The following is a 60948-nucleotide window of genomic DNA, read 5'->3' on the forward strand; positions in this document are numbered from 1 at the left end:
AAATCAAAAGGATTAGCTCAGTCTGCATAATGTTTTTCCTGGCAAGTATTCAACATAACGTCTTCCTAAATGTCTCCAGCATTGTCCTTAGCGTGTAATTGGCTGTTTAAGTGATTCAATTTATGATGGTATTACTTAGCCAGGGTTAAAGCAGGGACACTCCGACACTGTTTCAATCCTGGCACATCCATTTCCAAGTTTTTATCACCATAAGAACAAGTTGTAGAAGCCTAACGTTTGGTTATTTACGATATAGTGAAAACAGCATTTTATCTCATCATCATTGTCATGTTTTTTGAGTACAATAGTATATCTCAACCCGGCCTTGTTTAAGCATATAGGAATGTGTCCAAATCGTTTTTGCACAGGGTTATGGGTAAGGGGCTGAACTGAAGAACTTGAGGCTGAGATTGTTAAAAGTTTTGGAGTTGATTTGTGAGGGCCATGTCTCAATCCGAGTAAGACGTCTACATTTCATAATGCAACCACTGGCTACTGTGTGTGTTTTCTGCCTTGACACATGCCTCTGGACCATAAATCCTTTTGGAACGTTACTGTGTGTGGTTGGATCCTGAACATATAGCAAAGCAGCGTGTACCAATGAAAACGGCTACATTTAAACTATTTGCACTATGTGGAGGGACAGTATAAATCCTTTTTCCTTCACAGCATGGGGGTAAATGTGAAAGTGATAAAATGAACTTGCACACAAATCATGTTCTGACTGTTTTCCAGTGATATGTTAATGCACTTTGTCTTTTCTCTTCTCTGACTCTCTCCTACTGTCAGATTGGTAATATTTCAGTTTTGTGGCCAATAATAATTTTTGGATCAGCCTTCCACATTTAACCATGTTTGGTTATCCGAATTCCACTTTTCTTAGTATTTGTTAGCGTTCTCATCTTTGTCTATTGTATTTGAACTACTGTGGAAGGGACCATGTTTTATAGTCGCCTGCTGCTACATCTGGTGCATGTGGAATCACTTTTAAGCACTGACTAAAGAAAAGATTGTTTTTCTCCAAGGCGAAACTTATGAATGCATCATGACAAGGACACACAGGAGACGTCTGTGACATTTAAATTATCTTTGAAAATGCCTGCAAATGTTGCGCCATGGAGTAAAATCACTTGGCGCTTTCCCCTGCCAAGAGAGAAGCAAGAAAAAACAGCTGGCTGACTTTATTGTTCTATTCAAATGGAAAATCCATAATTGCAACATGCAGCCGTTGCTGGAGATATGAAAACAAAACAAAACAAATCCAAGGATATTCGATTCACAAACAGAATGAATGCAGCGAATTCTTGAACCCATGGAGCAGGCTAACAGGACAATATAACATCTTTAATATTGTTGGTTTGTGTGTTAACTATTTTAACTATATAAAAGTATCCAAAAACAATTTCAAATACATTTCATCTCTGTTAGTTTTATGTCAAGATATTACAAAAAGAGCACCAACATCATGATATGAACATGCATGTGTGGAATGTAATACCTTCTTAGATGATATGCAACAAGTATACAGCACGTAATACACTCAACAAGGGTGTTAGAGTTTCATTATATAATTCACATGTATTGTATTGTTACATATTTAGTGCATTAATTGCGTTTTAGGTTCCTATAGCGCCGAAAGAGTTAAAGAAAAACAGTCGGCTCCACTTGCGGTGTGTGGGACAATGTGTGGTTTTTATTTTCTGTGGAAGCTGGGCAGTAACTTGAATTCTGCATAAGAAGGAAGCATGTGCATCGAGAAAATTGTTCTCTTGTGCTTGTGGGCGACTACCCACTAACTGAGTGTTTATTGCAACAATTACAGAGGAGCAATTTACAGGTCTGAAGGATGCACACTAACTCTGAGACTGTTACACTGTGAATGAGGCAAAGGCACTCTAAACAGACTGCATTTTATAATAGTCTGATTTTTTTGGGGTTGGCCTTTAAGAGGAGATCTTTACATTAGTTCATTCAGATGTGGCGACCTCCCTGCAGAGGAATGCTGTTTGCAATAGTCAACATGTTTAGATACAGCAACAGTATATCCATTTAGCCAAGGGTTTGAAACAAATCCTGTCACACTGCCTACAATGAAATACAACAGTGTGTCTAAAGAGAGCCATTTCAGCTGCTGCCTTCATGGAACTCAAGCATTTTTATCCAAACTTTCGGGCTTAACGATAAACAGACTTAAAACTGCCGTCATACCTCCCAGTATTGTTGAAGAAAATATGCATATGTTGGTTGTTTAACGGTATGAAGATGGTGGGCCACTTTGACTTCAAAAGGCAAGGAGTAACCTGAAGGGGCACTCCACTGATAGAACTTTTCAAGTGCAGTTTACTAGCCATGAGAAACACTACAGGCTGTGAAGTGTCCTCTGTTGCTCTGAAGGGGGCTTTCTCAAGTCTCAGATTATTAGCCTCTCTTACCAGCTGGAGTTGTTGAGTTGAGAAGGATTGAGGCATTTACCTGGAAGCAAAGGCTCAACAGAAGACAACAGAAATGTGGGGTTGAGTATTTATGGAGCTTGACCCACACTAGAAAAACTAATATACATATTTGAAAGCAATACAGGCTGCAGTACATTCCATTATATTTGTGTCACCAGGAATCTTATTGTGTTTTTTTCTTTTCCTTTACATAAAAAAAGACATTTGCAGCATAAGTGAATGCAAAAAAGGCCCAAATTGGTACATAAAAATTCACCAGAATGCAGGAAATCAAGTGTTTTGACTCTCCAAACCCCAAACCCATGATTATATAAATTCATGTTTCGGACTCTGCTGCTTTGAATTTGACCATTGTTTGTTTAAAATCTATCTCTTGTGAGTATAGGACAGAGAGGCCTCTGGGCAATGACACATAGAAGGCCCCCCCACCCGTACAACATAGGAAAAAGCGCACCGCTTCCATGTTATGTAATTTTAAGCTGGTAGAATGGGGAGATGAACTGCATGAACCCAAATAAGCTGAAGAAGTGTCCAAATACAATGCTTGAAGTCAGGTTAATTATTAAACATTCAAAGAACACTCTAGAACACTCACCAAATATTCAACATAAAGGTTTGAACGGCCTTTGACACTGCGATCCGACTTTGAGAGAGTTAACAGTCTGAACCAAGGTTAATAAAAAAAAATACCAGTTTCCTTTTTCTTTTATAGCTGGGAGTTTTCATGAAAAGGGCAACAATCATGTGTGCACTTCTGAGTACACTCCAAAATACTGTTATTTTTACTGTTACTGTGCCTGTACAAAATGCAAGGTGGAGGCCTGTCAGGGGACTGTGCTGCACCAAATACATGATGACAGACCAACGCAGAACGTTAGATTGAATACATAGGTTGTATTGCCAGAAATGCAAGGTAATATTCTACAGATGTAATCATGTTGAACAGTTCTGTCTCCCACATGGATGACTTCTCAAATAGCGTGTAAGGCTGGCTGAGGAATGACAAAACAGCCCATTCCGTTGCTTCATCAGGGAGGAAAAACACTGATGCCATCTATTGATTGGTTCCACATTCTCACAGTCTAGAGAGGATGAGGAGGACATAGTGTACTTTTCCAACAGGCAATATGCAGACAGAGGGCTCCCTTTTCATGAGATATGTATAGATAACGTATAGGCATTGCTATTATATGTGTATGTATGTGCATATTTACTTTCTGAATTTAAGTTTGAAAAGAAAGTTGGATTTATTAACCCTAATAATGCATTGTTCTCTCTTTAGATCCGGTAGTTGCAAAAAGCACAATTAACAGTTTATTAAGTGCATAGTTAACGGCAAGTAAATTAATAATACAGTTCATTTTACCTTAATGAAGCAACAAAAACAGATTAGTTAAGGTTTAACAATGATGTAAGGTAAGTAAGTAGGACTCAATAAATGGGTCTGTATTGCTTTTATGAAAATTATAAGCAGATTCATATAAAGCATTACAGAAAATGCAAGTTGATAGCAGCAGCTAGCTTTGTTCAAATTAATTAAAAGGCCACACAGCATTACCTGTAGACTACAGACAACATTTCGCCCAAATTCTAAATATTTTTTTTATGAACATAATGTAGTCTCTCAATTTTTTCGAAGAGCTGTCTTTATAAATCAAATAACAAAAATTGCAGGTAGACTCAGGGACTCAGAATTGGAAAATAATCTTTTCAATTCAGAATTCAAGCGACCTGGACACTGACAAGCCACTATGTTGGGTGTATGTAGGAGTTTACAGAGACGCAAGGCATCCCAAGAGGGTCACGGTCAAAACTAGGAGACTGTTAAGGTTTTCTGTGGATGTCTGCTACCATCTAGTGGCCACTATAAAATGAACTGTGTGTATGACTCATTCTATTGGGACGTCTGATTCATGCACACTTTATCAGTTCATTGTTTTTATCTGCCCGGGCTGTTCTATCCTGAGTAATGAGCAAGAGAGGAAATATGGATAGAACGATACAAAGCTTTTCAGGAACATGTAAGGAGCTTAACAAGTATAATGTGTCATAGTAGCCATGGAGCCATTTTAAATCAAAGAGTTTGGCAGGAGATAGGTTTCTAAGCAGTGTATATCCCAGATTATAATTAAAGAAATTGACTTAGACTGTTTTACCAGTATGCAGCTTTAAGGCTTTCCGATCTAGTTTTATTGAATGATATCGAGCTACCTCAGAGCTGTAAACGGCAGGCAATTGTAACCTTTATTTATATTTTTAAACAAAGTGTTCTTGTGACAATGTGCACTGTTGCAAATACAGGCCTGGTGTACTTCTGTCAGACCTTCAGGAAACAACCAGTGAATGAAGACCTTGCCAGTAACAATTTCAAAACGTGTGCGATTTCATAAATGAGCCGTACTATTTTCATGAGACCAATATTCCAGCTTGATCATCTAGGCCAAAGAGTGGACATTAATAATGACTAGTAAAGCTGTGTGGCCTTTTAATTAATTTGAACAAAGCTAGCTGCTGCTATCAACTTGCATTTTCTGTCGTTTCACAGTTAATATACTTTGCCAACTGGCTACTTCCTCACCTTGGTGGTGATAAAGGAAGATCCATTCAGGAAAAAGCATCTGCAAGCACCCCCCCCCCCCTCCTGCTTGCAGATGCTTTTTGCATTACGTGTATTTCAAGATTCCATGCGTTCATAGACTGGCTTTACATTAAGAGAGGCTCAACTGCTGGTAGGTAAATGCGCAGAAACAACACATTTGTATTTCCTACCTTGGCTTTTCGGAAGGGAAGCAAGTAGACATATTGTGTCCGATTGCATTTTGATCCTGTTATTTTGGCCCCTAACAAGGGGAGTGCGAAAGAAAACAATTCATCAAGACAGTTTTTTGTTCAGTGACTTTGTAAAAACAGTATCAGATACCCTTGAATGGTGTGGGAAATTGCTGTATAAAGGACTTATTATGTGTCCAGGGATTGCCTCTGTGCGTGTGTCTCAGGCTCCCTCAACTGTGCCACAGTCTCACTCCCCCTCATCGTGTGGGCCAAAGATGAGCACAGTCAGACACTTTCTTCCTGATGGGAGAAAAATGGTGGTTACGGCCATTAATAAACCAAACACACTGAAGATTGTAGTCAGACCTGGCTGGTCAGTCAACTGGCCAGGTCAGACCAGTTTAGCAGCTCTAAACTGGTGCAGTTAAAAAAAAACCTGGTGATGACAAATGAACATCCTTATTTGAGTCCATTCTTCAAAATGCTTGTTGTCAAATCACTTTAAAATAAAAATCTGTGAAAATTTCCTCACGGTCCACTACCTGTCCGTACTGTGTGTGCATGCGCTGAAAATAAATTCCAGTGTTAATACAAAGCCTAGGCTCTGTAAACAGACATGTTCCTAGCTACGGTGGGCCCCTTTGTTTACATACACTATTTTTACATACCAGTTGTGTTTTAACACTGGATTATTTTCAGCGCACACACACAGTATTGACACTAGCCGATCATGAAGAGATATTCACTGATTTTGACAAAAAGAGATTTTGACTACAAGCATTCTCCAGAATTGCTGACTCCACCTTAAGGCTGCATTAGTTTAAAACGGAATATCATCAAAGTAAATGATGGCCAAGTCCTGTATAGTCCTTCTCCATACACAAGGTGTAACATATCCAACATTAAAGGTAAGATACAGAGTCCCTGATGAGGAGGCACAGCCACACATTCAAGCTTAAGTGATTTATGAGGGTGTTTTATTGTAAATGTTGAGAGAGAGAAATAAACCTCAATCCTCTGTCTCCTTTTCTGAGTTATTCAACTACACACTGTAGTTGGATATAGTAACTCATGTTAGAGGAGATATTCCCCAGTAGATGAATGTCTATTACACACATTTCTTCAATGATACAATCAAATGGCAGGGCACTTTGACTCACTCTGAAGCAGGAAGCGTCTTCCGGTCAGCAGACAGGAAAGCAAACTGTCTTATCACCGTAGCTGAAAGGAATTTAACCCTTGTGTTTTATTGGCATCACATTCTTTCTGTTTGGGGGTTTCACAGACGCAGAGGACATGCGTGTTAAAAGAACAAGAACAATTTCAAAATAGATTTTTTTTCTTCAAATATATTTTAACTCTTCTCCTTGCTTAGTTAAAAACCTGTATTTTTGTAGCGTTAACTGATGGTAGCCTATGTTATAGAATGTCATGATATGTGTGGAGACACAAGGGGCAGCATTCAAGCTATAGGCATGTTGGGGTTTACATGATAAGGGCCCAGATGACAATGAAGAGTAACCATTGAACATTGTGTCTATTTCTCATCATGTTGATCAACTTTCCGGAGAATATATACATCGCTTCCTGTCTCATGAATTATGAGGTAACAATATAGGATAAATCAAATGATCTATTCTCGGTTATTTCTGCTTTCAACTAGTGCATGCTGGGATGGCATGCCGTGGCTGTGGCCATATCCGGGAAGATTAAAACTTGAATCATTTCAAGCGTGAATTCAATTCCATTGTTGCTGATCATCCACAAGGAGGCCTTAGTTCACACTCTATAATCTTGAACTCATGATTGAAAAGCATTGAAATTTTCAATTGAAATAAAAATACCATTCTATATTGGTAGTTTTGATGAAGCATGAATGACAATAACACAAAAACAAGTTGTACAATACCTTTCTAAGTTTTAAATGTATGTTAGCTTTTCATATAGGACAAAGTGTCCTATATTTGTCTTTTGTAACACATCACCACAATAAAACGGTCTCTAAGCAGTGTAATAAGTTACACAAATGCTTTAAAAACCAACTTATCAGTGATAGATGAATATGACCTCTGACCTAGTACTACTTTTCCCAACATATTCAATTTACAGCTTCAGTATGTTGCAAGTGAATTCAGCAGCACTGTGTCAATAAAAAATATAGGAAAGCATTCACAGTTTCTGCCTATGCTGTTTCCTAGAGATAAAGATGCTCCCTGCACTGCGATCCAGGACTCATGATTTACATGTTAAATGATTTCCGGTAGTGTGACAGTTTCACACATACACATACGCACACACACACACACACACACACACACACACACACACATACACACGCACCCACCCAGAGGCCTGTTAGTGTTATCTGGAGGATGTGGTTATTTAAACCATGAGTGGACTATGGGCGATTATAAAATGAAAATTTTATCAATGGCTCACTTTTTGCTTTCGTGGAAAACAAGATTTCCTCACGATGGTTTGGCCTCAAAATGAAAACAGCACAGTGTGAGCTGCTGCTGCATTCAAGTTTCCCATTCACAGCCTGAGTCACTGACAGTCATGTGACAGACATGTGGTTAAGGAATGTACTCCAGCGTGATTTGGAAATAATGTTGATGAATTTACATCATGAAATAGAAAAGTATATGTATATTTTATGCTCTTTTTAACATTTCGAACCGAATGTAGATTATCGAAAAACAACAAATCTGTTTGGTGTGTGCCGTGAAATCGGTCGTCGTAGATGAAGAGAAACTGTTTGAAAATGTTGTTTAAGAAGTTGTTAAAGATGTATTTAAATGTACTTTATTATGCACATTTTCCCTGTAATGCCGTGCATGTTAAAAATAAACTTTTTTTCTACCTCAAGTATGTTCTAAACATTTTTTATGTTTACTTAAAGTAATTTGAAATTCAAATTAATTATAGAAAAAATATACTTTCTGTGTACTGTTGAAGTGTACTTTAATGAAATACATCTAGTATACTTTCTGCACACATAATTAGTGTACTCAGAGTATATTATTTTCAATGTGCTAACAATATACTTAGTATACTAATGATATATCATGAGTGCTACTTTAGACATACTAAAGTTCAACTTAGTGTACTTATCTGTACTATTTTGAGACAACATTAAGATGAACTATAATATGCTTAAGTACAACTTTTTAATTTTTATTTATTTTTTGTAAATATATTTAAAATACAATGGCAATACATAAAGATTAAATTAGAAATACATTTCCAGTATATTCTAAATGTATTAATAGTAATCTGAAAAGTGGATTTAAGTATACTTTGTGGGCGACTGTGGCTCAGTTGGTAGAGCGGGTCGGCTGATGATCAAAGGGTTGGAGGTTCGATCCCCGCCCTGCCACTTGTGTCATAGTTGTTGTGTCCTTGGGCAAGACACTTCACCCACCTTGCCTCGTGTGAATGTCGATAGTTAGCCTGCTATCGGTGTATGAATGAGTGTGTGAATGGTAACGTGTAAATGGGAACAGGTCTCCCTTGCAAAAGAGTCTTCGGACTCAATGGGATTTACCTGTATAAATAAAGGTTAAAAAAAAAAAAAAAAAAAAAAAAAAAAAAACTTTAAATCGAACTAAAGAACATTATAAATAAGTACAGTATTAGTAGAGAAAAGTGTACTTAAGTATATTTAAGTTAATCTTAAGTGTTTCCCAAAATAGTACAGTCAAGTACACTAAGATGTATTTTAGTATATCTTAAGTAGCAATAATGATATATCATTAGTATACTAAGTACGTTTTTAGTACTCGAAAATAACACACTTTGAGTACAATAATTTTGTGCTTATGAAGTACACTAATATAAGTGTGCTTAAATTTAGTATGTTAAAGTATACTTTTTTTTCCCTGGGTACAGATGAAAGGGTAATTACTCTGAGGCGATGACAGTTTGAGTGTTTAAGTTACACCTGTGCTATTTGTACAATTCCAGGAACCCAACGAGACACAATATGCAAATCTTCCTCTGAGCTAAGGGGCACTTTACACTGTGAAAACGTGACAGTTTTCCAGTTTTTGGTTTAAAAAAAAACCCTGTTCAGACACAGTTTATCTGACATCTTCACCCGTACACAAGTTTTCAGAGGAAACGGGCCGAAATCGCTGTAGCAGCAGTGCCAAGCCAATAGTCAGCGGTGACACAGCCTAGTAGATAGCTCTTCCGGTACAATTTGATGCATAAAACCTTACTGTAACCAAAAATTAATGCCACTAACGTTCATAAAGCGGTTGGTGTAAGCTTGGGGTTACAAATATTGTAAAAGACAAGCTTTCTGTCCTCTTATTTCACCGCATTGAACTCGTAAAAACAGAAGACTTGCTGATAGTGAAGGGGCTTCGTGAGCGGATACTTTCCTGTTAGGCGTATTTCAAAATAAAAGTCAACTCACGTGTGTCCAGTGAAATGCTATTAATGTTTAGCCAGTGAAATGCTTTTACTTTGAAGCCGTAGCCTTAATGCTCCTTTTGTTGAACAGTAGCCGCTAGCTTAACCGCTGCACGCTGATAGTGTTTTTAATGTAGAGAGAGAGCCGTGTCCCTGGCATATAGAAGTGACACACGTTTATTTAGCTAGAAAAACAGGCAGAGCACAAATCTTTCCCCAGCCAAAGTGGCGGGTGGTCTCAATAACTTACTGCGGTAATCGCTTGGACTAAATTGGCGAGTGTTAGCCTATATCTGCACGACACTCTCCGCTGATCACAGTGATGGTGCCGTGGAGACACGTCATGTTGTCTTCTAACTTTATAACTCGCTAGTGGGTATTTTGACAGCAAATGTTATAGACTACGCATGTGTGAGGGTGGAGCCGTGACGTCAGCGTTATCAGGGGAAATGTTTTCGGTGTTTACAGGAAACCAAAACCGTTAAGTTTTCCAAAAAATCCTCCCTGGGAGGTGATCTCAAAAACCTGCGGTTTCATGCCTGCGTTTGCTGTTTTCCTGTAAATGATATAGTGCAACCGCGGGAATTTTTCCGCGTTTGCACTGTTTCGTGTTGTCGTGTAAAGTGCCCCTGAGTCACATACCAAACGTACAGCACTTGTTACCGCTCAAAAAGCACACGTGAATGTGTCGGTATTTAGAGTGCACCTGTGGATTCATCATACCTAAACACAGACCACGCCCTGTGCTGGGGCCTCATATTTATATTAAAAACAAATATAATATATTGTAGTGATCTTACATAATTCACCTATGGAACTGAAGTTCCGGGGTTCCGGGGGAACTGTTATGACTGGGGGAATTTCCTGTTTTGTCTTGTTGGCGTTTTGAGACTATCAAGAGTTTACTGTCTGCTCCGTTGTTGTTACTCGACAAGTGTATTAATGTCATTAAAGCAGTTAGCTCCGTCTTTTGACACTCCGCCTCCGACTCCCGTCTCTACACGCCACATTGGTGACCCTGACGTCAGTCCCGCTGAAGATTCCGAGACTGATTTGAATATCGATCGCAACAGCATGGCGCTTTCCATCGTTCTCAAACTGCCGAAGTTCTGGGAGACGTCCGCGGCAACGTGGTTCGCACAGGCAGAGGCTCAGTTCACCCTCCGTGGGATTACGGATGATGCCACACGCTATTACCACGTCGTCTCAGCACTGGAGAGCTCCACTGCAGCCAGGGCAGTAAGCTTTATTACATCTCCTCCTGCCCAAAATAAATATGCAGGGCTCAAGGCTTACCTCCTCAAAATCTTTGAACTGTCAAGATCGGAAAGAGCCCGGCGTCTTCTTGCCATTCAAGGCCTGGGGGACAGCAAACCCTCCGAACATATGGAAATGATGTTAAACCTGCTGGGCACGGAGGTACCAAATTTCCTTTTCATCGAACTCTTCCTGCGACACATGCCACCACACGTCCAGACAGCGCTCGCGAATACATCCATCACGGAGCCACGGGCTCTGGCAGAGGAGGCAGACAGGTTCTTTCTGGCCACCCAGCGTTTCGCCCCGGATGTGCTGGCCCCGACACGCAGTTACACTCGTGCGGGCAGCAGCGCTCCCCTTGGCGGAGGACACGCGTCCACCGACAGCCTTACCGCTGCGGGCTTGTGCTATTTCCATGCACGTTTCGGGGCCAAGGCAAAAAAGTGCCGCTCTCCGTGCACTTTCAACGCGGCGGGAAACGCCAAGGCCTGCGCTCAGTAGTGGCCGTGAGCGCAGGCACAAAGGGCCGGCTGCTGTTCATCGTGGACACCCTCTCCAGGCGTAAATTCCTTTGCGACACCGGTGCACAGAGGAGCGTGGTGCCGGCTACGGTGGACGACGCCGCCGGCGGGTTGCACGGCCCTCCCTTGACATCTGCCAACGACACCCCGATCCGAACGTATGGCACGAAGTCTGTGGATTTATGTTTTGGAGGTCAACGGTTCACATGGGATTTTGTTACAGCCGACGTCTCCTTCCCCCTCCTCGGCGCAGATTTTCTGTGCGCACACGGGCTGCTGGTTGATGTCAAGAACGAGCGCCTGGTGGACGCATTGACCTTCTCCTCGTTCGCATGTGTCTGCGATGAGGGGACATACGACGGCCTTTCTAGCTCGCTCTCTGAGGGTGACAAGTACCAGCGGCTGCTCAGAGAGTTCTCTAGCCTGCTGCAACCAACCTTCTCGTCCACGTCGACGAAACACGGTGTGGAGCACCATATTGAGACGAAAGGGCCCCCTGTCCATGCCAGGGCCCGACGGCTCGCTCCGGAGAGACTGGCGGTTGCTAAGGCTGAATTCGCCAACATGGAGCGCCTGGGCATCATTCGCCGTTCCGACAGTCCGTGGTCCTCGCCACTCCACATGGTTCCGAAGCAGGATGGCGGCTGGCGCCCATGTGGAGACTACCGCCGCCTGAATGACGCCACCACGCCCGACCGCTATCCAGTGCCCCATATTCAGGACTTCTCCGTGCATCTGGCGGGGAAGCTCCTGTTTTCCAAAGTCGACCTTGTGCGGGGCTACCACCAGGTTCCGGTGCACCCTGCGGATGTCCCGAAGACAGCTGTGGTCACTCCGTTTGGGTTGTTTGAGTTCCTCAGGATGCCATTCGGCCTGAAAAACGCGGCCCAGTCCTTCCAGCGGCTGATGGACTCGGCGCTGAGGGACATGCCTTTCATCTTCGTCTACTTGGACGATGTCCTGGTCGCCAGTTCCTCGGAGGAGGAGCACCTCACACACCTCCGGGCCCTCTTCACAAGGCTCGACCGCCACGGCTTGATCATTAACCCGGCGAAGTGTGTTTTTGGGGTGCCGTCCATCCAGTTCCTCGGGCACCTCATCAACAGGGATGGTGCCGTCCCCCTTCCGTCGAAGGTGGAGGCTGTTTCCAACTTTCCCCGCCCACGTTCGGCCCGGGGGCTCCGGGAGTTCCTGGGGATGGTCACCTTCTATCACCAATTCATACACCGGGCGGCCCACACTATGCGCCCGCTGTATGAGGCCCTCAAGGACAAGGCGCCCGGCCAAGACGTCGACTGGACTGCAGAGAGGGACAGAGCGTTCGAGGACACTAAGACTGCATTGAGCCGGGCCGCGTTGTTGGTCCACCCGTTGCCCGGAGCTCAGGTGGCCCTCACAACCGACGCGTCCGACTACGCGGTTGGCGCGGTGTTAGAGCAGTGGGACGGTGGCGCCTGGCAACCGCTCGCCTTTTTCAGCCGCCAGCTGGTACCCCGGGAGCGCAAATACAGTACTTTCGACAGGGAGCTGCTCGGCGTCTGGCTGGCAATCCGTCATTTCCGCTTCGCCCTGGAGGGCCGTCAGTTTACGGTTTTTGTGGACCACAAACCCCTCACGTTCTCCATGTCCAAGGTAGCCGAGCCGTGGTCCGCCCGCCAACAGCGCCAGCTGTCATTCATCTCTGAGTATACCACGGACATCAGGCACATCGCTGGCAAATCCAACGTGGTCGCGGATTGCCTCTCCAGAGTGATCGTCGGCGCGGTGCAGCTGGATCTCGACTACTCGCGTATGAGTGCGGAACAGGCCACGGACCACGGTTTTCAGTCCCTCAAAGACTCGGACACCGGGCTGCGCCTGGAAAAAGTGGCGATCGGCGACTCAGGGGTCAGGTTATGGTGTGACCTCTCCACCGGCCAGCCCAGGCCACTGGTCCCTGCCGGCTGGCAGCGGGCTGTTTTCGAGGCAATACACGGCCTGTCCCATCCCGGTAGGAGGGCGTCCGTGAGGCTGGTCTCTCAGAAGTTTGTCTGGAAAGGACTGAAGAAGGACGTACGGGCCTGGGTCGACTCGTGTGTGTCCTGTCAGCGTGCAAAAGTGCACCGCCACACCAAGGCCCCGTTGGAGCCATTCGTCGTCCCTGGTAGGAGGTTCGACCATGTCAACATCGACCTGGTGGGGCCACTCCCCCCTTCGCATGGTTTCACCCACCTCCTCACGATGGTGGACAGGACGACGCGTTGGCCTGAAGCTGTGCCACTCACCTCGACATCGTCTTCCGATGTGGCCCGTGCGTTTATCGGCACGTGGGTCGCGCGCTTTGGGACACCTTCGGACCTCTCCTCCGACCGGGGTGCACAGTTTACCTCGGAGATCTGGAATGTGGTTGCCAAGGATCTGGGGGTTAAACTGCATCGCACTACCGCATACCATCCTCAGGCTAATGGTTTGTGCGAGCGGTTCCATCGCTCCATGAAGGCGGCCTTGCGTGCCAGTTTGACGGACGGCAACTGGTTGGACAAACTTCCCTGGGTGATGCTGGGGCTCCGGACGGCGCCTAAGGAGGACCTGCAGTCCTCGTCTGCCGAGTTAGTCTACGGTCAGGTGCTGCGAGTTCCAGGGGATTTCATTCCGAACGCCACAACACCCTGGTCGGCGGCCAGGCAGCGGTCCTCTCTGCTGGAGGTCGCCAAGCAGTTCGCACCCGTCCCCACTTCGCATCACTGCACCCCCGTTTCCCTGGTGCCACCCAATCTGCACACGGCGGAGTTTGTGTTCATCCGCCACGACGCCCACCGTGGACCGTTGCGCCCCCCCTATGACGGGCCGTTTAGGGTCTTGCAACACGGGGATAAGAGCCTGGTCGTGGACGTCGGTGGTAGGCCCGAGACTGTCTCTGTCGACAGGATCAAGCCTGCCCACGTGGACATTTCCAGACCGTTGGAGTTGGCCCAGGCTCCGCGCCGTGGACGCCCCCCGTTGCCACGCCCCGCTGGGCTCCCTGCCGCCTTGTCGGTGCCGTTGCCGCCCAGTCCTGGGCTTGGTCCTGCCGCACCCACCACGCCCCTCCCCTCTTCGGCCCCTGCCACTCGTTCTAGTCGCGGCCGGGCCATCGTGCCTTTCCGGCACGGGGACTTTGACTATGGGTGAATTCTGGGGGGGCTTGTGTAGTGATCTTACATAATTCACCTATGGAACTGAAGTTCCGGGGTTCCGGGGGAACTGTTATGACTGGGGGAATTTCCTGTTTTGTCTTGTTGGCGTTTTGAGACTATCAAGAGTTTACTGTCTGCTCCGTTGTTGTTACTCGACAAGTGTATTAATGTCATTAAAGCAGTTAGCTCCGTCTTTTGACACTCCGCCTCCGACTCCCGTCTCTACACGCCACAATATATGTATATATATTTTTTTTTTGCACATATTAAGCGCATATACAGTGCCACAGTGTAGCGGTCTCAAGCAGTTCACAAGGCCCCTCGAGTCAGTGCTTAGAACACTAGTACATTGTTGGCTTGACTTTTTTTTTGTTATTCTCAATTTATCTCAGATGTTGTTGGTTGTTCTTGTCATGCCCGCTAATGTGTGCGCACGTTTGCAGATATTCAATAGATCAGTTTTTAATGTAGCCTACTCCACAATTGTATATTATCTAGACACTTTCTTTAAAAAGGTTTTTTGTATATCATTCTGTATGACCAATACCATTTATGAATTGTCATGTTTTCAATGCAGTTGCACCATTGTTCGGTTAAAATACATTTAATTGGACCGTTCCGGTGGCGTAGTGGATAGAGCGTGTACCATATTGGCTTCAGCCTTCGTTGCAGTGGTTGCCGGTTCAAATCCGACCCGTGGACCTTTACTGCAGGTCATCCCCCCTCTCTCTCTGTCTCCCCATTTCAACTCTAATAAAGCTTGAAAATGCCAAAAAATAATCTTAAAATAAAAATGCATTTCATTATGCACTGATTTTATACATTTTGTAAACTTTGCAGGTGGGAGTGTAGGTTGTGTCATTGCTCGGAGTAAACCCTATGAACCCTTAGACTATGTGAACGTCCCAGTTACATGTCACATAACGTACATAACGTACATAGCCTATAGCCTTTGGGTCTGCTTCAAGCACATCTTTTTGTTGGTATGTTTAGGGTGTGTGGGAACGTCTGCACTCAAAAACACATCCAGCTAAAGTATAATATGCAAATTTTCCATGATACATCTCACATGCTGTTTGAGAACATACTCAATTCAGTTCATTTAAAGGTGCAGTGTGTTATATAATATAGGAATATTTAGTGACAAAGGAAATTTTACAAGGGTGAAAAATGGCTTAAGTCGCAAGTTAAACATGAATTAAAAGGGTTCATTCCTATTATGTTGTTACACAATTGACAGAAATTGTTATCAAAATGTCAAGTCATATTTTGACGTAACCTGTTTGAGTGAAATGATTAATAAATATATCAATCTTTAGTTAAGTTTTTTTGTGTTTCCTGAAAAAACTGAAAAAATTACTTTGGCCATTATTTTAAGAGGGTGACGTCGCAGGTTATATACCTAGATATGTTGTTTAATTTTTGGGTTAAAAAGAAGGCATGTCATTAAGCGACATGTCTGGCTCTTAGTGTGATTATCATGTCGTAATTCGGCCCTTTGTGAATATGGACATATTTGACACCCCTGGTTTAGTAGCCTACATTAGTTAGGCCTGGGTTCGAAACCAAATAGCCCCAGTAATCCAACAGTAAACCAGTCCTTCTGGTTCCATCTCCTGATGTAATGTTGCCCCTTCCTATTATATATAACACATGTTCCAGCATTTGAGACTATAGCTTCAGATAGGCCTACACCCCAGGAGCGACATTTCTCACAACACAAAACGGATTCAGATAAGCTACTACAACCTGACAAAGCTAACCTAAAGCTTTTTTCTTGGGGTGGGTTTTGTTCAGGTGTTACTGCAGTACATGCACATTAATTTCTATAGGAGACATTCATACTGTTCACTGTATGCAAATATGTTCAAATTATGTCGTGCTCATATTACACTGCCACTGATTCGTTGAGCGCGCGAGCTCTGTCTCTCCCCCCGTTGGCTGCCTTGTACACGTCAGCAGTCAATAAGTGGTTTGGCTAGTGGAGATCATGGACCTATAAAGAGTCCCATCATTCTCTTCCTGGTTATGAGCGGGCTGTCACGTTACACCTAGTGCAAGGCAGTGGGGAGTAAGCGAAAATTACGGTAACCGACTGTCGGTTAGCTACTTTTGACGCCAAATGATCTCATAACTTTGTCTACGGCGCTCACTCACCTCCGCTCGCTTTTCTTCTGCTCTATCTACAGGTGGCCAACAACAAAACAAAACAAAACTAACGGCAAATGACTCGGTTTTTAAGCGAAGAGACAGTCCTGCGAGAGGGAGAGCAGCCGTCAAGATTACCTATGGCACTTTGTTGACTGCGAAGTTGGACTTTACTTAAAAGTTGGGAGTTTCACCGCACGAGGACAGAGTTTACAATGAGGTCGCGAGCGATAAGGCAAGGCAAGGCAAGTTTATTTATAGCCTAGCACAATTCAGACGCAAGGCAATTCAAAGTGCTTTACAGGGGCATATAATCAGGATAAGGTGAATGAAAGCACAGGCTGTTATTCCGGACTTTAGGCCTATGCCTATATTAGTAAACAGTATACAGTACAGTGAATACAGTTTGTTTGAGAAGATGAGGATACGGCTGATCAAAAAGCATCTGCTCGCGCTGCTGGGTGTCTCCTTCGTGGTATCCCTGTTTGTGACACGTGTGTTATTATCGTCTGAAAATGACACGACTGGACAACACAACTTAGCTCATGGATGCCAGGAGAGCACTGTGACGTTTAACTACATGTCGCTGTCAGAGTTGACACAGTCCGTTTACCGCGCCAACTACAAGCAGTGCGTTCTCAATGCGGATGCTTTTCCGGGGTTCCAGCTGGTGCTGGTCGTGCAGGTCCACAACAGGCCTGAATACCTCCGCCTGCTCGTCAAGTCGCTGGAAAGAGCCTCCAAAGTACACCGCTTCTTGGTCATCTTCAGCCATGACTACATTTCGGAGGAAATAAACGCCATTGTGCAAGGGATAACTTTCTGCAAAGTGCTGCAAATCTATTTCCCCTTCAGCACTCAGCTATATCCCGCTGAGTTTCCTGGGCAGGATCCTCGAGACTGCCCCCGAGACCTGTCCAAGGACGCTGCGCTCAAAACAGGATGCCTCAACGCCATGTACCCGGACAGCTACGGCCACTACCGGGAGGCCTTCATCACACAGACCAAGCACCACTGGTGGTGGAAGCTGCACTATGTGTGGGAGCGAGTGAAGGCCTTGCAGGGCTACACTGGCTTTGCAATCTTCCTGGAGGAGGACAACTACATCTTCCCGGACTTTTTCCATTTCTACAAAACCATAGAAGAGTTCAGGAAGAGCAGCTGCCCCGATTGCGATATGCTGGCTTTGGGTAACCATAACGACCTCATTGATTTTAATAGTAAGTCCAATAAGGTGTCGACCACTGGGTGGTTGTCCACTAAACACAACATAGGCATGGGCATCTCCAGGGAGGTGTACTACAAACTGATGGGCTGCAGCAAAGAATTCTGCACCTACGACGACTACAACTGGGACTGGACTGTGCAGCACCTGTCGGGGGCATGCATCACAAAGCCCCTCAAGGTGCTGGCAGCGCAGGGCTCCAGGGTTCTCCACACGGGGAACTGTGGACTTCACCAGAAGGAAGACTGCAGGCCAGAGTGGGCCTCGCAGAAGGCAGAGGAGAGCCTTAAGATGGCCAAGAGCGCTCTTTTTCCTAAGTCTCTTGTCCTTACAGATGCAGGACCAGTGGAGCACCAGCCCCACATGAAGAATGGAGGATGGGGGGACATTAGAGACCATAGCCTATGCAATAACTACGCCAATCGTCTTTAAGGGGTGGCTTTTCTATCAGAAAAATGGGTCAAATGTTCATTGGTGTTCAAGTCATACACAACTTTTCAGGGTTTTTTCAGAAGCTGCAGTGGGTTGTGTTTTCACTTTGTGAGTGAGTTAAAGGTGGAGTCAGCAATTATCTAGAAAGCTTGTTGTTTAAACCACTTTTTTACAAAATCCATGAATATCTCCTCACAATCTGCTACCTGTCCATACTGTGTGTTTACGAAAGAAAAATCGGGTTTTTAATACACAGCCTAGGCTCTGTAAACTGGTATGTAAACAAAGGGGTCCAACCGTGGCTATCGATATGCCTTCTTTCAGATCATAGACTCAGGCTGTGTATTCACACTGGATTTTTCTTTTCAGCGCACACACAATACAGGTAGAGGATTTTGAGGAGATAATCACTGAAAAAATCGCTGAATCTACCCTTTTAAAGTTCTATTCCAGCGAGAAATGGGACCAAATCAAGTCCATGAACATGTTTCACGCACACACACCTAGACTTCAGCTTGTTTTTTTTTTAAATCTCATAGTCTGAATCACCAAAGTCGTGCAGTTGCCAAATACTTTTCTTGATAATTGTGTAGTTTGTCACAAATGTCATGGCACAAGTGCTGTTTTTATCTCTGGGTGTCTTAAAAGCCAAAACATGTTTTGATTTTCTTGCACAGTGATGGGGAAATAAGAGGAAACTTTATCAGAGGGTGTGTGAGTGTACTTGTGCGTGCGCTCATGCATGTGTGTCTGTGCGTGTTTAAGTCTGAGACAGATAGAGTGCATATACAGTACTACACACACCATGCAATTTTATTTGCAAATCTATTCCTTGACTGAGAAAACCGAACAGGATGTTTATTCACTAGAGGTTTCAACTAGTTTCAACATGTAAATGTGTGGTGACTCAAGGACTTGCATTTCTTTCTATGAATCATCAATGTTTTCTAGCGTGCTTTTAATGGTACGATGTTTAAGTGCCACAACAAAAAGGCACATGCTGACACACTTGTAGATTTGATCAAAATGTGTATAACAATCTTGAAATGTAATGGGAAAGTTGTTGAACATGTCATGTCAAAACGGTTTCATGCAAGTGATGTTATTAGTGTAAATGAATATAACCTTTGCTTTCTGTCTGTTGAAACCAGCGGTATTTTTTGAGGTGAGGCCAACTGACACCACTCACTGAATCAGCCTCCTACTTCCCACTGATCCCTGGTTGCAACAAAAAGAGAGCCGGCTTGATGTTGATTTTTTCCCCCCCTCCCTTTTGGTTGTGACGGTTTATTTGCTCTCAGATATGTGAAAAGTGACCTTTTGGAGTCTTGTTTAAGATTTTACGTTGTGCAAACATCAGGGTCACCTGTCTTTCTGCGTTTCTGTATTTTCACCTTCTTTGTAAGAATTTAATTTTGGGATATAACAGCCGAATGAAAACAGAATGATAGCATTGGGATTTTATAAAAAAGCAAAGAGATGTAAAAAATATATATTCCTCTATTAGATTAATTTATGTTTTTACAGTGTAAAACAAAGAGCATGTCGATGCCAAAAGTGCCTTTTTGATCGTTCCTTTGTGCCTAAACTTGTTTGAATTTTTTTTTTTAAAGGTGCACTGATCTCATTGTTGTTGACCAAGTACTTATATGCATTTATTTGAGCTGGGGACTTGTAGTTCTTCTGGTAGATGTTTTTTTGTTGCCTTTATTGGTGAGTGAGCTGTTGAGGGAAAATGTGAGGGAATGTGAATGGTAAAAAAAAAAGTATATTGAAAAAAAAAAATTGTACAATCAGTGGTTGCATCTCAGATATATGGGTGCACCTCATGGGTGCCTAATGGAGATTCCTGGCCGATAAATATGAAATGTGATAATGAAATTGGTTATCTTATATTTTATGTTTAAAAGCACAATACAAACGGCCAAATACATAAAGATGTGCTTTGTAAAAATGAATTATTCTGGCACGTGTGTGTGTTTTTGGGTTGTTTGATGATTCATATATCAGTGAGATGTTGAAAATAAGACCAACTTTTATTTGTTTCCTTGTTTTGTTTTTTCGATAATCACTTGAAATAGGCATACTGTGTTCACTTATTGTTTGCCAAATGGGAAAAAAATAAAAGGCAACATTTTAATTTTTTTGTCTCATTGTGATTAAAACAAAATAACTGGTAACAATAGCCTCGTTTGAGATGTCGCCGTCTTGCTAAGACCTGCGCAATTATGACGCTCGGCTTGCTGAGCGCGCAGCATTTTTGTTGTGCGCTCAGCAAGACGCGCGTCATAGTTGCGCAGGTCTGAGCAAGACGGCTCCAAGTCGAACGAGGCTATTCTCTTTTCAGTCATCCCTTATTTTGTAGCATTTATTTCAAGGCAACTCTTCTAAATATCTACAGCTGTTTGTGGAACCAACCCGGCAAACTAAACTTCGACAACTCTGAGGACATTGTCTTGTGGTTTGCTCATAATTGGAACCAGATTGGTTTGCAGAAAACATCCAAAACAATGGTGAGAGGAAATGAAGGGACCTTTCAAATAAAACAATACAACGACAACTAATTAGACTAATCCGGTTTCACACAAATTATAAGTGAGTGATCTGACGGCTGCTAGAAATAGTCACATCATGAATGGTTTGGGGCCTTGCCTTTAGGAGCCACCGAACCTTGAACAACTAAGCTGGTTGGAGAGTTGAGGTATTTTCCGTGCCCACGTCATGTGACGGAACCACGCCCTTTCATTGGCCAGCCACTGCTCCGTGTTTATTTCCGGAAGTAAGTTGTTATCAGTGTGATACTTTTCCATTCGGACTACCAAAAAAACCAAAGCTACAGCCTCTGAACGACAGGTAAACACCTAAGATTAAACTTCATATAAACCATGTCAATCACTTGGTTTAGCCGTATGATAAGTCAGTTGTCACATCTCTTATTCACGTTTACGTTTCTAGAAGTAGCCACTGTTAGCCGTTAGCTGTTGCTGCCCGTAGCTTACGTAATGGGCTTTTATCTACAATACACAGGCAAACAATCACAATAAATACACAATTCAAAGTACTAAAAGGCAATGTCAATTTTTAAAATACAGTTATCAATAAGGCAACTTTGGGAATGGGCAAATAGTGCCTTGAGAGCACACGGCTAGCGAAATATAGCGACCGTATCGGTAACATGACGTTAGCCGAGATGACACATAAGCTAGCCCATGATGCCTACTTACTATAAACCTTACTATGAGACCTCACTGTCTCTGTCACATGGTATATATACATATACATGAGCTGTCAATATGTTTTCTACCCTCTTAAGGTGTGCCCTCCTCACCCACAGGATGGCTCACTGGTTTCACAGAAACCCATTGAAGGCAACAGCGCCCGTGTCCTTTAATTTTTACGGAGTGGCAGGGAGCCCCGCCGCCAATAAGATATGCAAGTATGTGTTATCTCTGCATAATACGCAGAGAACAGTGTTGTTATCATGTTTTACTGTCACTGTGACATGACAGAAGGACATAAATAGTCCATTGTTTTTGTCCTTGCCCTGCTGTGGCATGCTACTGTCATTGTGACCACATTTAAGTAACCTCTTTGCTCATATGATGACACTGCCTTTTTGTGTGTGGAATAACCACTCTGAATTAAGTAATATGCAGACCAGCAGACCAATTGATTGTTATTTGTTTTTACACGTTTAGTGATTTGAGGACAACCAGGGCAAGGCTGCTGGAGATGTTCACCGATGTCACCTGCAACTCTGAGATTATGAAAAACGCCACAGACGCATACTTCTCCCTCCTACAAGGTTGGTTTACGTTCCAGCAAATATTGCAGTCAAACATTGGTCACACAGAATGTTTCATTCTAGCAGAAATCGCAAAGCTTTCCTGGGTACCAATTGAGACAGGCTGAATTCTTCTGAATTGTTTCCATTTGAACAAATGGTGCAGCCATAGAAACATCTACAGTTTTTGTTTGAGTTCGAGTACTTCACCAAGTGTAAACATCACACTGCTTCAGTTAAGAGTTGGAACTAGCTGATAGAGAAAATGATGCATATTATACTGATGGACAGAGTGGAACAAGATCATTTCCCCAACTGTTAAAGATACTGGAGGAAAAAATAATAATCATCAAAACATGACGCTAAAGAGATTAAAAAGCCAGTTGATTATGTTATGCTAACATTTCAAATTTGTACAGTTAATAAGCATGATCTTGGCATGCCATCACCCATCACTTTGATTGAAAAAAGTAATTGCATTCTTATATTGTTACTGTAAATGATCGTATTGTTAACTATTGTAAATTGTGTCTTTGTTTGCTTTCTAACATGGCATTAATTTATTTGATTTTGCTTTGCACCTAACCATCAGCTTCTCTTTATATAAATATCGTTGCTATGATACAATAGGCTTTATCTCTTCCTTGGACGGAACTACACAGGAGAACAAAATGAGGTTCATCCAAAACTTCAAGTGGACTGACACCTTACAGGGAAACACACCAAGGTACAAACACACGGACTGAATACTTCCAGTGTCCTTACAAGCCTTTTATCTAGCTTCCATGGCCGTTTGGTGCTATATAGTGGATGGGTTGCAGTTTTAAGGAGGGCCACAGTTAACATTCTAACATGCTTTTCAGGTGGCCATTATCCCCCAATTTCAAGATGTCACATTGATATTGGCATTGCAAAGCATCTAAGAGGGGAATTCTGGACAGTATAGATCAATACTAACTTTATAGACATGAATAAATAAATCTATTTCTCTTCTTACATGTGACATTAGTGGCAATACGATTCAAACATCAATGCTGTCCTCTATCTCATTTGATCTTAACATCTCACACAAGTGTGCTTATTCCCGTCTCTCCATTCTCTCCTCCTAGTGCACAGCAGGACGCCATCTTTGAACTGGTCTCCATGGCCTTCAATGTAGCCCTCTGGTACACCAAGTTTGCCTCGAGACTAGCAGGGAAAGAGAAGTATGTGCTATTGCTGATTGTATTTATGTCAAATTCAGTCGTTTATTGAAGATTCTTGACATTTTTTAAATAACGTTTTTCGTCTTGTTTGTCTGTGCAATAGCATTACTGAGACCGAAGCAAAAGATGTTCACCGGAGCCTGAAAGTTGCTGCTGGTATATTCAAAAACCTAAAGGTGAGCTGCATCCACAGACGGTTATTACAGAGCTGCGGGGATTGGATGTGTCAAACCCAGATTTTTATTAAGACCCCAAAATCACTTCTGGTTATTTTTACTTCCCCTGGCTTGTGGAGGAGCCTCTGTCAACTTTTTAATACAAACACACAGTCCCAAACTCATAGCAAGGAAATGCATAGAGTAACAATAAATCAATAGCTTAAAATGTAAATGCATGTTGTCTACAGGAGGTCCACATCCCTCGTCTCATCACCCCAGCTGAAAAGGGCCGAGACCTGGAGCCCAGAGTGATGGATGCATATATCATCCAGTGCCAAGCAGAGGCACAAGAAGGTAAAGTAGCTCCAGGCAGGAACGCCGATGGAATCATTTGGAGCCTCATCTATCGTGCATCTGGCATGCTGCTTGTCTATCAAACACAGTGGTATTGCAATTGGTGAACAGCGCCATCTATTACTGAAGTTTACTTTCTGAAACACAAAGTTTACGGCATGTCCAAATAGAGCTATCCTCCTCCAGCTAAGTATGTCTGAACATTCTTTTAGGCACTGGATTTTAAACACGAAACGGAATAACTTAAGTTAAGTTTAAGGATGCAACTACTTTGTTGGTTGTAAGTTGTAACTGACACTTTTATATCTAATTCCCTACAGCAATTGTCCACATTTGTTTTTATTTAACTAACCTGTACAACGGTGTTCGTATAAAACAATGTCACATATTGTCCCTTTTTTGAGCGTAAGAACAGTGTGGGTGGGTGTAGCTCAGCCTCTACGGTTACAAAACTGTGTCATTTTAGATCTTGGTCAATAGAGAAAGGATCTTGATTCCCTGGTGAGTAGCATCCCTAGTCACATCACATTACATGTCACTTTAGGACACAAGTGAAATATACACAGTATAATAGCAGTGCAGTGTGGAGCAAAACACAGCCTTTTTGAAGCAACAATATAAATCTTAACTTGGGTATGGTATTGGTCCATGCTTGAGTTTTTGAGCTATCTGTTTTTTTTTTTTTTTTTCACAGTGACAATTGCCAGAGCGATTGAGCTGAAGCACAACGCCACACTCATCGCAGCGCTGTCATATGAGACTGCAAACTTCTATCAGAAAGCTGGTCAGTGTTTTGGCACATATTGAATGTGAAAATGTCTGTTGAATTAATCACACAGAGACGAGGACCTTATCGGTGATGCACAAACCACAGTACAATGCACAGCAGTCATTCTATGCAGGTTTATTTGTAAAACATGGAGATAACTGTGTGTGTTGTAAGGTGCCTACTGTATAACACTACAATAGCAATAAGTATTACACAAACAGCATTTCCTTCAGTATAGAACTGAGAATGATTATTGAGTTTAGTTGATGTAAGTTCTTTAGAAGTTTAGATTACTGGTTCAGAGAATTTGAATATACAGACGCAAAGAGCCAAGGTTTAGTCAAATTAACACATAAATGTACTGTACATTTTGGACCTTTTTATTTATAATAGTATGAAAAAAAAACATGTTATGGAAGCAAAATAGACAATCAAATCTTAAAATTGACTAGTGCTTGAAAATAATTTTTTTTTTACCTGCAGTGTCTCGCCTTTATCAGGAAAGTTATAATCAAATATATATAAATCTTTTTTTATGTGACCCTTATTTTAACTAGAAAACATAGGGATCTTTGATTTGAGGTATTTTGGGTTAAAAACAACAACCCTCCTTTGTCATGCTGTTGCTGCAGCACCACAGACACAAAGAGACAATGGTAGTAAACGAAGCCACCAAGAGAATACCAAATAAAAGCTATAATCATTCAATACCAGGCTATTAAAGGCCAGTGTTTGTGTCTGCAGACCACACGTTGAACACCTTGGAGCCAGAGTGCAGTAGCAAGTGGAGGAAGTATCTTCAGCTGAAGCAGCACTTTTACATGGCTTATGTAAGTTAATGGCCATCCCAAAGCCGTAGACAACCTCACTGAGCATGCAACCTTTGGATGAAACATATTTTTCTTTACAAAGACAGTAGAAAAAGTGACATATCTAGCCTCTGATAATGCTCATCCTGTTTGCAGGCGTACTGCTACCATGGAGTGACACTGCTGGCGAGTGACAAGTGTGGGGAGGCGATAAGATCTCTCCAGGAAGCCGAAAAGTGTATGTATATCTGTCATGTATTAAACTATTTCCTCATCTATTGCTGCACCTCAAAGGATTACATTTAGTAAATTGGTAGATGTGTTTAAATTAAGGCTGTCAAACTATACAAAGGTGACAGGGCAATTATTGGCATTTTTATCGCATCTTTAAAATTCCAATAAATTGCATTTCACAAAAAAAACGTTTAGTCCATATGAACAATGTAAAGCAATTATTCGCATTTTATGATTTTTGGGAATCAAAAAAATCCAAAGAAAGTTACTATTAACTTTTAGATTTGATTTTAAATCAGAAGGAGGAGTGCAATGATAACACCATGTCTACTTAAAAAAATGTAGCTTGCCCTCAACAGAAAATAAATGATACCTCAACAACAACGATTTGCACACTCCAAAATGCTGTTTTGCATGTGTGCCCGTTGGTATCCGACTGATTAGCTTCACTTGAATGCTAAGCTTATAGGTGATATTTGAATTCTGTTTTACACAAGGTGCATATTGACTTGTTGACTTACGCCTTTTGGATTTTTTTATTTTATTTTAAGTATAACAAATAGGAAGTGAAGAACAATGGCTTGACAAAAAGGAAGGGTGTGTTGAAGGGTCAAAAAAGGAGAACGCAATTAACTCGATAAAGGAACAAACATTTAATGCTCTGACTGTAATCAAATCGCGAATAAAGTGTTAACGCTGACAGCCCTAGTTTAAATATAGCCGTGCATCATGTGATCGAATCAGCTAAAATTCATTCAGCTTCATTCTGAATTGATCTGTCAGCAAACACAAAAGTACTTACATCTTCTTTTGGTTGATTTAATATACTAATTGTGTCCTGCCATGTTACATTCATTAATGTCTAGTTACATTAAGTGCTGTATATTTTCATGCACACATGTATTGTTCAGTGTGGGTTCCATCTTAGCTAATGTTTAAGGACGTAGATTATGCTCCATTGGGTTCAGCAACATTTATTTGAAGCAGAGTGAACTGCTTGTCAAAACACAGGTGCTTCCTGAGTGTTTGCTTCCTGTGTGTTGCTGCGGTTATTCATGAATGAAGAGATGGATTTCTTTGATGTTAACGCGAGGCCTTCTTGTCTGTGTGCAGGTTACTCCCGTGCCGAGGCGCTGTGTAAAGAGTATCGTCAGACCAAAGGCCCGGGCAGCACGGCCAAACCTTCGGAGCAGCTGTTCTTCGTCAAACTGGGGGGCGTGATTAAAAACACGCTGGAGAAGTGCCAGAGAGAGAATGGCTTTATGTGAGTTAGTGGGTGGGGGAGACACAGACACGCATGCATGTGCACACACACACACACACACACACACACACACACACACACACACACACACACACACACACACACACACACACACACACACACACACACACACACACACACAAATACTTGTTGCATCACAGATAGGGCATATATATATTTTTTCTGTCAAAGAGTGCCCCCTTGAGGCAATTCAAAATAAATCAGACTTAAGTTAAAAAGCTTTTGTGATATGGCAAAGATCAACATTATTACATTTTTAACTGGAAACTCTGACTTCCCAGTTGAACTGGAACGCAGCATTAAACACTACAACTTCCCCTGTTTGATTGCTACTTTGGACATTTCTCAACAGATACTTCCACAAGGTCCCGGTGGAGCCGCCCCAGCTGGAGCTAAAGGCGAGTTACGGCCTTGCTGAGCCTCAGGCCTTCGAGCTGCCGCCTCTCAGCGAGCAGTGCACCGCTGAAGTCTACGCAACCTTTGACCTGACCAAGGGAGCCAAGAATGACAAGGTACGGGGGTTCCTCTTCTAAGTTTAATGCCTACAAATGATGTCCTAAGTCAAAAGAACGCTAGGGCCTTTCTTTTTCCTATTCTACATACTACAGCTGATCATAAAATAATCTAGATAGCATGCAGTAAGCATACAATTGTGATATACTTTTACTTATTTTTTTTCATGGTAACATATGCCTTGATCTTGCCTCTTGCTTATATATTGTCGCATCCCTGGTTGTTTTCAATTGGAGGCTCCGTCGAAGTGACGTCACTTCCGGTGCGCACTTTTAATTGCTTGTGTTATTGTCTCTTTAACTCCAGGCCAAAGTCAAGGAAGAGGAGGTGAAACCAGTAAAGGAGCCTGATTTGAAGCCTCAGAAGGACACGGGCTGCGTCCTCTCCTAAACTTTCCACAGATTCCAGGGTTGGCCTCGCGATTCAGCACTATATATTGTAACAATGGCATCCATATCTCTTCTCATGTAAACCTCCATAGGAAAACTTTTTTTTTTTTTTGTAATTATAATCAATGGTGTTCTACATTTACGCTGTAACATGTATTTGAGTATGACTGACATTGTCCTTACATCTAAGCCAGAATCATACACTTTATCTTTAACTGCTTCTCAGAAAGTAAAACTGCAACATTTTAGAAGATGGAATTTTCTTTCACGTTATTGTAAGTACATGTCAGCTGTAAGGACTTTAAATGAGGTCATTTCAAGTCGAACAATTATAAATAAACCTCATGGGTGACATCCTTTTATCAATGGTGCCTTTGGCTGCATTGTAAACCTATTACCCTTAAACAGTGGCAGGTGTTCAACATGTCCTTTTTGGCACTGAAGTGCTCTGGCCTTCAAATAATGGAACCTGGATTATTTAACATGGCCTCATGGATATGGATCCAAACTAAAAATATACCGTAGTAATAGTAGTGGCTGGAACGATAGGAATACTTTTATATTGAATATTGACAACTACCTAGAACGTGATGTGGCCTCCTAAAATGAACGAATGTAGAAAATAGCATTCCCACAATCAGCCTGTATTACTAAATGACTTTCAGATGATTCGTTCAGAACGTCCTCATAAAACAAATTTATGTTAAGGAACATAATCAAAAATGCAATCACCAGTATCGGACATGCATGTGTTATTGCTGGTGCTGGTTTGTTTTAGCTGTAGCAGTTTACAATCAACATTTGATTTAGATCACCACATGATGTATGTGCTGTAGCTTTTTGTACATAAAGTTTTTTTTTTTTTATACTTCTGCTTCACTTTTAAAAAACTTTATTGCTGGAAGAGGCTGAATCATTCTTTAAGATTCGTAGGGATTCTGTGATATATATCCCTTGAAGTAGTAGCTCCTAATTTATTTCTATTGTTTAGTCACAATCTTTTAGTTGATGGCTAGAAAACATTTACGACAGTATACGTTTCTATGTAACTCAAATCATACGCTTTTGGTGATGTTGATTTTCATTTCTATGTCCGTAGTTGACATAATGTATGTACTGTACATCTATATTGAGGGTTATTCCATTTCTTGGAAGACAAATATCTGGACATGAGCATTATCACATTTCAAGGATGGGAGAGAGACATGGGCATTTGTCCAAAACTCTCCCACTTTGAAAACAAATTCACGTTGGTTAAAGCAGAATGATCAATTGCTGAAAACTTGTATGAACTGTAATCTGTACTGCTCACACATACTCCTTTATGCCCCTATGTGTATATTAGCTTACCCTGAGATACTCCCAATAGTAGTGAAAAGCAAACAAGCTTAAGTTTCTCACTTCATGGGATTTCAGAACAAATCTTTTGCACTTTATATTGAGTTGTGCAGGAATTTCAGTGGGGGATCTCATGGCCGAGCCGTTCAAACCATTGTTCGCTATACCGGTAACAGCACATTTAACATTGCATTGACCTCAGACCAATGCTAGACCTTTTATCCATTACAAGGAAACACTTTATTAAAAGGTTGTCAGATCACCATTGCAGTGTACACTCCAATAGCTCATTATTCCTCCTCTAATGGTGTGCTTCATGTACAATGTATTTCAAACGCTATTAAATCATCCATAAAAATCCACTCTTTCCTGTGCTTTTGTCAACATGGTTACAAAGTCTCATCCTGCACGACTCCACCAATTTGACATGTGGACGTCAGTTTGACTGATCATGGTTACCTGCTAATGTGTGAAAACAATGGTGTTGTGTCTGAGGAGCATCATCAAGCCTAAGAAAAACAAAAAACACGATGTAATCAGGGTTTTTTTCCGCTTTAGATTAGAGACAGAAAGACTGCGGTGTGGTCCATATCTATTCTACGCAGCAAATCTATACAGGATGCATAATACACTTTAGCAGTCAGCATATCCATCAACACACTTTTCCAATGAGGAAATTATAGTGTGTTTATCAACTGCTACTTTTGAGCATTGTTGCCAATTAAACTTCTCAGCAGCTCCTTCCTTATGCAGTGCATTGTGGGGGAATCAAGGGCACACTCAAAATAATTCTAAATTAAAATAAACAAGTGAAACAATACAACCAGTGATGAGTTTTGACATAATGAATCATTATAACCTGTGCATAATATAAATGGAATACAAGATGCCATCGGTGTGACAGGCATGTTTGGCTGGTCTAGATATGACCTACTACATATGAGTACAGTTGGCAATAAACCATGACGTTGTATACACTTCAGTAAGTCCGGCCCCTTACGCCCAACAACGAAAGTGATTGTAGTAAGTAAAGACTTGCCCGGCTGGCTTAACGTTTGCTCTGCTGCTGTCTTTGGCGTCTCTGGTTTCAAGGCTGATCCTGTATCCTGGAGGTGTTTGTCAGCACACAGGACAATAGTCAGCGTGGATGGACCTACGGAGCAGCGTGGCTTTGGAATGAGAAAGAAACAATTAACGTTGTAGCACTGGAGCCACAAAGAAAGACTAGTAGTGACTGAAGAATGAACCACCAGGAAGTAAGTGTTGTAATAATGAAGCAAGACAAACAAACAGAGTAATCGGCTCAGGTTGTGTTCAGTGCCACTCTGGCAAATGTTTAAGCTAACTTTCAATAGCTGTGTGTTACTATACCAGTGGCCATTGGTTAATCTTCACTATGTAGCCTGTACATGAAAAAGCCTATACAATGATCACATGCTGGACAAAGATAATGGGCTACAAGAGAATGTGTCAGCTAAATGATATAGATTAAGAACAAAGTGTTTACGTAAAGACCTGTGCAATCTGTTAGATGTCACCAGACGTCCAAGAAACAGAGTTTGGGGGTCCGTCCGCATCCAAACAGAGGAGGGTCATCTACTTTGCCAGCGGTGAAACTCTGGAGGAAGAGGACAGTGAGGAGGAAGAGGAGCAGTCTGAAGGCAGGCCTCCCTTCAGAGAACCTGCAGATAGGGTGGGACACTTTGGAGAAATGTCTGGATAGGTGTTATTAAGTAGCAGCCATGTCAAGTCATGTCATCTTTTTTCTGCCTCTTCCTTCTCCAGCCAAGGTTTTCATTCAAGAATGTGGCTTTTCTAGTTGGGAGGATTTCCCTGCTGGGTAAGCACTGTGCTGATTAAATACCTTAACGGCGTACTTATGGCTCACCCATTATGCAAACTGCACTTTTGAATGTTTTTTCAACTTTTAAGGTGGAGTCAGCGATTCTGGAGAAAGCTTGTTGTCAAATTCCCTTTTGGTCAAAATCTGTGAATATCTCCTCACAATCGGTAGGCTACCTCTTCGTAATCCAAAATCCAATGTCAGTGTTTCCCCCAGGAAATGTCTTAGTCAAGGTGGTCACTGTCAAGCTGCACAGGAGGCGCGAAAATTTTGGGGGTATTTTGCTCAAAGATGCCAATGCGCCCTAAAGAAATGGTTCTGTTTATTTGAATGACACTGACCTTACAGTTGTGCAATTTTGTTTGCTATGTGCACATTTTGTGCAAACATGCAGACGGTACAAAATACAATTAAAGAAAAGTTCTACTGTTTTGGTGCATTACCATGCAGACACACTAAATACAAATAATGGACCATACACTTAACATGTGTATCAAAGTGCTTTTTAAAGTTCCTTTTTGGATGGGGGGCTGTTGTGAGATTATTGTGGACAATAGGCATAGCCTACTGTGATGCGATTAATTCATATATGGTTATTATTAGCCTACTTGCTTGATTTCTTTTTAAATACAGAGGTTATTGGTTGTTTTGGAACATGTATTTCCAAATTTAAAACATAAAAATAAAGCAGCATTTAAAATTCAGAAAAATAAATCTTGTATGGCTACACAAGCATGCTGTTTGAAAAATAATTCAATTATTGAAATAATACAAAGTGTTTTCCCCTTAAAATGACTAAAGGCATTTCAAAGACAGTTACAGTGTACACTTCTGTAAACTTACTGAAAGGTGCCTGGGCCATCACTCTCATGCATGTATCAGACTTTTCTCTGCGCTGTATGAGCCGATAAGTTGTGTTGCCACGGTGATGTGGAGTTTTAAACTAGTCTAGCTTTGCAGAGCACTTCTTTCTGTTCAGCTAAATATCCCCATAGAACCGCACTGCGTTTATTATCGCCACAGGTTAAATGTCGGTTTTCTGCTGCTCGTTTCCCGCGTACATGCCGTAGTCGCGCGCAGCGCGGGACGGTCGCGCGCGCAGAGCCCCCGACACAGAGCAGCTGATAGTCTGAGCAGAGAGAAACGCTTGGAGACATATGTGCACATTTATTTACCGCAAATCACGGCCTTTTGCGCATTTCTGACCATGAAAAATCACACATCGCGCTTGCTAAAAAGCACTAAAAATAAAAAAAATAAAGATTTAATTTTTTTTTTTTTTTTGGTCGGTCAGTAGTCAAGGCGGGGGGCCGGTTTTGCTAAGGCGGCCGCCTTAACTATAAAGCGCTGGGGGAAACACTGAATGTTAATACACAGCTCTAGAGGCTCTGTATAGGGGCATGTTGCTAACTATGGTGGGCCCAATTTGTTTACATTCCCTTTGTTTACATACCAGTTTACAGAGCCTAGGCTGTGTATTACAACCAGATGTTAACAGCGCGCACACAATACGGACAGGTAGCAAAGCATGAGAAGATGTTCACTGATTTTGACTAAATCAACAGCATTAATATATGTTACCTTAGAATGCCTTGTTTAAGCCATGAAGACACATATCACTGAGTTACTTGTTTTCCAACATAAACTTGTGATGTCCTTGGGGAGAGACTAGCTGGTGCACTAGGACTGAATGCAGCCAAATACCAGTATGCCATAGATCAATATCATCGTGCCCACAAGGTAACGTACAATTATAAATCAATAAAACAAGTACACTGTCAAAAACTAAACCTTACAGTATCGTGTCAGATACCTCTTCAGTAGCATTTGTGATCTATCAAGACATGAGATCAATGGAATCTCTTGCATTTCCTCCATCTCTCTCATAGACAACAAGCAGCCAAACAGCAGAAAACGGCATAGAAGGACAGGCAGAGACGCTCCACCTCTCTTCTGGACCAGACAGCAGCAGTCATTATGGAGCTACAGGAGATGTACTGCGCCCCGCTGATCCCCAGCAGAGCTGTGACGAAAAACATATGGACAGAAATGTAGGATGTCAAAACAGAGCCTATCAGGCAGAAGAGGATGACTTGGAAGAACGCTGAAAGAAGAACAGCAAATGAATCGGGGATTTGATTTGTAAAAGCTTTGATTTAAATTGTAACAAGTGATGCAATAATGCTTGCTCAAGAGTGTGGTGGGGTTATGAAATGTAGTGTAAATAAAACTATGTGAAGAAAAACTGTGTGTAAAGCACTCTCTGTGTGTAAAGCACAGTGTAAACACTGTGTTTTTTCTTTACAACAACCCGAATAAACTCGTGAATGCACACACCACTGGTCTACTAAAAGGGGACAACATGTATTAATCTATAAAATATTCACATGTACGAGACCGTAGATTTCTGAAGAATGGAAAACGATTGAAAAGTGTCGACGAGGATGGGATTCGAACCCACGCGTGCAGAGCACAATGGATTAGCAGTCCATCGCCTTAACCACTCGGCCACCTCGTCTACGGTGCTGCAAAACGTAGTATTGGTACGTCATAAAGTTAACGCGCGTGCGTGTAACATGCTTTTCTGTAGCTTAGATTGAGCTAATGTTGCTGCGACTTTAATGTAAAAAGTTGTCAATAACATGCCGATGACTGTGTCATCTGCATTACGTCGTCTTTAGTCCCTAAGCATAAGAAGTTTGATTAAAAATTATGTTTGCGGCGTGAATAGGCAATGTTAGTGCCAAGCTCATAACTACATTACCGAATAACTTCTATTTGTCGAGCTTATATGTCCCTTTTTAACGCTTCAAACCAAGAATTTCCAGCCGCATGTACGGCAATTGCTAAAGTTGCTCAAGCTAGGCTACTAAATGTTAGCTATCAAACGCCCTCGAGGTCATTGCATGGGTCATTGTATTGAATCCTTTGCAGCCCTTTAAAGTCATCGTCGTCGATGGTTAATCATGGAATTGTGAGCTGTAAAAGCTCGCGTTATTTTAAATGTCTTTAAGTAAGTCTTTATTCCCCCCTAGTGTTATTTTTTTGTTGTTATATTTTTTTTTTTGTAGGCCTACTCATATTATTATTTAAGTTGTACTATTGACCGCTGTGTATTTAATAGGTAATTTATTAAAATTACCAATTTAAAACCAATTGAACTCGGGCTCTATAGCTTACCTCTGCTGCATGTGTCAATGTGCACCGCCAAGGTCCGGCTGCGGCCTGTTTGTGGCCACTTGACGCCCTCCTCAATTTAAAAGCTCGAGCTTGAAGCACTTTTTTCCACAAAATTATTGTTTGCACGTGACGCCCCCCTCAATTGAATAGCTCGAGCGAGAAGCACTGTGCACATACAATATACAGAACAGTGCAAGCATGGGTATTTGTTGCCATCTAGTGGTCTATTGGTTGAATAACATCATGGAAAACACAAGTAAAAGAAACCTGAATCTTTTTTTTTAGCTCCTCCAGCAATTACTTTCACCTTTGCAAACTCCACTCCACATATAAAAAAAGCCTTGTCATATTCTGTTTTTCGAATTTCCTGTTCCAAAATTTGACACACAGTTTTAGATTACTAAGAATCTTCAAGCTTTTAGGTCACAGTAATTATAAGAATTATTATTGCAGCTCTTCTATAATAAATAATTGCACATAGTCCTCTCATATTGTACTTTGTTGCTCTATTTATATATTCTCTATGGTTATGTTTATTGTAGTTTATTGTGTGCATCATCAGACCAAGGCATTTTTCTTATATGTGAGAACGTCCCTGACAATAAAACCAATTCTGATTCTGACAACACATCCTAGTTGTATTCAGGTGTGTGCTATGAGATGAATAAAATCAGATGACAAGCCAGTTGACATTTACACAGGTAAAGTACGACCATGAAAAAAGAATGGAAGCCACTGCAACCTTTTTTTTTTATCATGTAGGCCTACTAAAACCAATCACCAATCAGTAACACTGTCGAGTCAAAGTCCTCCACTTATCGCCGGCATGAACTTCATCAAAGGCTTAAAGGTCATATCTTGTCAACGTGCACATTTAAAGCAAAGCAGTTAAACATCATTGGTGACACTCACATAGCCAGATGATGAAGACAGTGCTGTTATTGTTTGGACTTGTGGCTCTAGCCACTTCATACACTGTAAGTAGTTATCGATGTATTATTCGGTGAGCATGATGTGATATGTCCGGTAAATGCGCGTTGACTTACACACACTGTTTTCTTTTTTGTTAAGATACCTCATTCCCCTGAGGTCTACGGTACGTCAATACATTTTTCTTATTAACAGAAATAAACGTTTGTAAAAATAGCTGTGAAAAGACGGGACTGTATTTGTGTTACAGAGGTGTATGAAAATGGCGAGGACGAGAATCCCATTCAAAACCTGGGTGAGTTACAACATTTTAGTGGTTAATTTGCAACATCAGTGATACATCAACACAGTGTTGTTGTTTTTACTGGAATAATATGTAAAGTTGTAGATTTGAATAAAATGCGCTGCTTGTTACCTGTGCTGCAGGATCAGATGCCAACCTGTTTGAAGGGGACATTTTACTTCCGGCAAGTTATTTTTTAATTGGAACATTTTCTTACTTTTCAGATTTTATTGCTTAGTATGCACGTGTGTGGCTGTTAGGACTATTGTTTCTTGTACTCTTGAGTTACTACAGTGGGACTTAAGATGAGTTTTATTGTTCCTTTTTATGAGCTTTGATTAGGTTTACGACCACAATTTGTGTACTTACGTTTTATAAGCACCTCTGTTATGCTTACAGGAAGGAAAGAATGCCCTGATTGACAAAAAATACAGATGGAAATTTCCAATTCCTTACATTCTGGGGGATGATTTGGGTGAGTTTCTTTAATATTCAGGTAACTCTAAACACTTAATTAGCTGTAAATAATCACTATTGTATGTAAATATTAGCTCAAGTTTCTGCCTTGAATGTAGACTATTACATACCATTTGAGTGACAGAAGAAAGCACCAGATTTACCAAAATATAAAATACCATGCATGCAATCTTTCTAAAACTCAGACAGGAGTTTGATAACACTTTAAGCTGTTCTGTTCTGTGTGTTGACTCTTTTTTTCTTTCCTCAGATCTGAATGCCAAGGGCTGTGTCCACCAGGCCTTTGAAATGTACCGACTGAAGTCCTGTGTTGACTTCAAGCCTTATGAGGGAGAGAAGACATACATCAAATTTGAAAAGAGAGGAGGGTATGACTGGCTGCTTTACTTGGCTCTACTCAATTGGCAAAATCTACTGTTGATGGCTGCTGCAGAATAGATAACAGTATGTAACTCTGTAGAGTTACATTGTGTCTGGACTGACTCTTGAAATCAGTCTCAATTATGTATTGAAGTAGCCAATGTGAATAATTTTCTCAACGTAACAACTGAAAACCATGGCCACAGACCTCAGAGCAAAAAAATTAAAAATAAAGGAATAATTGCCTTATGGGAAATGTAGGATCCAAGTGTCCAAGACAAAAAAGCTGCTGCTTTTGAATCTGTTTCTTCTCTTGTGAGTCACCCAACTTTACAGAAGTACAATACAAAATCAGAAAGTCCCAGAATGTCCCTTTACATTTAAATGTTTTTAAATTGAAGTTTTAATTTGGGATGACAACTTTAATCAGACGTCTACTGCCCCAGGTGTTTCTCCAGCGTTGGTGACCAGCAGACCGGTCAAATTCTCTCCCTGGGGTCAGGCTGTGACCATAAGGCAGTAATAGAACATGAACTGCTCCACGCTATGGGATTTTACCATGAACAGTCCCGCACAGACAGGGATGACTACGTCGACATCTGGCTGGATGAGGTTACACCCGGTATGTCTATTAATTTCATGTTCCATCTAGTTTTTGTTTTTTGTTCTGTTAGAACCATATTTAATTATTAGGAAATGCTAGGAAATGCTATGTAAACTAAGGTATACAGTTATATCTGTATGTATTTAATCCTTATTAAGGCATTTTGTTTGGTAGGAATGATTAAATGACAAAGATGTTTCCCGCAGGACTTGGACACAACTTCAACAAATACAACGATGACTTCATCACCGATCAAAACACGGCATACGACTATGAGTCCATAATGCATTACAGGCCCTTCTCCTTCAATAAAAATGCCTCCATCCCCACTATCACCACCAAAATCCCAGAGTTCTACAACATCATTGGCCAGTACCTCGACTTTAGCAAGATGGATGCCCTCAGACTCAACCGGATGTACAACTGCTGTACGTACATGTTGCAAGAGTACATTTCCTTTATGCATATTTTGATCACTGATTCTGGAGAACACTTTAACTCTTTTTCGAAATCACTGAAAAAAAAATCTGGTGTTAATACGCAGTCAAAGGGTATGTAAACAAAAGCCAACCCGTAGCTAGCAACATGCCCGTTTACAGAGCCTAGACTGTGTATTAACACTGGATACAAAGTACGGACAGCAAATAACAACAAGCATTCTCCAGAATTACCGACTCCACCTTTAAACGTTGACAATGAAAGTCTCTGAAAAAAAGTCTGCTTAACACAAAATGGGGCAACCTTTTTAAATGACTATCCTAATCCCCACACCTGTCCCTCCGTAGCTGGCCCTCTCACTCTTTTGGACCAGTGTGCTTTTGAGTACGCCAGCATCTGTGGGATGATCCAGGCCTCCTCCGATGATGCAGACTGGGTCCATACCAAGAGCAGCGTGGGTTCAGAGGATCACACACTCCTGGGAAGATGCAGAGGTATGAATTGAATAATTCCTATTTTAAAGCTATAGTGCGTAACTTCTGTTGCCCCCCATGAGGAATTCTGAGCAATTACAACAACACTGTCGGGATAAGCCTTCGGTGATCGCGCATAGATTACATTCCTTCTGCTGCACGTCCAGATATTTTCTTAGCAGTAGAATCAACAACTGAAACATTTCATGGGCCCTTCTTGGGATTTTAAGCCATTGCACCAGTGTCGGGGGGCGACACCAGTTTGGGAAAACGCTACCATACTGAGAAATACAGAGAGTTTTTGTGGAGCTGATAGACTTTATCAAATGTGTGTCAAAATGTTTGGTGGTGGCTTGAATGTAACCGACCTTCATTTATGTGAAAAAGTTACGCACTATGGCTTTAATATCCCAATTACTCATTATTCTCAGTTTAAGCAGAACTAAGCAGAACTGAAGTGGTATGCAGTAAAAGCTTGCCTTATTCTGTCTTTTGCCTGTCTTTCTAGATGCTGGGTACTTCATGCACTTCAGCACCATGACTGGGAAGCCTCAAGAGTCCGCTCTGATGGAATCCCGAACCCTCTACCCCAAGAGGAAGTTTCAGTGTCTGCAGTTCTTCTACAAGATGACCGGAAGCGTGAAGGACAGGCTGGTGATCTGGGTCAGGATGGATGATGGCACAGGCACCGTTCGTAGAATGAAGAAAATACACACCTTCAACGGTATTTATTAACTTACAAAATGTTTGTGGAGGAGGACACATATTTCACGGCAGCATCCTGGAACTTCGCTGTAAACTCTTTGCATTTAGGCAAATATTAATTTGTTTAGCTGCTACATAGTTTAGAAATCATATTCAAATGGAGTTATTCTGAGGCATCATAAAACTAACAAGGAAGACAGTCACTAGCTTACTACACAGAAAAGGTCTGTAATAATAAAGTAAAGTATGCTGCTGTGTTAATATGTTTGAAGGAATAGTTCAGCAGGTGACAAGCTTAGCTTTGCAGAAACACCGGAAGCAACGGGAAAAAAATGACCTGTAATAAAAAAAATCCGAAATTGGATAGGTGAATTGCTGACCTTCACATCTAATATTTAGCAGACACAGAAATGATGCAAAAAGTGAAACCTCAAACCTCCCTATCCCCTTCTTAACGTGCAATGCATATTCCCACACACGTTAGGATTCATCAATCCTTTCTCTTCCCCTGTCTCCCAAGCGGATTCCGATCACACCTGGAAAATCGCCCACGTCCCAATGGATATGGGGGTGAAGTTCCGCTATGCTTTCCAGGCAGTGCGAGGCGACCCCACCGGATCCGACGGTGGAACCTACATCGACGACATCAGCCTGACGGAGACACGCTGCCCCAATGCCGTGTGGAGGATCCAGAACTTCAGCAATATCATGGAAACGGCCGACAACAACACGGCCATCTACAGCCCTCGTTTCTACAGTCCCGAGGGCTACGGCTACGGTATCCGCGTCAATCCTTTGTCCAGTTACACTGACTACACGGGGAACTACGTTGGGCTGTACTTCCACTTGGCCAGCGGGGAGAACGATGCGGTGATGAAGTGGCCGGCCTTACACAGACAGGCTACACTGGTGGTGATGGACCAAGACCCAGACATTAAGCTGAGGATGTCCACCGCTCGCAGCCTCACCACCGACATGATGACGTGTAAGTGTAATCCAGTATCACAACAAGTATAACGTAGTGATAGGTTTGTTTTCAGAGTGGTGAACTTTCAAAATCTGCTGCAACCATGATCACTGAAACTTTCTTTATAAAAAAATGTCCGTCTCAAACCACTCAACCATCACACATGCCAGCTCTCATCAACTCGAAGCCAAAAGTAGATCTTCAGCGACTTGCATTCAAAGAGTGGGATCTATCCTCACATAATGGCCCCTGTCTTTTTGTACTCCTCTAGCATCAAATGGAACGTTACTTTGGGACAATCCGTCCAAGGTGGGGATGTGGGATGATTCCTGCAATTGCTACAGGGGTGAGTCGCGGGGCTGGAGGAACTTCGTCAAGCACTTTGATCTCAGGCGGCGCAATTACCTCAAGAACGATGACCTCATCATCTTCATTGACTTTGAGGGTTAGTGGTCTGTGTTGAAGTGTTGTGTGTGGAAATGCAATGCATAAAAAAACAATGATACCACTCCTTAGTATGTTGTGGTGCAGACATGAAAAGTCATCACGTCTTTGTCCACAGATATAACATCAATGATCAAAACAGAAGTTCCTATAAAGCCAAAGGAGTGAAGGGATGCAGGATTTAATGTCATGCTTAACCAGAGGTAAGACATCAGATACTTTTCTATTTGAATAATGACAGCACACTGTTACGTGGTGGTGAAAATGACTTGAAAATACTTTTTGAGTTTGAAATAATAGGTGCCACATCCTGCTTGGTTGAGAAGAAGAGCCGGATGAAGAGGAAGAAAGATTGCAGGACGACTGCAGTGACACACCCAATATCAGAATTATGAGCATCATATACAAAAAGTAATTACAGTGGAATGTCAACCATGGCTTCAAGTGGAAATATGTTCATATCCCTCACTTCTGAACAACAAACGTATGGCTCAATAAATAGTTCTCTTAATAAAAGCTATCAAGGAAGAAGCCTGTGGTATGTTTCTTTTGTTTTGTGATGTGAAAATGGCTGCCATGATATTGGCCATTAGTGCCCATGAAATAGAGGAATGTATGCTTAAAGTTTTGAATTGATGGAGTAACATTTCCATTTGGTTTTAGTGTGTTAGATGAAAACAATTGACCAAGCTTAGCAGAGTTGCAGTAAGAAACAACAAGCGTGGATGAGATTAAAACAATGCCTCACATACAAACAACAAATCCCAAATTTACACATTTCTATGATCAATCAATTGATAACAAGTTGACTGATCTTAGCAAGTGCTAAAACAGCTAACAGGAACACTGAAAATTACGTTGGTGGGATGGACAGTTCACTTGCTGGAGAAATAGACTTACATGAGCACAGTGTCGGGCTGAATTAATGAGGTGAAACAAAACAGATTTAAGTCATCAAGATTATCAATATCAAATATTCATTGGGCTTTATACGTAGCGTCATGTAGGACCATGGACTTACTGAAAGTGCAATAATAAATTGCTCAAGTGCTGCCTTGATATCAACTAAATCAGCTGTGTAGACATTTGATACACATCAGCACAGTGATAACCCTAAAAGATAAGGAAAGAACTATCTTGGCACCTTATCATCTGTTACGGTGTAAAGGCACAACATGATGAAGTGTCAGCACTTTATTTACAGCCCTGTCCTGTGTTCTGTTCTTTGTTTACATGTTTATTATCTAGCTTCACACTGTAATTCACACCTCAAGGGCATCGTCATTGCAATCACCACAGGAGCATTAAATGAACTATGCAAGCAGTTTCTTCACTTATAGGTGGAGTTAGTGATTCTGGAGAAAAGAAAATAATCTGGTGTTAATACACAGCCCAGGTTCTGTAAATGGGTATGTAAACAAAGGGTAACAAATGGGGGCGAGTGTGACTAGCCACATGCCCTTTTACAGAGCCAAGGCTATGAAATAACAAAGTGAACACAGGTTATAGCGGATTTTGAGGAGATATTTACAGATTTTGAAAGTAAAGTGATTTTGACAGCAAGCGTTCTCTGAAGAGCCATACTACATGTCTCACTGTCCCCAGCCACAGAGAAGTCAGAGGTCAAACCCATTGATAAGAAGATAAGAATTATCCAGCTTTTTTGGACTCAAGATCAAATCACACCGATCTACTGTCGATTCTGTTGCCTCTGTCCAGGGTCGAGGGTTTACTGCCATCCATCACCTGTGCATGAAATAACACCTGTCGTAAAGGAGTGTGGCAAGGACACGTGTGAAATCCCAGTTACTCAATAGTAACACTATAATCCTGATCAAAGTTCCCCTCTGGCGGCTGCTGTCTTTATGGGCATGTTTACACTGGCCTCAGAGCAACACGTTTCCGTCCGGATCACGACATGGGCTCGGGAGACTGTCTGAGGAAAATTGCAGCTCTGATTGGAGTCTTTGTGGTTTTGAAGGTAGGGAATTTTGAAATGAATTGGACTGAAGTGAGAAACAGTTTGTGTGTGAGTGTGCAATATGAGACTGAAAAGAAGTCTCCGTTGATGGTTTAAACTCAAATGCATCTCTTTGTGTGTGCTAGGTACAAGCTCTTCCGACACGTACCGGTTGGTCCCTATTCATTTAATTGCTCACATGCACATTAAAAGAAGCTTGTGTGTTGCTTTTCACTGAATCAATACATATGTCTTTCAGGTGATAATGTAGATGCTGGTGAGCTGAGAGACGACATACTTGAGATCAATAGAGGTACAGTATTCTTTCTTAAGCCATGTCATGTGCTTAAATATACACACCGTGATCAATATCAATCTCGACTGATTATTATATTTATTTTTTTATTATTATTATTTTATTTTTTTTACATTTTAGGGTTGGACCATCTGTTTGAGGGAGACATTGCTGGGAATGTAAGTATACAGAGACTTGTGTGCGCAGAGATAATGTTTGTCAAGAACTTAAAAGAATAATTCTCAATGCTTTCATTGTGTGTCACAGCCCATCAGAAATGCAATCCTCGATCAAACAAAGAGATGGAAGTTTCCCATCCCCTATATCTTAACTGATTCTTTGGGTACGCTGTGCACAAAAGAATAAAAAATTCTAGCAACAAATAATTTGAAGCGTAGCTGAAACGTGTACTGATTTGGAAATCAATTTTCATTATTCTAGAACTGAATGCCAAAGGTGTGATCCTCCAGGCTTTTGAGGAATACCGTCTGAGATCATGCGTGGACTTCAAGCCCTACGAAGGAGAATCTACGTACATCTCCTTCACCAAGCTGTCTGGGTGAGCTGCCATTTGCCACAAAGACACAGGGATAATGTGGGCTCTTGCACAACTTTATGAGCCCTTATGTCATGTCATCAAACTCCAGGCGTTATGAACTAAAGATTAAGAAGTGCACTACCAGCAGCTAGTGTTGACTGTGTTGTTATTTGAATGGTCCATCCTATCAATTCAGATGCTGGTCATTCGTTGGAGACTTTAAAGAAGGCCAGAATGTGTCCATCGGGGCCAGGTGTGACACTAAGGCCATTGTGCAGCATGAGCTCCTCCACGCTCTGGGCTTCTACCACGAACAGTCTCGCTCAGACAGAGACGACTATGTCAAAATCTGGTGGGACCAGATTGAAGAAGGTGGGTCACAAGCATTACTTTATGGACATACTAGGGAGTCCAGTTCCCTGATAGCCAAATAGGTTAAGAAGACAAAAAATAAAATAAAAAATACACTTAAAAATCATAATACAAAATATGAAAATCCAAAACTCCATATTCCCCCGTCAGAAGCCAATAGTATTTGTTATTTTTCTCACAATTCATGTAATCACGAAACTCATTTTATGAAATTATTACTTTGAGCAAAATGCTAATGTTAGCATGCTAACACACTCACAAAATGAATACTAACAGTGCTACACGCAAAGTTAAGGCTGATGGGAATGTATTTAGTTTGGCATGTATTTGGTCATGGACACAATTTCTGCTATTTTTATGGATGCCATTTCTCCAAAATCAAAATTTGAAGGTGTTGATATACTGTCACTCGACTGTCTTCATGACAATGCTGCTCTCTCCACTTAGGGAAGGAGAACAATTTTGCAAAGTACGAGGACGACATCATCACTGATATGAACACGCCGTATGATTACGAGTCCATCATGCACTACAGGCCACTGTCCTTCAACAAGAATGAGAGCATCCCCACCATCACCACCGCCATACCGTACTTTAATGAGGTCATTGGCCAGAGGATGGACTTCAGCGCCGTAGACATCACCAGGGTCAACCGCATGTACGACTGTGGTGAGTGTCTCCTTTCGCGAAGCAAATTCTAGGTGTGACCTGATTCAGTTGTTGATTCTACTGCTAAGAAAAAAATCCAAGCGCGATCCCCAAAGGCTTACCTCATGTAGATGTGCCGACAGTGTTGTTGTCATTACTCAGAATTCCTCATGGGGGCAACAGAAGTTACCCACCATAGCTTTCACAGCAAATTAGTGCTAATGCTGCACTGTGTCTATTGGATGAGTAAAAAGGCAATTGTTTGCTGAGACTTTCATGGACACATTTCCCAGAATGTATTCAAGCAAGCAGTCCTCCCTGCCCTTTCCACAGTGCTTTAAGCTTTGTAGCCTAACCCTTGCTAACTGTTCTGTTGCAGCCAACTCACACACTCTCCTGGACCAGTGCTCCTTTGAGCTGATCAACATCTGTGGAATGATCCAGAATGAGGAGGACAACGCAGACTGGGTGCAGACGCTGAGCAGTCCCGCCGATACAGACCACACCCTGGCAGGGCGCTGCAGAGGTACTGAGGAAACGGGGAGGGTGATGGTGTTTTTTACTCTTTGCTGAAGGAAGGCTAATCTGTTTTTTTGGAGAAAGAAAGGGAGGGTATTTAAATGACCTGGAGCAAAAATATGCAATATTTGATTTCATAATGTAATGGAGTGTAAAGTTAAAAAATGTTATGGTACATACTGTTGTAAAGGTCCATGAATAACGTTTTATTATAATCCCAGTTATCTATATTAGAATATATTTGATTCGACTAGATTCCACTGTATTGTCATATAGCACAGAGTCCAAGTAACTGTGACAATGAAATGCAGTTCAGCGTATTAACAGCAGAGCAAAAACCTTTGAACTTCAACACTATAATTCGATTTTCTTTTTTCAGATTCTGGCTACTTCATGAAGTTTGACACAGCTTCCGGTGCAGTTGGAAGCAGCGCCTTGCTGGAGTCACGTATCCTTTACCCCAAGAGAGACCAGCAATGTCTTCAGTTCTTCTACAAGATGAGCGGGTTGCCTGGTGACCAACTGGTGGTGTGGATCAGGGTTGATGACGGGAGAGGGAATGTAACCAGTATGAGGAAGATCCACACCATAAAAGGTGTTTCATTTGATCATTCATAATATGCTACAATAGAAAACACTTTTGTACTATTGGCTATTGTACAGTGCTTTTTAAAATGTTGCCACTTGAAAACTGTTTCTATCCTCGTAATAGTTGCTTTATTTTAAGACTTTGAGTTTACCTCAATTTACTGAATAAATCATTTCCAAATGTACAAAGTCACTAAATCACTAGCTGTTGTGTATTTCAGGTAATGGAGATGCTGCCTGGAAAATAGCCCACGTGACTCTGAAGGTGACAGAGAAGTTCCGCTATCTCTTCCAAGGCGTCAGAGGATCGGCCGGCTCCTCGGGCGCCATCTTAATCGATGACATCACTCTCACTGAGACCGTTTGCCCCAACGCTGTCTGGCAAATTCACAACATCACCGGCGTACTCGCCACCACCCCTACCGGCACTCCCATTAAAAGCCAGTGCTTCTACAACTCGGAGGGCTACTCGTTCGGAATCAGTGTTTACCCAAACGGAAAAGACAGTACCTACCCAGACTACGTGGGCATGTACTTGCACCTCTGCAGCGGGGAAAACGATGCAGTGATGCAGTGGCCGGCACAACACAGACAGGCGACCATCGTTGCCATGGACCAGGATCCCGATGTGAAATTGAGGATGTCTTCTACAAGAAGCTTCACCACAGGTAGGCCCAGGTCGCTAGCCTCACTAGCAAGATGAAAGATTTGCTTAAGCTCAACTACAACTGGTTAGCCATGCAGATAGTTATGCTTATTTCTCCAGGAATTGAAATTTTGGCTTCCACCAAATAATATGAAGGTGGAAGGAACAAGGGCTGCACGATATATCCAAAATTTACTGTTATCGCGAATATTTCTATCGCGGTATACAAATTGCAAGGATTGCGTGAATTGCAATGACTGCTTGAACTGCAAACAATTGCAGCTTTAGTAGAAGATAGAGGAAGACAGGCTGTGTGTTATAAATCGTATAGTATATTTAAGTATTTGTGAAATTATTGCAATTGATAACGTCATAGTATTCAACAATATTGTCACATATCGCATGTTTTCCTGAAATGCAGCCCTAGATGGGACATGATTTTGTGGTGGTGACAACATTGAAAAATGACATTTACACTTTTACCATTTCCATGTAATATTGTATGGGTAATATGAAAGGTGATGAACCCACACATAACTATCACGGACTCTTTTTTTTTTAGCATTGGGTTTTTACTGTTTTAATTCATTTAATCTTCAAACTCGTTTTCAGAAAAGACGAACTAACCCACTCTACAGGCCAGCACCAATAAAAGCTCAGAAAATTCAGGAATTAAGGCACACCGTCTAATTGTTCCCATCCCCTCCCCAGACACAGACGCTCGCTGGAACAAACCAACAGCTACTTCAGGAGCAGTGCTCGATGAGAGCTGCCAGTGCTACCGTGGTGAAGACCGTGGCTGGGGCACTTTCATGTCTCACAAACATCTGCACAGGAGGAGCTTCCTCAAGAACAATGACCTCATCATTACTGCCGACTTCAATGGTGAGAATCCAAAACTTCAGCTCTTCTGCCTGGCTCTGCTTGAATATGCGATGGTACACACAGTCTGCCAAACAACAGCAAATTATTGTTATGTTGTTTTTTCTTCAAAGTTTTCCATTGGCGACCTGTCCATATACAGTGTGTGTTCTGAAAAAAGAATATCCATTGTTATTACACAGCCGAGGCTCTGTCAAAGGGCATGTTGCTAGTTACAGTGGGCCCCTTTTGTTACCCTTTATTTACATTCCCATTTACAGAGCCTAGGCTGTGTAATAACACCAGATTTATTTTCAGCGCACAAAGTATGGACAGGTAGCGGATCGTGAGGAGATATTCACCGATAATGACAAAAAGTGATTTTGACAATAAGTGTTCCCTAGAATCTCTGACTTCACCTTTAAACCCTGACTCAAATCTTGTCATGTTAGCATTAATCCAAGGTGTTTATTAATTTGCTCTCCTGATAGATTTGACCCACCTGATCAAGACTGAAGTGCCTGTCAAACCAGTCGCCCAGAGGGAAGACATCCCAGATGAAAAGCCAAACAGAGAGGAGGAACTGCGACCGGAGGCTCCGAAACACAGAGAAGCACGTGCTGCCGCCCCCTGCCACCCCAACCCATGCTATAATGGAGGCGTGTGTGTGGAGGCCGGAGGAGAAGCCTCATGCAGGTGTGTGTGTGTGTGTTTGTGTTTGCAGGGGTGCCCGTGTGTACTTGCATTACTAAATGTGTACTATAACAAAAGCTAGCAGCAGCGACTACTTGGAGTATTGCCGTCAACTTAAGGTTGTTGCACAGAAGTGCCAGATTGATGGATGAACTGTTTTGTGTAAAGATAAGTGATAGCACTTCAAAAATCCCACATTTTTTGCTTTAACAGACAAGATGCAACATATATACATAATTGAGCTTTAGAGGTGCTAGTAGACAGATTTTTGCACTGGGGAATTGCTAGCTGTTTCTGACATTAATTCATGATTTATTTATTTTTTAAATCTGCTTTTCAGGTGTGCAACAAGCCAGACCACCTTCTACACTGGCAAAATGTGTGAGGAGCTAAAAATGGACCGAAGCATTCTGGGAGCTCTGATTGGTGGCGCAGCAGGGATGGTAGTTTTGACACTGGCCATCTTCAGCGTCATCAGGAGAGCTCAGTGAACACACATTTCAGAGGAACAACAAGCCCTCTGCATTCACCCAGTAGGCAATTCACAGCTAAAATAGCCCCGGCCCTGGAGAGAAGTATCCCTATTAGCAATAGACACACCATTATTTTGGCATCCTTGGCCTTTAGTACGTCCCGACATGAGAAAATAAATAATTTTAAGATGTATACGTTTGTCATGAAGCAGTAGAGGAAGTAAATGAAAAACTACACTTCAGCCTGCCAGCATAAATGAACCTTTTTTGTTTTGCAAAAACATAAGTAGTTCTGTGTGTCTGAGTTTGTTTCATTTGTATGATAGAAATAATCCTATAAAGTTATTAAAGGATTTCTATTATGGAAAATGTCTCAAGGGTGCACAGTGAAATGAACAACAAAATACATTATATTCCTTGTATTTATTTCAGTACATAACTGTGAATACATACAGTATAATGGCTAGAAATATATAGTAAAAAGTTAACTGTCCATGTCAATTTATGCAGGCTTTAAACAAAATGATCAAACCAAGACAAACTAGACAAAAAAAAATGTTTTAGCTCTATATACAATTTGGGCAAACAATTTGGTGGTTTGAGTCAGTAGATATACAATGGCAGCTCAGTTATCTTTCTCACTGACTTGACAATTCATTAATTATAATTTATTATAATGCAAAAGCGGCAAAACCTGTGTCTTACGGGGCGCCCTGGTTGCTTAACAGGAGAAGGCTAAGTCATTGTCGCAGCGGACCCGGGTTCGACTCCGGCCCGGGCCATTTACTGCGTGTCTTCTCTCCGTCTCTCTCCCCATTTCAACTCTGGCTAAACTTTCCATTAAAAAGGGAACAACACCAAAATAGATATAAATAACACAAACAAAATAATATCACAAACAATCTGTATCTAAGGCTTAAAAAAATTAAAATGGTGTCAAAGTGTTTACATTAACCAGATCTACATATTAGTCCCTAGAGCAGGGTTTGATTTCATGTGAAGCTTTGTTAGCCTCAGCTCAGGATGGTGGCAATCCCTGCTAGTATCACTGGCACTAATAATTGGCTATACTATCGAAATTAATGAATAATATCAACACATTACTGTTCTATTGAGTAAGCCTTTGTTAACAATCGACCAGATTTTGGGACACCCATCTACACCTTTGTAACAGTCTATACGAACTATAGTCTAACAGAAAGCAAACCCTAATGTGTGGTTCTCTTGAGTGAGTTGCTGCTTCCGTCGCCACAATCTGAAATGTAAAAGACGACCAAGGGATTAGAATATATAGAAGGCATGCACTTTTCACCAATGGGTATTTTCCGCTCACATGCAGAACTGATATGTCAACTTTCATGTCACTTGGAAAAGCCTTTTAAGAGGCTGGTTGCTATGGTTACCGCAGTAGTCTTTGCCACTGGGCCTTGTTGTTTGACAGACACAGCAATGTTAAATGAACCAAATGGCTAAAAGCATTAGCTCCCTCTATTTTTTTATTTTCAATTGTTTACAGTGAAAAGTCCCCACTTTATTTTACATTTTTGCATATATAAATCTTATAATTAAGACAGAAAAAAAATTGTTATATTAAGTAGGGCCTTAATAAATATAGGCTATTCAATCATTTAAAAAAGGGTTAGGGTTAATTTTTTCCATAATACAATCCTACATGTCATCACATCACAATTGGAGCACTTCTAGTTCTAATGTTCGGATGGGTATGAAAATATCCCCGCTGAATCACCAGTAAAAATGTTTTTCTCCAAATATCTTATTAAAGTCAAAACTAGAGGTGGAGCAAGATGTGGGGGCAAGTATTGACATACTAATATTGGACTGACCTCAGTTTTCATTTGTCCTTTGTAAATGAGGTTGTAGTCAAATTCTTCGTGCTCTCACTTCTTCCTGATTTTGCCTGAAAGGAGAAACAAATAGATTTTTATAATGAAAGATGAAAATCATTTCATGGTCCTCTGGATTAGATAGAAACTTACCATGATGATCTTTATCATTTCTTCTCTGACCTGTTACAAATAAATAAATAAAAATAGATTGCTTTAGAAGTTGAGCAGATGGTAAAATGTTATCAACATTATTAGTAGCAACATTTCTGGGCCAAATATATATATATATTTTTTGCAAGATCCCCAGAAATCAAACCCATACCGCCCATGGAACAGGTCAAACTCAACATTTGAGCCGTTCTAAATATTTACCCGCTTATGAAAACCGGACTTTCGAGAGATTTTAAATGAAACAATGGATATACAGAGTTGACACTGTAGGAGCATGATGGACGAGTGCCCATGATAAAATGACACACTTACCTTCTGCTCTGCAATACACCCTGTTATCAAAAGGAAAAGGCCCTGCAAGAAAAGAAGTAACAGTTGATTTTATACAGATATTTTAGTTATAAACAAATACTGTATACCATAGTTAGTGTATATGTGTCTGAGCATTTAACTTCTGAATCACATACAGTACATAATTCACCTGCCACAACTGTTTGTGTCCCATTTTTTTTTTTACCAATGCAAAAAGTATTCTGGAGTTCATCCAAGGAAATAAAAAGTACAATAAGGGTGATTTAGAGAATAGAGGTTCTGGATTAGTGTGTAAATATGTGCCTTCCACAGAATAGTGGCCCAATTTTACATTTTAAGAAATATATATTTAACCATGATGTGATATTTTCCTTACTTTAGGTGTTAGTCGCCTAACCAGACCTTTGTGCCTGGGTATGGTTGGATCAGATATTACAAATTCTGTATGATAACGGTTGGCTATCAGAAGTTCATGTAGTCAGATTTAGTCACTGTGTATCATTTGGTGTATAAAGCAATGTATACTTAACTGGATTGCTCAAATCCAATATGCTGATATTGACTGTAATGAGCTGTTCAGGTACATACAGTTTCTTTTTCACCATTATAAAATTCTGTGTTTTCACTTTCAAATTACCTGAAATGAGTTAAGGATGGTGAAACTGTACTCAGCAACAGTATACATGGTGGTGCCATGTTTCACTATGAATAGAGCGAAGCCAAAAATCCATGTTACTCCAAAAACGGGCGTAAGAAAAACCACCACTTTAATGATGCTTTTGGCTGTCTCCTTGTCATCGGCCTTACTCTGATCAGGGACAGAGGACTTCACCAGGGTGAGAATGACGACAATCATGGCAAAGAGATTTGTCAAAATAACCGTTCCCACGGGGAGGATGAAAGCATGCATGGAACCCTCCAAGACTCTATCATAAACTAGCCAGCAGGTCTTGACATTATAGTACCGCGTCTTCGTGTATTCGCAGTAGATATAGCTGCATCCCACTATCAGGAGTGGGCAAACATAGCCTAGGATGCTGGAGAGGAACATGAAGACCTTTTTCCTCAGCGGGCTGAAGACAAAGATGAGCTGGTGCATGAGCATGATACTCAGGCACATCATCCAGCTGAACGCGGCTAAGTAAAAGAGGTGTTTGCAAATGGTCAAAACTAGGCACCAGGTACCAGAGAGATCTTTAGGAGAGGTGGAAGCCAAGAAACTGCAGTCCGCGAGCAAGATGAACACGGAAATGTTCACCAGGGCCGTGTGACGGAAAAGTGAAAGGTTGGACTTGACCACAGCCGACCACACTAGATACTCAACGATGAGAAGGATCAGCAAGGAGAAGATGGACACACCCAGGCCCACATTGGTTATCATATCAAGCGCTGGATCAGATACACCACTCTTAGACATGAGGACAGAGAAAGAAGTCAGGTGGTTGCACTCACAGACTGTGCCGTTACCATGCCCGATTTTGACAACGCAACCTTCTTTCGACCAGTCGCTCGTGTTGGTGTTCCAGAAGACGCAGAGAGGTGTAGCAGAGTCCTGCTGCTCAATGGGGAAAGCCATTTCAATTTCTACAGACGAACCATTGTTGTCTAGAGTGGCCGATATCAAGAGGTCCGTTCGCTCAGTGTTGGGGAATCCGTTTTTTAATTTTTGCATCAGATTCTTCACAGCGACAGTTTTCATTGTTCCGTTGGTCTTGTTTAGATTCACGCCAATGCCAAATACGGTCACATTACATTCCCTACTTGAGCAGAATTTGAGCTCCAAGTTTTGAGTCTGCAATCCAGTGCTGGTGTTGATCTTGATATTCTTCACCAGACCCTCCACAGACTGAAGGTAATTTGCTGACATATTTTGAATAGAAGTATCGTCACCATTGCTATCCCATGTCTGGTTCAACATATTGCTTGCTGCACCAACAAAAGTCTGAAACAGAAGAATGAAAAAAACAAGGCAATTGTTGATGCTGATCCGGTCATAATTTTACAAATCAGTATCGGCCAAAATGAAGCAAATCTAAAACATCTGGAACAACCCACGTAGCTTTGGATATTGTGTTAAGAATATTTGCTTCTATCTGACTTTTTCAAGGTGAAGCCTTAACCTTAAAACTCAAAACTCCACATGTATTCCATAAAAAGGTAATATTAATTAGATAGGGCTTACATCCAAGACTCCCTCTGTCAACTCAATAGTTTTTGATGCATTCGCCATCAAAGAAAGGATGTTAATGGAAGCGTTAACGTCAGCCGCATTGTTCTGATATGGAGAAGAATATGTTTCAGAGCTCTTTTGAAGTCTTTCAAATATGTTCTTGGCCACCTCTTGGGTAGCCCCTAGTCCCTTCTGGAAGTTCTAGAAACAAAACAAAAAGAAAAAGTATCTCCAGCAAACAGAAAACAGAAAAGAAGATATTCACTGATTTTGAAAAAAAAAGTGATTTTGACATCAATCGTTCTCCAGAATCTTAGAAAAGGTTAAACAATTTTTTAAATAAAAAAATCAGTAGTAAGGCAGCACTCACATCTGCAGCATTTACAATATCATTGAGCTCTTTGTTGACGCAGAAAAATAAAACTTTCTGCCAGGAAGTGCCATCACAAGTGCGTGACTTATAGCCAGTCGTGCCCTCTGCACATGTTCTGTTAATCACTGTATCTCCAGATGGGGTTTTTGGCCAGATATCTTCCTTTATACTTTCCCTTTTGCAAAAACTTTCACCATCTCAGAGAAAAATAAAGGGAAATCATTAGCTGATGCAAGAGACAATGCAAATCGATGTAATTATGAACAAAGAAACACATCATCTCAAAACTTGAGTCTACCAGGCTTATACTGAGTTGATAATAAGGCAAGTTAATCTTCAAAGTCAAAAGAATTCAGATAAAAAAAAAAATCAGTTACCATAAATTACTGGGATTTCCACAGAGGCCGATTTGTTTTGTCCCATCTCGTTTTTAAAGGTGACGTTAACAGATTGTGGTTTGGGATTTTTCACGCAAAAGACATCAACTTTGAACTTGTACAGCAGGTTTTTTCCGTCAGCTGTAAAGAAAGATGATGCTGTTAGCTTGCATTAATGTTATCAATAAAAGCTATAGTGCGTAACTTCTGTTGCCCCAATGAGGAATTATGAGGTATCTTAACTACACTGTTGACACATGAGGTAAGCCTTCGGTGATCGCGCATTGATTTAATACCTTCTCCTGTAGACGTCCAGGCTTTTTCTTAGCAGTATAATCAATAACTGAAACATGTTCTTGGACGCTTCTTGAGACTTTTTTGAGCTCCTACGCTAGAGTAAATGCTGACAGAAATACAGAGAGAGTTTTCGGGAGCTGATAAGTTCAATCAAATGTGTGTCAACTTGTTTGGCGATGGCCTGAATGTAACCCGACAATCATTTATATGAAAAAAGTTATGCACTATAGCTTTAAACTAGTGCTCCATGCTGTAGCTTACAAAAAAGAAAAAAGTATAGATATATCAAAGAAAAACTGATTGGTCTTACGTGTTCCTTCTGATGAATGTGCACTGTTAAAGGTAACGTTATAGTTCTCTGTACTCTTTAAAATGGTAGCAGTGACCACGATGCTGACTTTTTTAGGGCTAGGCTTTATTGAACAGTCGGCAGTGAGAGGGTCGATCGTCAGGCTGATATCATCAGGTAGGAGCGCCACCTCCAGTTCTGTTTTGGCTGTGTGCCTGATTGAGCCCTTGGTGAATCCACACACGTATGTGCCTGCAGGGAACATGTGAGCAAATTCACACTACGGCTTGAATGGGCTTGATATGACTTTTTCTTTCAAAAATGACTCAGATCAAGTTTCATCAAACAGATTTGACTCAAAAACACACTCAAGTAATGTGGTATACAACTGACTGGTATTGGTTGAAGAAGCAAACCATGCATTTCAATTCCTAATGTTGGGCACAGATGTATTATCAGCAAAAGGGTCTTAAAAATATCAAAATAAAAATAGGCATTCTGTGGGGTAAATTGTCCCCTGTGGTTGATATATTTATGATATATATTATTAAATTTGACATTGTTTTTTAATACTGATATATCAATGTGTAAGCAGCATTGTACTGTAGCTGGTCGAGGTGGAGCGTGTTTTAACTACTTCATATAAAGTTAAATAAATCTGAGGGCGTGACCAATGGGGTAGGAAACAAGAAGAAAAACATAGGCAAAGTTTTGTGGCACAAATCTGTGTTCATTTTCAAATGTTTAAAGATCTCCTATTATACTACTTTTCTGGTCTTAATTTCTTGTTAAAAACTGCCATAGAGCAACCTGACACGAATCACATCACAAAAAACCATGTAGATTTTCGGGAAACTCTTCCTCTCATCTGAGCGAGCACAGCAGTCTGCTCCACACTAGGCTTTGTGCTTCTCTGTCAAAAAGTATCATAGGTCCTCTTTAAATGTTTAAATTCTTTTAAATTCTAAACTTTTGATCTTGAAACTGTTTTTTAAATGGAATCATCTGAGAAGTTCAGACGGGACATTTCTCTTTTGTGTCACTTTTTTCAACTCACATAGTAAAGTAAACTTTGATTTAGTGCCGTAATTCTGGTCATTGCCATCCAATTGTGCTGATGGCAAACGACGGCAGGCTTGTCAATACACAGCCGACAGTGCCATGCACATTCTGTACATTACATCACTGTGATTCAAATTGCAGCACAAAGTGAATAACGTGCGACATCGCAGGGTAACAGAGAGAGTACTCAATTCACAGATGAGACTTAGCAACGGCTCAAAAGGTCCACAATGACAATGTCTTTAATTTGGATTGATAAATATTCCTAACCCTTTTTAGAATATTACTTTAAGGCAACTTACTTCCCGAAATACATATTCAGAAGGATTTGGGTTTACAGGGGCTTTAATATAAGAATGAACGTGTTGAATGTGCACTTGCCTGACCAGATGCCTGTCACCCCGTGGAGTTCAATTGCAACACAAGAGCTATTTTCCGGGTTGGAGCAGGGAGGGTGCAGTTTCACCACACTACCTTCTTTGAGCTCAAAGCTCTCCTTCTTCAATGAGTAAAAGGTCCAGGCGGCGCTGTCCGTTGCTTCATCAAACAGGCATTTCAATACCGGAGCGGACTGGTAGCACACTTTAGTATTTGGAGATATGGTGACCAAACCTGTGTGAAGACGGCAATATAAACACATGTCAAGTCCCTAGTCATCGGCCTATCCAAAGCTTTGCTCAGCGGAGCGACACCTAAACTCCTTCATGTTCCATCGCCATGATGCATGCTCAACTCAGTGGACAATTGCTAATGACTTTGGTGTTTGCTGAATAGTGAAAATGTACCCTCCAAAACTGGAAAATGAATTGATTATCAAAAATATAGCAGTGGATATACAGTACATTGTTGGGGACAAATAGTCATTATCTATCTTTTAACTTTTAACTATATATGCTATAGCACCACCAGTCCGATGAAATCTTTCTATTTAGTCAAATTCACATAATACCTCTCTTAATTTGCCATGCAGATTTTTAGGAAGTTATCTCAGCACATTTATGCTTTTAAATGGAAAAAAATAATGATTTTTTTTTATATAATAACCACCATCTTAGCAAAATGTAGAACTCCAAAATCATCAGTCTATTGTTTGTTTGGAGTGGTTTTTACACACATTAGTCAGCATAAGATTTCAGGTCATTCAAATTAACTTGCGATTAACTTTTGTTGTACTGGAATATGCTGTGCTGACCCGAACCACACCGCTCAGTGGAAACGAGGCATTAGAACATTAATGTTATCTAAATGAATAACAATAAACAGCAGCACTTTTTTACTGACCCAAAGTGTCGAGCAGAACCGTAGCGCCTGTAATGTCTTTTTCCAGCTTCGTCACTACTTCCTGAAGTTTAGAGGTGGTAAATTTGACGTTGAATTCTGCCTCAAATAGAGCTGGGTCGGCGCTTAGGATTTGGAGAGGATTGATGAGAGATGATTAGTCAGTGAGACAGAATGTGAGAACATGAGATTTGCAACTGAAATGCTTACAACCAAGGTGTGACAGCGGCCATGCTGTGGCTTCCTGATTACAGTTTAAATGCATGTTTCAATGCTCTGTTTTCATTTATTTAACATTCAATGCAGGTGAATAAGGTAACATTTTTTACTTATGGATTACTAGTTGATTGCTTACATTAAAACATTATTTTTTATATGATTTTTTTTCAGGAATGTTTGAATAAATATGCAAATTTGACAATATGAAACGTATTATTTGTAAAGTTGCATCTGTTTAGAAAAAAAACTCTCGATTTTGGACAAGGTCAGAGTAAAAATCTGCATTGCGTTTTTTTTACAACATAATTAGTGTCCAAATCTTTTACGGATTTTGGATACAGCCCAAAAAACATTATGTACAGGTCTTGAAAATTGATTTTCAGCATGTTTTCATGAGGAAAATGTTTCGTAAATTAGACAATTTATTTTAGAAATGCAAATCTACACATAATTAGATATTTTGCCAAATTTGTAATACAGAAAATAATAGTTTTAATGGAAGTAATCAACTGGCAAAGTTTCATGATTGAATTTTACAAGATAAAAATTCGACCCTATTCACCTTTCATGTCTCGCCTTAACAGGCTTTAGGTAAGTCACATTTTTGTTATTGTTGGCCAACATGATGGAGTAGAAGGTTATTAAACCAAAGAAAGGTCTTTGCCTCCATGATTTTCTAATGGCCCCCCATCAAATGTTTAAGGTAACAACTAGTTATAGGTGCTGTCACATCTTTCAGTTTAGCCAAAAAGGAAATTACGTAAATGTCTTTGCAAAGTACAATACCTCGAATCGGTTACATTCAGAGACTGAAAGCCATTCAGTTTTCCAAAGGCACCTTGGAGCTTTGAAAAGAAAGTGCATTTGTTAATTTAAAGTCATGTATTACAGTGGCAACACCTTTATGAATATGTTTGATAAAATATGTAATTAAAGATGTTTAAATGTGTGATGGAAGAGAGATATACCTGATAATCTATCCCTTTATTAGATGTAACTGATCCATTGATGCGAACTGTGTTGATTGATAACATTAGCGTTAGTTCAATTTCTGTTAATATACACACTTGTCAAGGACAGGTATAAAACCCAGGGTAACTTTATAATAATAAGGTACAACATTTTAGTAACTACTACATAGTTATGCATTACTTACTAGTTTTTTTTAGTAACTACTACTTAGTTATGCATTACCTACTACTTAGTTAATCAGTAACTACACCAAGATAGTAACTACTATATAGTTATTCAGAACCTGCTACATAGTATTTGAAAAAATATCTGACTGGGATTCAATCACTATCGATTAGTTACTGATACACAGACTTGGAGTTAATGTTTTTGTGAAATATTAGGTTAGGTAGTTAAAAAAAAATCTTTAAAAAACCTATGTAGTAGGTAATGCATAACTATATAGTTACTGTTGTGTACCTCATTGTAAAGTGTTACCAAACCCAGAACAACAACCCAGTGGTATGCAGGAACACACCTCTGATTTGCAAAATAATAATGGATGAAAAAACAGGACGAATAAGAAGTGTGTCATGCGTCTGGACTGTTACCTTTAATCTTTTTAATGCAGAGTTGCGTGAAGTTTGACACATTTTTTTTGCACTCAGTATCACTGCAACATGATGAATGATTGTAGCACACATCGTTGCTCCAAGTGTACCCGTCAGAGCAGCTGCAGTTGGTTTTTTCTCCGACAACCCAGCACTCTAGAAAAAGAAGCCAACTTGTCAAATCCCTAAAGCCCCAGAAAGCTTGATTTCAAATCTTAAAAAAAATAAGAAGACAAAAGTACTTCTCTGTGTTACATTTAATATAATGTTAAATGAGCTTTTACCTGGGTGAATGTAGCATGTTTAGAGTGTGCCAAAAAGGCTGTATAGTTCGATCTTGATGGAATTTGAATGTGTGCCCAACACCTACTACAAGCCTTTACACAATCCCTGATAACTGCAGGAGGAGCTGTGTTTCATGCGCCCTACCTCCATCCACCCCCCCCCCCCCCCGCGCGACCCCACGCATTTCATTCTAGAAGAACAATTTAAAAAACAACCAAAGAAAGACAAATGTGCTCTACGATACCTGCCGTTATCTCGGTGTCTGTGACGTCAATTTTGCGATCAGTTTCGTTCACAATCACAACAGTTATTGTCTTCATAATGGACAGCACTTTCTTGTTTTCCAGCGTGGCATTACTGTCCAACATAATCTCTGATGAGAAGAGGTTTCCTGTAACAACATGAGATATTGCCTTGAGTCAGAGTGGTTAGTCTATGTGTGTGTATGAATGCTTATCCATGATTTCATGGCAAGAATATGAAACAAACCCATAGAAGTCAGGATGGAAGACTTTGCATGAATATATATCTGCCCTGATGAAGTTACAACACAATAATCACTAAATTGTATTTGTTTATGTTCTATTTGACATAACTAAAACATAGCTAATCTGCAAACATATGCAATAGTACATAGACCGCAGAGTGAACATTTTTGTTCTCATCCTATAAGATAAATTGTTAACATTCTGTGGTTACACATATGTGAGCCAAAGACACATTTCCACCCTTGTGGACAAAAAAGATCTACAAGTTTTCTATTATATTCTTTTGTATTCTATTCGATCTATCTTTCAGTGCATAGTAGGTCTTTCAGTGTAAAGGCCCGGTTACATCAGAAAAGGGTGCAGCAAAATGAATCGGAATGTCTTTGCATAACCTAAATAGCAACCTAAATGCTAACCTGCCTGCCAGCTGAAGTAAATCTCAATGCACTATTTTCTCTATACTGCACTGTTTTCTCTCACTCACATTTCACTTTCGCTAATGTACGCCATGTTCTAAAATAAAAAATGTGTTGAAGAAAGGGAAGACAACCAGGCTTAGCTCATTCTCTGATGGGGCAATATTAAAAATAATTGAATGTTGATTCAAAACATGTGTTTGCAGGTCTCATAACATAAGGGCCTGCAAACCATTGTTCAGTAGTGGGAGAGTTTTTACTTCTACGGCGGAGGTTTTAAAAATGTATTGGAGCACCAGAGCTGATAAGATACGAGAGCTTCCTCTTTTTAGGACTCTCTGGTTCTCTGTCCCCTGAGAGGTCAGCACTAGAAATACAGCTTGGCACTGGACACTATTGTACATTTATGGGTCACAAAATTGCACTCTTAAAAAATGTGCATGGATTGACTTGCCCCCACCCCCCCACATGAAGGAAACCGCTAATTGTGTCAAAATGACTGGTGGGACCGTGTCTTTCATACTGGTCCAATTTGTGGATGTTTTCTCAGGTGTTTTACTGAAGACTTACCTACTGCAATGACCTGTAAGGGCAAGAACAGACGCACAGAATTAGTCTATCTGTCTTAAGGTGTAAATTAGTACCACGTCAAATTTAAATATATAATCTTGTTTCTTTTCAGCATGCCAGACATGGATATACAACCAATGAAGCATTATATATTTGGTCACTTAAATATTTAGTCAGTGTTACATGTTTATAAACGGTTTTATTCACTAACACACGAGAATGTACAAATGAAATTCATGTAAGAATTGAATCAATATTCAAAAATAATACATTCAACGGAGGGTTATGTTTACCTGATAGTAGAGGTACGCCGCAATCAGACACATAAATAGCCTGGAACGCATTCTTACTCTGATGAAAACAAACATAGAAGACGAATTAAGAGAAGCAGCAATGAAGGAGCAAAGAGAACATGCTTACAAACACACGGCACACACACACACACACACACACACACACACACACACACACACACACACACACACACACACACACACACACACACACACACACACACACACACACACACACACACACACACACACACACACACACACACACACACAGAAACAATCCCTAAAAAAACACACCCTCCGTTGCAGGGGTGTAATGCTGGGTAAATGCATGGATTCCGTTGCAGGGGTGTAATGCTGGGTAAATGCATGGATATGAATGTATCTACCTCCCAAAACTGAAAAGGTGTTTGTGTACTTTGCCTTCAAGCTGCCACTGACATTTGCTTAACAAATGTAAAAATAAACGAGACTTCCTCTGCCGTAAATAAAACAAAAACATTCTATGTCACTGACTCGAATGCTTCAGACAGACATGACAGAGGTTCAGGACAAAAATAGCAATGAAATAAGTTGAAACATGGACACACTAGAATACTAAAAAAAATAAAGATAAAATCTTTGGATTATGATGTTTACTCTGAAGACCATCCGTGTTCCTTGTGACCGCCTGACCTTACAATAAGGAAGAGGAAAATATCTGGCCCTTTAGCAACTAAATATTCCACAATATTATCAATTATGTTATACCAAAATAGTTAAAAGCTATAAAATCACTTAAACTAGTAAAGTGCTCAAATTTACAATGGCTTTCTAAATTAATTGAAGGCTTGTCAATGTCCCTTAAAAAACTTGCCGATGATGTCACAGTTGCTTTTTCCATATTATTCTGTATTTGTCTTCTTTTTTATATTATAGTTTTTATGTTTTAACATGATATGCTGGGAAATTCATATAATACTAATAGATATTAATATATCAAGTATAATATATTGTATGTGAATACAGCTTAGTGCCTTTAAAAAGCCATACAAACTTTTACGAAGTCATAACAATTTTTTATAGCTCATGCAATCTACATTTTGCAATGCAAATCCTACCTCTCATGAAGCATTCCATATAAAATCGTCTTTATGCCATATTGTTTTAACATTACATTTGACTTAATAGCATCAGTCAGTCTAACAGTGATAGTGCATCTTAACATTTATAACATGTTTATCCTCAAGCTTTTACTGTAAGACACTCCTGTCAGCGGCCATCTCTGAAGCCTGTGTTTCAGCTTGCCAGACTTGTTTGCATCACTTTGAATTTGGACTATTAATACTTCCATAACAGCAAGTTGGTGGTTTTTCCTGCCTCTCGTAACAGTGCACTGATCATATTTGCCCACAGAAGTTCACAACCACCTCATTTTCT

General features: G+C 40.9%; 6 protein-coding genes across 7 annotated transcripts; 5 read left to right on the forward strand and 1 right to left on the reverse strand.

Moving 5' to 3' along the window:
* The first annotated feature begins 16564 nt into the window (after positions 1-16564).
* LOC307266036 (alpha-1,6-mannosyl-glycoprotein 2-beta-N-acetylglucosaminyltransferase) lies at positions 16565-20519 on the forward strand. Its single transcript, XM_080047922.1, has 2 exons — positions 16565-16667; positions 16770-20519. Exon 2 carries the CDS (start codon positions 17057-17059, stop codon positions 18383-18385), a length of 1329 nt encoding a protein of 442 aa, XP_079904048.1. The 5' UTR covers positions 16565-16667; positions 16770-17056; the 3' UTR covers positions 18386-20519.
* A 623-nt stretch (positions 20520-21142) lies between these two features.
* Positions 21143-29583, forward strand: brox (BRO1 domain and CAAX motif containing). 2 transcript variants are annotated; one of them, XM_080047634.1, is made up of 13 exons: positions 21143-21238; positions 21720-21821; positions 22084-22190; positions 22800-22896; positions 23279-23374; positions 23478-23550; positions 23781-23886; positions 24581-24670; positions 25400-25485; positions 25621-25702; positions 26812-26962; positions 27336-27495; positions 27803-29583. In XM_080047634.1, the coding sequence occupies exons 2-13, from the start codon at positions 21721-21723 to the stop codon at positions 27884-27886; spliced, it is 1233 nt and encodes a 410-aa protein (XP_079903760.1). In that variant the 5' UTR covers positions 21143-21238; position 21720; the 3' UTR covers positions 27887-29583. The 2 variants fall into 2 exon arrangements, with proteins under 2 accessions (XP_079903760.1, XP_079903759.1); XM_080047633.1 differs by having other exon boundaries at positions 21147-21238; positions 21699-21821.
* Positions 29584-30253: 670 nt separating this feature from the next.
* LOC307266301 (uncharacterized protein) lies at positions 30254-33193 on the forward strand. Its single transcript, XM_080048281.1, has 5 exons — positions 30254-30479; positions 30755-30916; positions 31009-31063; positions 32739-32806; positions 32956-33193. The coding sequence occupies exons 1-5, from the start codon at positions 30465-30467 to the stop codon at positions 33172-33174; spliced, it is 519 nt and encodes a 172-aa protein (XP_079904407.1). The 5' UTR covers positions 30254-30464; the 3' UTR covers positions 33175-33193.
* A 1973-nt stretch (positions 33194-35166) lies between these two features.
* On the forward strand, positions 35167-40095 carry mep1a.1 (meprin A, alpha (PABA peptide hydrolase), tandem duplicate 1; the record flags this gene model as incomplete). Its single annotated transcript, XM_080047492.1, has 13 exons — positions 35167-35223; positions 35318-35342; positions 35427-35471; positions 35603-35643; positions 35859-35934; positions 36187-36304; positions 36743-36918; positions 37107-37328; positions 37686-37832; positions 38320-38535; positions 39037-39501; positions 39755-39928; positions 40046-40095. 13 exons carry the CDS (start codon positions 35167-35169, stop codon positions 40093-40095), a joined length of 1812 nt encoding a protein of 603 aa, XP_079903618.1.
* Positions 40096-41845: 1750 nt separating this feature from the next.
* mep1a.2 (meprin A, alpha (PABA peptide hydrolase), tandem duplicate 2) lies at positions 41846-47538 on the forward strand (the record flags this gene model as incomplete). Its single annotated transcript, XM_080048021.1, has 14 exons — positions 41846-41908; positions 42034-42058; positions 42147-42200; positions 42324-42361; positions 42450-42525; positions 42624-42741; positions 42917-43092; positions 43540-43761; positions 44120-44266; positions 44639-44854; positions 45069-45515; positions 46205-46378; positions 46846-47050; positions 47388-47538. 14 exons carry the CDS (start codon positions 41846-41848, stop codon positions 47536-47538), a joined length of 2112 nt encoding a protein of 703 aa, XP_079904147.1.
* A 454-nt stretch (positions 47539-47992) lies between these two features.
* Positions 47993-59580, reverse strand: adgrf3b (adhesion G protein-coupled receptor F3b; the record flags this gene model as incomplete). The annotated part of the gene is made up of 17 exons (XM_080047493.1): positions 47993-48775; positions 49365-49438; positions 49518-49547; positions 49851-49892; positions 50488-51792; positions 52033-52221; positions 52391-52590; positions 52771-52911; positions 53378-53608; positions 54800-55030; positions 55700-55821; positions 56702-56760; positions 56884-56930; positions 57478-57633; positions 58007-58153; positions 59237-59249; positions 59530-59580. 16 exons carry the CDS (start codon positions 59578-59580, stop codon positions 49373-49375), a joined length of 3030 nt encoding a protein of 1009 aa, XP_079903619.1. The 3' UTR covers positions 47993-48775; positions 49365-49372.
* Positions 59581-60948: the final 1368 nt, after the last annotated feature.

The sequence above is a fragment of the Ammodytes marinus genome (assembly GCF_949987685.1).
Source record: "Ammodytes marinus genome assembly, chromosome: 19".
NCBI lineage: Eukaryota > Metazoa > Chordata > Actinopteri > Uranoscopiformes > Ammodytidae > Ammodytes > Ammodytes marinus.

Bases quoted from the DNA above. Each gene is read 5' to 3' on its own strand.
- LOC307266036 (XM_080047922.1), top strand. From the start codon at position 17,057: ATGAAAGCACAGGCTGTTATTCCGGACTTTAGGCCTATGCCTATATTA.
- brox (XM_080047634.1), top strand. From the start codon at position 21,721: ATGGCTCACTGGTTTCACAGAAACCCATTGAAGGCAACAGCGCCCGTG. The intron at 26,963-27,335 runs GTGAGTTAGTGG...ATTTCTCAACAG, and splicing joins CAGAGAGAGAATGGCTTTAT to ATACTTCCACAAGGTCCCGG. The intron at 27,496-27,802 runs GTACGGGGGTTC...CTTTAACTCCAG, and splicing joins AGGGAGCCAAGAATGACAAG to GCCAAAGTCAAGGAAGAGGA.
- LOC307266301 (XM_080048281.1), top strand. The intron at 30,917-31,008 runs GTGGGACACTTT...TTCCTTCTCCAG, and splicing joins TCAGAGAACCTGCAGATAGG to CCAAGGTTTTCATTCAAGAA. The intron at 31,064-32,738 runs GTAAGCACTGTG...GGGAGAGACTAG, and splicing joins TGGGAGGATTTCCCTGCTGG to CTGGTGCACTAGGACTGAAT.